The 72,089-nt window shown below is 41.6% G+C and overlaps 2 protein-coding genes across 2 annotated transcripts; both read left to right on the plus strand.

The window, feature by feature from the left end:
- The first annotated feature begins 10,591 nt into the window (after positions 1–10,591).
- Positions 10,592–12,039, plus strand: LOC127625978 (zinc finger BED domain-containing protein 5-like). The gene is made up of 3 exons (XM_052101482.1): positions 10,592–11,030; positions 11,119–11,565; positions 11,816–12,039. Exons 1-3 carry the CDS (start codon positions 10,592–10,594, stop codon positions 12,037–12,039), a joined length of 1,110 nt encoding a protein of 369 aa, XP_051957442.1.
- Positions 12,040–25,118: 13,079 nt separating this feature from the next.
- LOC127625699 (PAK4-inhibitor INKA2-like) lies at positions 25,119–41,941 on the plus strand. Its single transcript, XM_052101049.1, has 2 exons — positions 25,119–25,400; positions 40,892–41,941. Exons 1-2 carry the CDS (start codon positions 25,314–25,316, stop codon positions 41,939–41,941), a joined length of 1,137 nt encoding a protein of 378 aa, XP_051957009.1. The 5' UTR covers positions 25,119–25,313.
- Positions 41,942–72,089: the final 30,148 nt, after the last annotated feature.

A 72,089-nucleotide genomic window follows, 5' to 3' on the forward strand; every position in this document is an offset into this window, starting at 1 on the left:
TAAGATAAATTGACATAGTACAATTTATAATGCAATTAATTAAAAGCTAGGGAAAATAAATACTTTTTTAAGGCCCCCTGGAAAGACACTAGAGACAGAGATGATTTCATGACCAACGGAAGCTTGTTCCAAAGTCTAGGGGCTGCCACCTAAAAAGCTCTATCACCTTGAGCTTTAAGCGAAATCGAGGGACCGACAGACACAGCTGATCACCAGAGTGGAGAGACCTTGAACGTTGATGTAAACTTATTAAATCAGAGATGCACTCTGTGCTAGAACATGGAGAGCCTTAAATACATATAGCAACATGTTGTACTGGATTCTGTATTGGATCAGTAACCAATGTAGGGAAATCAATACTGGGGTAATATGGTCTCATTTCCTTGTTCCAGTTAATAGCCTAGCAGCTGAATTCTGGACCAGCTGCAGGCGAGAGAGAGAGAGAGAGAGAGGCCTGGCTCACACCCAGATACAAAGCATTACAATAGTCCAAACGAGAAGACACAAAGGCATGCACAACCTTCTCCAAATCATCAAAAGAGAGGATGGACTTCAACTTTGTTATAGATCTAAGAAGGCAAAAGCCATTTTTAACAATAGCATTTATTTGCCGATCAAACTTGAGTCAAAAATTACACCGAGGTTTTTCAAATAGGATAGTTTTTTTTTCCCTGGAAGCAATGACAAGTTGCCATCTAAATTTACCCCACATCCCCTTTTACCAAAAAGAATAAACTCTGACTTTTCCTCATTTAATTGGAGAAAATTGTTAGTAATAGGAAAGGAAAGTTGAGAGTCATCAGCATACAGATGGTAGTGTATGCCATGCTTATCAAAGATCTTTCCTAATGGAAGCATGTAGAGGGAGAATAAAACAGGTCCCAAGATGGAGCCCTGAGGAACCCCAAACGTTAAAGTAACAACTGATGAAGAACAGTTCTCTAAACAGACTGAAATTGTTCTACCCTTGAGATATCAAGAGACCCAATCCAAGGCTAATCCCTGAATACCAACCTGGTCTCTTCGATGAGATCGATGAGAATGTCATGATCGACCGTATTGAAGATCCAGCAGCAGAAGAGCAACAGGACTACCAGAATCCACACCTAATAAAAAAATCATTTAAAACTCAGGTGGAATAACATCACACGAAGAACAAGTGGGCTTCATCTGTGCAATTTTTTGTCCGATATTCTCGTCTCCCCGTATTTGTTATTGCATTTTATTTTTAAAGTGTAACACCCATCCACTGCCGTGCAGATACAAACTTGTTTTATTAAAATAAGAAAATATATTTGGGCGAATTAGAATCCACCTCTAAAAACGAAAGGCTAAAAGTTACTACTAGATCAATCAGTCATGTTCTTAATCAAAGTGCTGATCTATGTATTCATCTAGAAGAATAGAATAGAATAGAATAGAATCCTTTATTTTGGTCACACATTATACACACAGTTTTTTGCATATATATACAGTGAAATGTATTAGTTTTCACATATCCCAGCTAAGCTGGAGTCAGAGTGCAGGGTCAGCCATGACACGGCGCCCCTGGAGCAGGTAGGGTACTGACCAACAAAAGACTGATAGTGGCTGATGTAGAGTGGAAACAACCATATTATATGAAATATTTGTGTGGTTGATTCGATCAATAAGAATGACTGTTGATTAGGGGTCCTGGGTAGCTCAGAAAGAAATGACGCTGACTACCACACCTGGAGTCGCAAGTTCGAATCCAGGGCATGATGAGTGACTCCAGCCAGGCTTCCTAAGCAACCAATTGGCCCGGTTGCTAGGGTGGGTAGAGTCCCGTTGGGTTAACGTCCTCGTGGTTGCTATAATGTGGTTCTCACTCTCGGAGGGGCACATGGTAAGTTGTGCGTGTATCCCGCAGAGAATATTGTGAGCCTCCCACGTGCTGGGTCTCTGCGGTAACGTGCTCAACAAGCCATGTGATAAGATGTGTGGATTGACTGCCTCAGACGCGGAGGTAACTGAGATACATTCTCCACTACCTGGATTGAGGCGAGCCACTATGCCACCACATGGACTAAGAGCGCATTGGGAATTGGGCATTCCAAATTGGGGAGAAAAAAAAAAGATTGAATGTTGGTCATATGCATTTTCTATGCATAGAATAATTAATATTTATGAGTTTTGCAGCATTGCACCCCTCCAGTTGTTACAAAGGTGATAGGCCTTCTGGACTTTATTAGCAGAATAACATGGGAAATACATGCATTTTCCATTCATGGGTACACTTGGTGGTGAGGTTTAGTCCAGATTGCTGGTTCTAAATGTGAAGCTAAGGAACACTTAGAATTTGCAGATGTAATTAATAGACAATGTCCAGGTGCTCTGGAGATATACATTTTGTTACTTTTTTTTAATGCAAGAAATTATATACAGTATATACAGTATATATATATATTATTATTATTATTATTATTATTATTATTATTATTATTATTATTATTATTATTATTATTTTTTTTTAATGTTGCAAAATTGTTGATTTGTAATATGATAGTGACACCAATTAATGAACTAGTACTTGTTGCATTTAAGCTTAGTGCCTTAATCCATAAGAACTATGTATGGGTGCTTGATTTGGTGTTGCCACCCCCTTGACACCCCATAAAAAAAAGAAAATCTACATCCGCACCTCCATACCCACATTAACATGCCAAATCTTTTAGAGAGTTGTCATGGCATTATTTTAGTTACCAAATCAGAAATAAATTTTGTGAATTTGTTGGAAAAATTCAAATAAAATTATGAACATGGCCATGAAAGCATCCTTAACAAAGGACTGTTAGAATGAGACATTGAAAATTGCCATTTATTCTTGGCTATGTTTTGTGTTTGTATTAGTAAAAGCTAATTATATACATAAAATAGTTGTAAGTGAACAAAATATCCTGGCATGTTTGACATACTACTTAAATGATGCACACCAATGTTATACACACCCCAATACATCACGTTAGAAAGTAAAGTGTGATTGGTTTAACATGTCATATCTGAATGAACGGTTCTTGGCCAGAAAAAGATGATAGAAATAGGCAGATGATCACAGCATTAAAAAATTTTGTGAGTTAGGATAGAAGAGAGTACTGGCCATTTCACTTCAAGCACTGGTGACGGGACTGATGAATTTATAATAATACCAGATTTTCTTTTTAGCTTTGTTTCTTATTATAAGTTATATTTACGAACAGGGACAGGTTCTAGACTGGCACAAAAGTAATCTTCATACCAGGTACAGATCAGGAGAGGGTTTCCTCTTATTGGGCTGGTTGGTCTGGCAGCTGAAAGGAAGTGAATGCATGCAGACAGCTGCAGAACAGGATGTGGATCCTGTCAGGGATTTATACACACTTCCACTTCATTTGTCCAGGCTAGTATTCTTCACCAAACATGCTTCAACTGACATTTTCTCTAGTTAAAGGAATAGTTTACACAAAAATGTTAATTCTGGCAATACTTACTAAATCCACTGAAAGAAAGGTTACCTTTTAGAGAGGTTACTTTAAGAAACTTCAGATATTGCTAGAGTATGTCATGTAAATAAGGGGACATGCCCAGGACCCCCCTAGACAATAAGTATTATTAGTCAGTATTATTTCTGTGCATACCCAAACATAAGTTCTGCAGACACCCATGAAATATATAGTCAGGGTTGGGAGGGATACTTTTGAAATGTATTCCAATACAGATTACAGAATGGGTAATCCGACACACACCACAACCTCAATATCTTGTGTCAGAAATATAGCATATAATTAAGGAAAGTTGACAGCATTATGCTTTCAGTAAAAATCTGTTTATTTTAATGAGCAGTATTTGCTGAAGCAAGGAGCAACTTTTTTCAGTGTGTTAACACGAACATTTATATATGGTGGCTTTACTTTCGAAACAGTGAGTGTTTAAACTTTTACGGACTGACCCCATTTACTTCCATTGTAAAAGCCTCACTTTAACCCATTTTAACTTGTATTGAACCTGCAATATTCCTTTAAGCCTTGGAATCTTAAGAAACGTATAGCTCAGCCGGTAACTAGCTTATCAACTCTATACAGAGGAAGTGGTTCTTAATAAGAAGTTGGACTACAACATTTTCATATTTATCAATTATGGACCTCATTCCTGAAACAAGAGCAGAATTAAATTCTTTGCAAGTTTTTCCACGGGTGTACATTTCTAAATAAAGTTGTTTTAAGTTTGATTTCATAGTAGGCCTCTCCCTAAATTCTCATTCCAACATAGTCATGCATTACATACAGTATAACACTCACTTACTGCCAGGTTATAAGAAAACATTATGATAATAATATCTATAATAATAATCTAAAATAAGATTTTAATGTACCTGTGCTTTTGTAGATGAAGTCTTCAGGGAGAAACTTTGGCCTGTGAAGGCTATCACTCAGTCTCAGGGGGTGTATTACATGAACATCATCTGCCCTCACTTCATTGGCACCAACACAAGGATTCTATCAAGACGTTGATCAAATTTATATCCACTGCTGATATATTCCCTGAAAACAAGATTTATCTTACACAATTTAGATTTTTAGAACTGAACAAAAATAGTGAAAAGAAAAGTATTTTTTGAAAACTCCAGTCTCTTAAGCATTCAGCTTTAGTCAAAATATTCCAGATTACACTTTAACCTTTTCTTGATTGTTGGGATAAAACCATGTCCCAGTTCTTTCCTTTCAGGGTGCATACAAATTCCAAAGCAACTGTTTATTGACCTGATTCCATCCAAATGAGGACTATTATCATCCTAATTTCCAGTTTTAACATGTTCAAATATCCCTGATGAGTGCAAGGGAGATGTTATGGCTCATATTTAGTCTCCTAAAGTAGGAATCCGAGGCAAGACATAAATTAATCATGTGAAAAACAGTGCATTGCACTTTGGGGAGATGGAGAGAGAGGAAGTTCTTCTGAGGACAGGGATTTACTCTGACTGCACTCTTCTTGTTGAGTTATTTTAGGAGCTTTTTGTGTAGGAATAGTTTTAGTGTTTGTGATCACAACTAAAAGCATCATGAAATCATTTAAAGGAATAGTTCTCCCCAAATTGAAAATGTTCTCATCATTTATTCACCATCATGCCATCCCAGTTGTGTATGACTTTCTTTCTTCTGCAGAACACAAACTAAGATTTTTAGAAGAATATCTCAGCTCTGTAGGTCCTCACAATGTAAGTGAATGGGTGCCAAAACTGTGACACTCCAAAAAGCACATAAAGGCAGCATAAAATGTATCCATATGACTCCAGTGGTTAAATCCATATCTTCAGAAGCGATATGATAGGTTTGGGTGATAAGCAGAATATTTAAATAAATTTTTGCTTGAAGAATGTGAATCACCAAAAACACAAGGAGAAGAATTTGAAAGTCAAAGTGAAAGTTAAAGTGGAGATCGACTGAGCAGGACTGTAGAACTAGTATACTTTACTATAGTATAGTAAAAATGCAGTTTTAAATGTGTTTAGGATAAGTTTTTTCTTTACAAAAATGTCCTAGTTTATTTTATAGAAATCATGTTATATTTTACCATGATATTGTCTATCCATTCTTGGTTTTACCTGAGGTTGCCATGTTCTTGATACAAATGAATACCACTGTTTACTTTAAAACTAGTCACATTTTCATATTGGTAAATGCAAAATAGTATAAAGGGCATTAAAGCCTTAAATGTTTATGGACAAAGCTAGTTCCCTTCCGAGGGAACTCGCACTGCGTCGTTGAAAACGACTCTTTGGGGAACGCTCCTTAGCGTGCGCCTCTGAATTATGAATGAAACTATTCCAATCTTGATTGGTGTTGCGTCATGACGTAACATGTGACGGCATAACCGGATGCATAAAAGTGACGCCGGCACACAAACACATTAGCTTTCGCTCTTCAGCAAGCGCTCTATGTCTATTGTTTGTCTTATTTGGTGTTGTTTGTCTGATTTAAAAATTTTATGGCCACCGAGCAGTTCAAGAAGCGCGTGCACCCCTGCCCTCGTTTCATTACGGGTAGGGACACGCACGCTTTATGTGTGAACTGTTTGGGAGCGCAGCACGCACAGGCAGCTCTCGAGGGATCTGCCTGTGAAAGTTGTGAAGCACTACCCATGAGAGTGCTGCGCTCCCGGTTGGCGTGCTTTGATGAGCACGGTCAGGCTCGCGTTCCCCACGGATCTGGTCCCGCGTCTGTTGAGGCAGCGCGGCGGTTGAGATCATGGGGTTCGCAGCGGGATCTTGCAGATGAGAATGAGACTGCTACGGCACTTTCTCATTCTTCGTTTGAGGATCCCGAGCCTACTGTGAGTGGTGCAGAAGCCCGCGTCGTGGCTTATTCTGCCCACGATCAGGTCCCAATGCTTGAGCTCTCTGCTTCCGAGGAAGTGGATATGCTCAGCATTGATGCGGACGACCGTGAGTCAAGCACGCCTGTTCTCGGCCACGCTTATGAATAGCTGGTTGAGGTTGTGACGCGTGCCGTGGCCAGACTTAACATTAGCTGGCCACAAAATGAGCAGGGAACGCTGGTCGGAAGCAAATTAGACGAGCGTTTCCTGCGGCACACATCACAACCCCAGCGCCGGGGTTTGCCGTTTTTCCCCGATCTCCACAAAGAGATCTCGAGATCGTGGGATAAACCACATTCGTCCCGTGTGTCCAGCCCCAGTGTGGTTGATTACAGCGATGTTTTTGGAGCACGGGATATGGGCTATGGGAAGATGCCTGGTGTGGAGGAGGCTTTAGCCGGTTACCTCTCTCCTGAGTCGGCATCTTCCCTTAAAACCCCGGCGCTGCCTAGTAAGCCCTGCAGAGATATATCTGCATTAATAAGCAGGGCTTACATGGCGGCAGGTCGGGCTGGTTCATGCCTGCACTCAATGGCGATTTTGCAGGCGTACCAGGCCGACCTCCTGAAAAATTTAGACGAGGGGGAGGGGCCAACTCCCGAAGATATCGCAAAGTTGCACAGAGCCACAGATCTGTCTCTCCGGGCCACTAAAGAGACGGCCCGCGCTATTGGCTGCTCTATGGCAGCTATGGTGGCCACGGAGAGGCATCTGTGGCTAAATTTGTCGGGCATAAAAGAAAAAGATAAAGCTTTTCTACTTGATGCTCCGCTCTCGCCCTCTGGCCTGTTCGGCAACGCCATTACATCGGTCGTCGACAGGTTTCAGGAGGCGAGGAAACAATCTGCAGCGTTCAAGCAGTTCCTCCCCAGTAGGGCAAAGTCTAAATCAAGTAGGGTGAGGCAAGCAGATCAGCCCCAGCCTTCAGTCAGCTCCTCGCACCGCGCAGAGCAAAAGGAGAGCGTTTCCTCTAGAGCCCCTCCTCCAGGAGCTTGGCAACAGAGGAAACGCTCCCAGCGGAAGCCCTCCAGCCAGAGGGGAGACCTGAGGGACGTCCTTAAGGCTCTGGGCTTTGGGAAAGAGGTCCTAACCAGGGTGGTAGAACCTCAGAGGGCTGTACCCCCGCTGCAGAGCAACCGAGGTTGTTCTCGCAGCGGAGTCCTCAGGGAATCGGTGTCGGTTTCCCGCTGTCTCTGACGCTTCGGGCCACATCAATTTCCAGCGAACACACACCGTGCCGTTCATGTCAAAAAATAAAAAACACACATCAATTGTGGTCACGAGAACTGTGTCGACTAAATCCTGCCGGTGTCCCGCTTCAGGAAGTCGAGAACAGTGCTTGAAAAACACCCGAGACCAGCCTCGAGAGGCTGGTTCCCTTAGTAGATTTTGTAGAGGCATGGAATCATCTTCCCAACATATCTGCATGGGTCCTGCATATAATAAAATCAGGGTACAGACTGCAGTTCGAGCACCGCCCCCCCAAGTTCTCTGGGGTGGTGCAGACTACAGTGGTTCCGGAGCGGGCTCAGGTGATAGAACAAGAAGTGAAATCTCTGCTGCTGAAGGGGGCCATAGAACGTGTTCCTCATTCAGACAGGGAGTCCGGTCTTTACAGCCGGTACTTTATAGTTCCAAAAAAGGATGGGGGGTTGAGGCCGATTTTAGATCTCAGAGTGTTGAACCAGTCTCTGAGGAGGTTCAGGTTCAAAATGCTTACTATTCCTGTCATCGTGAGTCAGATCAGATCCGAGGACTGGTTTGTCACGATAGATCTAAAAGACACCTATTTTCATGTATCCATCCTTCCATGTCACAGGAGGTTCCTGTGGTTCGCTTTCGGGGGCGAAGCTTACCAATATCGGGTTCTTCCGTTCGGCCTAGCACTATCTCCCCGCACGTTCACCAAATGTATGGATGCAGCTCTTGCTCCACTGAGACTTCAGGGCATCCGCATACTCAGTTATATCGAGGACTGGCTCATTCTGGCCCAGTCTCGAGAAATGGCGGTTCGGCATCGAAATGTCGTCCTTTGCCACATTCGAAATTTGGGGTTGAGACTCAACACAGAAAAGAGTGTGTTACAACCATCCCAGTGTGCAACGTTTCTGGGTGTTGTGTGGAACTCGGTTACGATGCAGGCACGCATGTCTCCTGCACGCATCGAGTCCCTTATGGCGATGGTGTCCAGGTTAAAGCTAGGCCAGGCCATCACTGTAAAGCGATTTCAAAGACTGCTGGGCCTCATGGCAGCGGCATCCAACATTACACCTTTGGGCCTTCTACACATGAGGCCCCTCTAGTGGTGGCTGAAAACCAAGGGGTTTTCCCGCAAGGGGAATCCATTTCGTATAAGCACAGTAACGCGCAGATGCCTTCGTTCTCTGCTAATATGGAAGAAACCTTGGTTCCTGTCCCAAGGACCAGTGTTGGGAGCGTCATGTCGCCGGAAAACCGTTTCGACAGATGCCTCCCTCACTGGCTGGGGCGCGGTCATGGACGGCCGCTTTGCCAGGGGTCTGTGGCAGGACCATCATCATTCTTGGCACATAAACTGTCTAGAGATGTTGGCTGTGTTCAGGGCTCTGAGGAGCTTCCTTCCAGACATCAAAGGTTACCATGTCCTAGTACGTTCAGACAATACATCAGTGGTAGCTTATCTGAACCGACAAGGGGGACTCAGATCGCGCCCTCTGTGCAGACTGGCGCATCAAATAATTATTTGGTCCCAAGGGAAAATACTGTCTATCAGAGCAATGTATATTCCGGGGGTTCAGAATCAGGGAGCGGACATCCTGTCGAGGCAGGGGCTGAGGCCCGGGGAATGGAGACTTCATCCAGAGGTGGTGAAGTTGATTTGGGACAAATTTGGACCATCGGAAGTGGATCTATTCGCGTCTCGAGAGACGTCCCACTGTCCACTTTGGTTCTCCCTCTCACATCCAGCCCCACTGGGGTTGGATGCCATGGTACAGGCTTGGCCGAGGCTTCGCCTGTACGCATTTCCCCCGATCGCTCTGCTCCCGGGAGTCCTGGAAAGGGTCCGCCAAGAGGGCATCAGTCTACTTCTGGTTGCCCCGATGTGGCCGGACCGAGTATGGTTCTCAGACATAATTTCACTCCTGATAGCTCCGCCATGGCAGATTCCTCTGAGGAGGGATTTGTTGTCTCAGGCAGGGGGCACAGTTTTCCACCCTCGTCCAGAGCTGTGGAAACTGTGGGTCTGGCCCCTGAGGGGGTTCAGTACCTAAATGCTGGTCTATCAGCGGAGGTGGTTGAAACCATACTTAACTCTAGGGCTCTGTCTACTAGGAGATTATATGGCCTCAAGTGGAATGTGTTCTCCACTTGGTGTAGAGAACATGAAGTAGATCCAGTCAACTGCCCGGTGGCTTCAGTTCTGCAGTTTCTTCAAGATCGTTTCTCTGCGGGTCTCTCCCCTTCCACACTTAAGGTGTACGTGGCGGCCATTTCGGCTTTCCATGCACCACTGAGTGATGGGCCTCTGGGGAGGCACCAGCTGGTCATTCGTCTTCTCCGTGGTACATGGAGGATGAGACCGACAACCAGGTCCAGGGTTCCTGCCTGGGACCTGGCGGTGGTTCTCGAAGGGTTATCCCTGGCCCCCTTTGAACCCCTTCAGTTGGCTTCGCCCAAGGACCTGACGTTCAAGATGGCTTTTCTCTTAGCTATTACCTCTCTAAAGAGGGTGGAAGATCTTCAAGCCCTGGCAGTAACACCAGCTTGCTTGGAGTTCGCCCCTGGCGGAGTTAAAGCCATTTTGCACCCGAGACCTGGCTATGTGCCTAAGGCAGCGGTTCTCAAACTGGGGGCCGCGGCCCCCTGGGGGGCCACTAGATGGCGCTAGGGGGGCCACAAAGAAATTCTAGAATATGAAATTATTTTTTAAAATTATTTTACCTGTATGTAAGTTAGGATTGTCCTATGTGAAGTGTGATGTATTTTTTTTTAAATTAAATATTTTAAAAATATTATCAATTATACATATCATATTACGCTAAAACGTCACCAAACCGTTGAGGTAGCCTAGTGAACACAACGACATGAACACGCTGATAAATGCCAAGACTATTTAAAATGGACAAGTTTTTAGATAGAGGATGCAGTGTCTCGGCTGAGAAGGTCACAACAGAAGAGCCCAGCGTGAAAAAAACGAAACTGCGTAAATTTGACGACTTCGTACATAAAATATGGCTTTATGGAATATAGTGACGGCAGACCACAGTGCACACTGTGTTTGAAGATTTTATCCGTTGAAGCACTGAAACCATATAAACTCAACCGACATCTCACAACAATTCATCCGGAGCATGCAAATAAAAGTAAGGATTTTTTTCAGAGAAAGAAAGAAGAATACGTCAAGCAAAAGGTACGACTGACTAACATCACGACAATACCTGAGAAAGCACAGCATGCATCGTATCTTGCAGCCCTGCGAATAGCCAAATGTAAAAAGCCTCACACAGTCGGAGAGGAATTAATACTTCCATCAGCAGTGGATATGTGCCGAGTGATGATCGGGGAGGAGGCCGCGAATAAGATTAAATCCATACCGCTGTCCAACAATACAGTAAGCAGGCGGATCAAAGACATTTCTTTTGATGTAAAATCTCAACTGACCAAAAGATTACGATCGTGTGAGCAGTTCGCACTTCAGCTTGATGAATGCACTGACGTTAGTAGTGCTGCGCAGGTATTAGTGTACGTTCGATATTTATGGGACAGTAAAATTATGGAAGATTTTTATTTTCAAAAGAACTCGAGGGAGAGCTACAGGTGAGGAAATTTTCAAAATGTTGGACACTTTTATGGTAGAAGAAAATCTGAGCTGGGAAAAATGCGTGTCTGTTTGCACTGATGGTGCGGCAGCAATGACTGGGCGCAAGAGTGGAGTTGTCACCCGAATTCAAGCCATAAATCCAAAGATCACAGCCACTCACTGTATGCTTCATCGTCAAGCACTTGCATCGAAGTTAATGGCACCCGACCTGCATGATGTGTTGGAAGTAGTAGTAGCGGCTGTCAACTTCGTGAAGTCAAGACCGTTAAAGTCACGTCTCTTCGCAAAACTATGCACAGAGATGGGAGCAGCTCATGATCGGCTACTGTTCCATTCAGAGGTGCGGTGGCTCTCGCGTGGAAAAGTTTTACAGCGAGTGTTTGAACTCAGACGTGAGCTTCATGATTTTTGAAAGAACATAAACCTGATCTAGAACTGTTTTTTCTGACCAACAGTGGATGGCAAAACTAGCCTACCTTGCAGACATTTTCAGTAGTCTCAATGGACTGAATCTGTCCATTCAGGGATGTTATTCCACAATACTGGAGGCAAGTGACAAAATAAATGCTTTCAGGAGAAAAATTGACCTGTGGGTACACAAACTACAAAGAGGCATCACTGACATGTTTCCAAATCTATCAGAATTTTTGGATACAAACTGCATGGCAGTGGACTTCATGCTCAACACCATTACCAGTCACCTCACCTCACTGAATGAACATTTCAGTCGCTACTTCACAGACATTGACATGGAGAAATATGACTGGGTTCGAGATCCCTTTTCTTGTGATGTGATGGCCAGTGGCCTCAGTGGAAAGGCTGAAGATGAACTTTGGAACTGTCCAGTGATCGTACTCTCAGGATGAGATTTAATCAGCAGGGCCCAGCAGAATTTTGGCCCACAGTTGAAAAGGAGTACAAGGAGGTTGCTCTTCAGGCCATGAGAATATTGCTGCCTTTCCCAACAACATACCTTTGTGAGGCATCTTTCTCAGCCATGATGGCAATAAAGACAAAATACAGGGCACGGCTTAATGTGGAAGATGACTTGAGAGTTTGCCTGTCCCCAATAACACCCAGAATTGATAAGCTCTGCAAAGAAAGACAGTCTCACCCTTCCCACTGAGGTTGTGTGTACTTGAACAGTGGTTACTAAATTGATGTGTCTGCATGTGTCTTCTATATTGAAAAACTATTTCTTTAAGTAGAGCAGAATTTTTTTTGTTTCTTGCAGAAAAAAAGATTGCTGAAAAAACAGATTGCTGTTCAAATTGCAAACCAAACTTGAGCCACTGTCATTTACTACATTAAAATTTAAGAAGTTTAATGCGCTTTTTTACAATCAGTAAATTAGTTTTTCAGTGTTCATCTTTTACTATGAACATCATAAATTACTGTTCAGTATTCAATACTTTTGTTGCACTTTTCAGACAATATTATTGTTAACTGTCAAAACTATTTTTTTATAAAAGAAATTTATATTTTATGAAATGTAGAATTTAACTAATTTTGTATATTCAACATCAGAGACATAAAGCTACAAACAGAACTGTTGTTCCAGCATTGTACAAATTCATTTGTTTTTGGTAAAATCTAAAATTTGTAAGTAAAATTGTACGTTTGAGGATGTTTTCGTCATGAGTTTTCTTTTGGGGGGCCACAAAAGGATTCACCCTACACAAGGGGGCCTCCTCCTGAAAAAGTTTGAGAACCACTGGCCTAAGGTGCCTTCTAACACGGCACGGTCTACGGTCCTGCAGGCTTTTCATCCTCCACCTCATGTGTCGGCAGAAGAAGAGAGGCTCCATTTGCTCTGCCCTGTCAGAGCTTTGAGCGTTTACCTCGAGAGGTCCTCTTCTTGGAGGAGGTCGGACCAACTGTTAGTGTGTTTTGGATCACCTAAGAAGGGGCTCCCTGCCTCGAAACAAACCATTAGTAATTGGATTGTTCAGGCTATTATCTCGGCCTACAAGGTGCGCAATTTGCCTTCACCTTTGGCCATAAGGGCTCATTCAACTAGAGGCATGGCGTCCTCTAGGGCACTCTTAATGGGAGTACCCCTCCAGGAGATCTGTGAGGCAGCCGGTTGGGCTACCCCGCACACTTTCATCAGGTTCTATAGTCTGCACCTCCCTAGTACGCCTGGCGCACGTGTGCTCTCGTCCTAGCTGAGTGCCTGAGTTCAGTTTCACTCTAGGGCAGGCCTTTTTTCGGTGCGTGGCCTAGTGGGCATTCGTTCCCCAAAGAGTCGTTTTCAACGACGCAGTGCGAGTTCCCTCGGAAGGGAACGTCTCGGGTTATGACTATAACCCTTGTTCCCTGAGAAGGGAACGAGACACTGCGTCGTCCTGCCACGCCCCTCAATGCCTGGGAGCGGCTTGCTTCATCGCTAGGCTAATGTGTTTGTGTGCCGGCGTCACTTTTATGCATCCGGTTATGCCGTCACATGTTACGTCATGACACAACACCGATCAAGATTGGAATAGTTTCATTCATAATTCAGAGGCGCACGCTAAGGAGCATTCCCCAAAGAGTCATTTTCAACGACGCAGTGTCTCGTTCCCTTCTCAGGGAACAAGGGTTATAGTCATAACCCGAGACGTTTTCCTTCTGTGTAAAATCTGTTATAAAAAAAGAAAATGGATAGTTAATGTACGGTGGCCCAGTAGTGCACAACACAACGAAATTCAAATAGCAAACATAAGTTCACAACACAACGGAAACAAGCCACAACACAACGCAAAAAAGCCGCAACACAACGGAAACAAGCCACAACACAACGAAATAGCCACAACACAACGGAATAGCCACAACACAACGGAAATGCTCCCGACCACTAGGGGGACAGGTGGTCTCCGGAAACGGTAAATTGCTCTCAATCTCCCATGCGTTATCGCTGGCGGTCTGGATTAGTGATGGGCAATCCGGCTCTTTTTCGTGAGTTGGCTCGTTTGACTCAGCTCACTGAAAAGAGCCGGCTCTTTTGGCTCACAAACGGCTCTTTAAAAAAAAATGTTTTCTCTATGATAGGTGTGAAAACAATTCTAATTCAATTATTAAATGAAATCATACTCGCAATGTCTCACAATTTCTTTAAAAATGCATTGATTTGTTATGAAAAAATAATACTATTAAGCATTTGCATTAGAACTTTTTAATGTATAGAAACAACATTCAAAACAAAACACTTACACAGATAATCTCTTGTCCCGATCATAGACAGTAAAAGAAAGGTCCCGATTCGACTCCTGAGGAAATATCGGCTATTTAGTGCTGACGCTGCCCCCTAGTGGTCGGGATCATTTCCGTTGTGTTGTGGCTATTCCGTTGTGTTGTGGCTATTCCGTTGTGTTGTGGCTATTTCGTTGTGTTGTGGCTTGTTTCCGTTGTGTTGCGGCTTTTTTGCGTTGTGTTGTGGCTTGTTTCCGTTGTGTTGTGAACTTATGTTTGCTTTTTGAATTTCTTTGTGTTGTGCACTACTGGGCCACCGTATTAATGGTTTGTTTCCATGAATGAAAATAAAATCCATGATTAAAATAAAACCATATGTACTTTATTAGACATAAATAAATAAACAAGGCAATCCCTTAAAGTAGTCTGTTTAAATATTTCTAATTGGATTAGCCTTCTACAGGATTATTAAACTAGCCAGCTGCAGATCAAGAAAACGTCTCAGGTTACGACTGTAACCCTAGTTCCCTGAGAAGGGAACGAGACGATGCGTCGATGACGCTTTGGGCGTCATCGTACGTATGTCAACTAGTCCAATGGAATGAATGAACGCCACGGGCGGGTGACGTCATGACCAGGAAAGGATATAAGCACATTCGGTGCGTTACTCGCGTTAGCTTTTAGAGCCGAAGCAAAGTCGATCGCAGGGATGCAGGAAGTATGGCAGGGCGACGCATCGTCTCGTTCCCTTCTCAGGGAACTAGGGTTACAGTCGTAACCTGAGACGTTCCCTTACGAGGGAACTCGCGATGCGTCGATGACGCTTTGGGAACAATAATACCCAATACGCCATAATTACAAAATGCCAGATGATAAAAACTGTCGGCAAATCAGTAAAAAGCACCTGGGATCCTGGGGCAGCTTCCAGGTCCAGGCTATAAAACCTCACAAAAGTTAGCAGCGAGGACCAACCTGCCGCATCAGAAACCTCCTGAAGAGAAACTCCTGATACGAGGGCTTTAGAGGCCGCCATACTTCGAGTAGAGTGAGCTCTGACCACCGAAGGGCACGGCTGGCCAGAGGACTCATATGCAAGAGAAATAGCCTCAGCTATCCACTTACTGATTAGATCTTCTCCACGGGGCAGCCCTGTGGGCATAAGTGTCCAGTGCTCGCACTGGACACAAGAGATTCAGTTTTTCCTGGTCTGAAGATGTAAACGGAGGAGGACAGAATGCCTGCAGTGCAATAGGCCTTGGAATATTGGTTGGCACCCTAGTTCGAACCACAGGCCTCAGCCTCAAGGTGCCACGAAGGAAACGAATAATCAGGGGGTCTCGACCCAAAGATGTCCTACCCACAGGGGCGTGGAAGGCCGCAATGGCCGCCACGTAAACCTTTAAGGTAGAAGGACATGAACCTGATGTAAAACGATACTGGAGAAACTCAAGTACTGTGTTGACTGAACAGTTAACTGGATCTTGCTGATGCTGGTGACACCAAGACGTGAAAACTTTCCACTTAAGTGTATATAATTTCCTCATGGCTGGAGCTCTGGAGCTAAGAATGGTCTCACCGACCTCAGTCGAGAGACCACTCTCTAAAAGTTGGGCCCCCTCAGAGGCCAAACCCATAGGTTCCAAATCTCCGGTCGGGGGTGAAATATTGTGCCCCCTGCCTGAGACAGAAGGTCTCTCCTGACGGGTACCTCGAAAGGAGGGCCGTCGAGGAGATGAATTAGGTCCGCAAACCAAATTCGACTCGGCCAGCGTGGAGCTACTAATAATAGACTTACTCCGTCCTGGCGGACTCTCTCCAGAACTCCTGGGAGCAGAGCAACAGGGGGAAATGCGTACAGACGTAGCCTCGGCCACGTCTGTACCATAGCGTCCAACCCCAAGGGCACCGTATTCTGAGGTGTACACCGCTCCACCCTGTTAAAGTGAACAGCCACTTCGGCGACCTGAAGCATACTGGCAGGAAACAACCGAACTGACTGTTTTTGAACCCCCCTCAGAGGGCTCACGTCCGACGCAACATCGAGTCGACATTGCGCCGAACTTTCGCTGGATACCACTGCGCCCCGAAGCACCAAGGGTGGCGGGGTTGGCAGACTGGTCCCATGAGGACCCCGAAGTGGAGCGGGCACCGTATTCTGAGGTGTACACCGCTCCACCCTGTTAAAGGAACAGCCACTTCGGCGACCTGAAGCATATTGGCAGGAAACAACCGAACTGACTGTTTTTGAACCCCCCTCAGAGGGCTCACGTCCGACACAACATCGAGTCGACATTGCGCCGAACTTTCGCTGGATACCACTGCGCCCCGAAGCACCAAGGGTGGCGGGGTTGGCAGACTGGTCCCATGAGGACCCCGAAGTGGAGCGAGCACCGTATTCTGAGGTGTACACCGCTCCACCTCAGTTGGGGCTGTCCTCGATGGTCTGACGTGCATAGCATCAGGACCTTTTTTTCTGAGCCGAAGCCTTCTTATCCGTAAGTACAGTCCTCAGATCCGGCTTAGACTTAGCCGACTTCGGCTGAGAGTGTTGGCTCGGTCCCCAAGATTTCGGGGGAGCACGAGATGCAACACTTATTTTCTGTTGCACACGGTGCGAGGAGCTTGGCTGGGGATGCTCACGCCCAGCATCCCCAGGGGGATGGACTCGGCGAGGAAGGAATTTTTTAAAAGCCTCAGATTGTTTTTTATTTTCTAGAAATCTTTCAACAACCGTATTCACCGAGTCACCGAAGAGACCAGAGGGAGACACAGGGGCATCTAAAAGAAAAGCCCGCTCTTTATCTTTAATCTCTGCAAGATTTAACCAAAGATGTCTCTCAGTAGCTACGAGGGCTGCCATAGACCGCCCAATAGCACGGGCGGTCTCCTTCGTAGCTCTGAGAGAAAGATCTGTAGCCCGACGAAGTTCTCGAATTTCGTCGGGACTAACTCCCTCACTCCTATCGATATCCCCCAGCAGATCTGCATGATAGGCTTGGAGCACTGCCATCGTGTGCAGACAGGCTCCAGCTTGACCTGCTGCCGTATAAGCCTTACCCACTAAATTGGATGTGGTTTTTAGTGGTTTATTCGGCAACACGGGGTCCTTCAGGGATGATGCTGACCCAGGAGACAGATAGCTCGCGAGTGTCTGTTCCGCTGGGGGCATCGACCCATAACCAAAATCTTTCAGCCCCTTAATATTTGAATATGTGTGAACAAGGGGACTAAAAAGATGTGACGAATATGGTTTATTCCATGATCTACATAGCTCACCATGTAGATCAGGAAAAAATGGAAGGGCCTGTGATTGAGATGAAACATTAGATGCTTCTAGAAAACGCTCGTCTAATTTGCTTTTAGGACAAGTATCTCTTTTTTCTGCTGGCCAGTCAATATTTAATTTACCAACAGCATGAGTTATCACCTCAATAAGCTCCTCATATGCTGGGGAGAGGGATGGCGAATCCTCTCCCCTTATTGTGTTAGTGTTTGTGTCACTCTCATGAATGCTCAGTAACTCTATCTCCTCAGAGCTAGAGCACCGAAGCATCGGGCTCTCTTCCCGGGCGGAAGAAGCCGCAGCGCGGGCTTCCGACACCGGCAAGACAGCAATGGATCCCTCGGGTAAAGGAGGAGATAAGGCAGAGCCCGTCTCTAACCCCGCCGAGAGATCCATTTGCGAACCCCAAGAGAGCCTTCTCCGAGCTGCCTTGGCAGCCGCGGGTCCAGAACCCTGAGGTTCGCGAGCCTGTCCATCATCCTCAAATGCGGACAGACGGGAGCGGAGCATGCGGAGCGGCAGACGCTCACAATGGTGACAGTCAGCCCCCTCGAAAGCTGACATCGCATGCTCCACTCCCAAACAAACTACACAAAGCTCATGTGTATCTCCACCCGTGATATAATGAGGGCAAGGAGAAGCACAGGCTTTAAATGGTTGTTTTGCCATAATATCAATATGAGAGACAGACAACAATAAATAAGACAGACAGTTTTGACACAGAGCGCTTTGCTGAGGCACAAAAGCTAACGCGAGTAACGCACCGGATGTGCTTATATCCTTTCCTGGTCATGACGTCTCCTGCCCGTGGCGTTCATTCATTCCATTGGACTAGTTGACATACGTGCTTCAGGGGCGTTCACGCAAAGGCGTTCCCAAAGCGTCATCGACGCATCGCGAGTTCCCTCGTAAGGGAACTAAGACTTGACTTGAACTTGTGACCAAAGACTTGAGACTTGACTTAGACTTGGCTTTGAAAGACGTGAGACTTGACTTGACCTCAGGTCCTACCTACATTTTAATCTTTTCCTCACAGATATATTATGGCTTAAGAAGACTTGTAGCATAAGGATCACTATATACAGGGTTGTGGAGTAACGGAATACATGTAATGGGATTACGTATTTAAAATACAAAATATAAGTAACTGTATTCCACTATAGTTTACAATTTAAATCATTGGTAATTAGAATAGAGTTACATTCAAAAAGTATATTGATTACTGAAGAGATTACTTTGCATTTTATTGTCATTTGTTTAATTTAATATGTATTATTTTTAGATGGAAAACATTTATACATATAAATGATGTGAGCCAAAGTGCATTTGAACAGTGGTGAAACACTTTCTTTTGATGCATTACATTCATACGAGCAGACAAAGTAAGTTAGAAGTAAGTTCTGAGCAGAAGAAATAGAAATAAACCTTGAGTAAACTGTCAGCTTTATTCCAAGCTAAAATGCAATTTACTTGCCATTTTACATGCACATATTACCAGGCCAGGTAATATACAATATTTCAGCTCTATGGGTCCTCACAATGCAAGTGAATAGTGACCAGAACATTGAAGATACAAAAAGCACAAAGGTAGCATTAAAGATATGAATATGACTCCAGTGGTTTAATCCATGTCTTTATAAGCAAAATTATAGGGGTGGGTGAGAAACAGATGAATATTTAAGTCATTTTTAATATGCATTTTCCTCCCTGCCCATTAGGTGGAGGAGACAAATATGAAAATGAAAGTGAAAGTGGAGATTGATAGTAAAAAAGTACTTATATGTTGATCTGTTTCTCAACCACACTAATCATATCACTACAGAATACATATTTATGCATTTGGCAGACGCTTTTATCCAAAGCGACTTACAAAGCCCTTATTACAGGGACAATCCCCCTGGAGCAACCTGGAGTTAAGTGCCTTGCTCAAGGACACAATGGTGGTGGCTGTGGGGCTCAAACCAGCATCCTTCTGATTACCAGATTACCAGTTATGTGCTTTAGATCACTACACCACCACCACTCCATGGAATACATGGATTCAACCACTGGAGTCTTATGGATTACTTTATGCCACCTTAATGTGCTTTTTGACCACCATTCACAGAGATATTCTTCTAAAAATCTTTGTTTGTGTTCAACAGAAGAAAGTCCTAAAAATCTGACGGTGGTGAGTAAATTAGATAATTGTTATTTTTGGTTGAACTAACCCTTTAAGCATCACTTTTCTTTTTACTCTGTAATTATTGATTTTGAGGATATTTAATTGTGCAAATAAATACAATGTATACTGTTAATATACATTTTGACAAAGATTATTTCTATGCATTTAGGAAGAGGAGCTTGAATAAGCACAGAAATAAATAGATGTCATCAATGCTTTGGAGCAGGAAGAGTGAAAGTTGCCTTTCAACCCACTGGATGTATTGATTGTCCTTGAAACTGAGTTGGGGACATTTTTCAAAACTTGGGTCAGTGCACTGACTTTTTGGGCTACTTTATGCCATTCACATTAGCTACCAAACAAGCTGACACTTTTTCTTACTTTTTTTGAGGTCAAACAGTATATGGTGTATCTTGATGATGGCAAGTTCTGTCCAAGTTGAAGATCTTTTGAATGAATAGTTTAATTTATAAATACCAACTGTTTATGGTGTTTTTGCTACAGTATTAGTTCAGAAAGTTTTTTCCTACCTGCATATATTAAAATGCATTTTGAATTGTTTATTTAGATTTACTGAAATTCTTCAAGTCATTGCATAGCCCACTTTTTTTTATGTTTTATGTTATCATCATGATTTTGTTACTATTTTTGTTTTTGAGAATGTATTTTGGTTCTTGGAGAGTCAAGTCTATGTTAGATTGAAAATTGTAAACAACAATAAAAACCTTTGACATTCACCATCTGTGTGTTATTTCTTCATGTAATTTTATTTTAAAGTTAATTGAAAGTAAATTAACAGAACCTAGAATTTGAAGCTGCTAATAGCACTTACAATTGAACTAAATGAGCTTATATTGCAAAGTTGGGTAAACAGATACTCTTAAGGATAAAAAAATTAAATGTAGTAGCTCGCATGCAGGTGTGGAAAGAGTACCGTAATTTCCGGACTGTTGAGCGCACCTGAATATAAGCCGCACCCACTGAATTAAAAAAAATACAAATATTTTGAACATAAATAAGCCACACCTGTCTATAAGCCGCAGGTGCCTACCGGTACATTGAAACAAATGAACTTTACACAGGCTTTAACGAAACACGGCTTGTAACAAAAATAAATAGACTTTAACGAAACGGTGTGGCAGCGGGGGCGTGGTCAAGCGCCCGTTCGGGAGAGAAAAGCGGTAAGGGCGCTTACATCAAGTGCTGAAAACTGTCACACTGGTGCCAGTGTGACAGTTTTCCCAAGAAGGACACGTGAAGCAGGGCACTTGACGTTCCAGGTAAGGCTTTTAATGGCCACAGCAATGTTTAACATCAATTTTATAAAGTTTCTTAATTCTTGGTCTTCTATGCGCCAACACTAGACTGACGTCTGTCTGTCTGTCACTCACTCACTCACTCACTCTCTGCTGCCTTTTTATGCCGCTCTTCCCACGCTTACTGAAATTAGACACAGGTGTTAGACATTAGCTCAGGTGTAAGCGCCCTTACCGCTTTTCTCTCCCGGACGGGCGCTTGACCACGCCCCCGCTGCCACACACGGCTTGTAACAAAAAATTAGCAGTAAACAGTAGCCTAGCAAGAAAGTCATTGGTCACTATCTTCCTCCTCTTGTGCACATGAAACCACTGAAGTCATCTCCTTCGGTGTCGGAGTTGAATAGCCTCAGCTTTAGTTGTCTTTTTGCACTGAGTCAATTCATCACGCTGCTGTTTCCAACGTCTCCCTTGCAGCAGCTCTATTTCCTTTTCCAGCAGCCAGATCAATCGCCTTCAACGTGAAAGCTGCATCATATGCATTTCTCCGTGTTTTGAGGGTGACAAAATGACTACCGTAATCAGAATGATGGGAAGTTTGAGCGTGCTCCATTTAATCTAAACCGTAAACCAAAAAGTTGTTTGACCTTAACTCGTTCGGCAATTTCATTGGTCTATTGATAGCTTCATGCCGCCAAAAAACTGAGCACGTCACAGAATGTTTTTTTTTTTTTTTAAATAAAATTTGAAAGCAGGAAAAATCCATATATTAGCCGCGTCATTGTTTAAGCCACGAGGTTCAAAGCGTGGGAAAAAAGTTGCGGCTTATAGTCCGGAAATTACGGTACTGAAAAATCATACTCAAGTAGAAGTACTGTTACTTCCCAAAATAATTTAGTGTGAGTAGAGTAAAAGTAGCTGTCCTAAAAACTACTCAAGTAAGAGTAAAACAGTAGCTCATTTAAAAGTACTCATGAGTAGTGAGTATTGAGTACCGAGTTGCAAAATCTATGCCCCCTTATAATGAACACTGGATGCCAAATTTTTAAATACATCACTTATTTATGATAAACACTACATGAATCTGATTCCAAAAAATAAATGGCAGACATGATAACAGAAATGAAAAGTTTAAAAAGTTATTTTCAATACATTGATCACCATTTTAAATCGTAATCTATGAAGCAATTATATTAAAATGAGTTTATGTGTAATCAGTTATGCCAACACAGAATTATTGTTGTGCATAAAACATGTTCAAACAATGCACAGAATACAAAAAAATGCTAAATAAGCAGGATCATATGGCACGTCATGTCCTGCACAATAGAGGAGGTAGAGCAGACATGGGAAAAGTTGTTTGGTTCAGGGGCTACATCATGCTTAAAAAGGAATAATTCGCCCAAAAATTAAAATTATCTCATCATTTACTCACCCTCATGCCATCCTGGATGTGTATGACTTTCATCTGCAGAACACAAATTAAGATTTTTAGAAGAGTATCTCAGCTCTTTTAGTCCATACAATGAAAGTGAATCGATGCTAAAATAGTGAAGCTCCACAAATCACATAAATCAGCATAAAAGTAGTCTAATCAATATATACTGTACATTTACATTTTCCATTTGGCAGACACTTTTATCCAAAGCGACTTACAGTGCAATTATTACAGGGACAATCCACCCAGAACAACCTGGAGTTAAGTGCCTTGCTCAAGGACACAATGGTGGTGGCCGTGGGGTTAGAACCTCTGACCTTCTGATTAACAGCCCTGTGCTTTAACCACTATGCCACCACCATCTGAGAAACAGATACATATTTAATACCTTTTTTACTAATTCTCCTCCCTGCTCAGTCAATCTCCACTTTAACTTTCACTTTCTTCTTGTGTTTTTGGTGATTCACATTATTCAAGCATATCGCCACCTACTGGACAGAGAGAAGAATTTATAGCAAAATGTATTTAAATATTGATCTGTTTCTCACCCACAACTGTCATATCAATTATGAAGTCATGGATTAAACAACTGGAGTTATATGTGCTTTTAGGAGCGTCAAAATTGTGCCACCCCTTCACTTATTGAATGGGCCTACAGAGCTGAAATATTCTTCTAAAAATCGTAATTTGTTCTGAAGAAAGAAAGGCATAGACAGATGGCACGAGGGTGCATAAATGATAAGATAATTTTTATTTTCGTGTGAATTATTTCTTTTAGTAGCACATGGGGGGCCACATTGTCCTCCTTTTGAGATACAATGTTCAACATTTATTTAGTTCTTGTATCTTTTAAGCCAAGAAATGGTTGTATTTTCATTCTAATGCATGATGCACAATTTCTGAAGTTTGTGACTGGTGGAATGTTCTGCTGAAATATTGCTCTGCAAATGTTGATCTTTATAAAGGCTAAGCATAATTATAAATTATTTTATCATCTCTACTTTCCTGGTAATTTATTATACAATTTAACACCCTCTCTACGTCAGGGGGTGAGTATTATTATAATAAAAAATATATTTTACAAATATTAAAAAAATATATTATTATTAAAAATGTCAATGTTTTATTCTATTAATTAATACTTTTAAAGCTCCTCAAGTTATTCAGCCAAAAGTAGTAAGTGGTTTTCTGATTTCCTTGTTATTGTTATTTGATTAATAGCCTTTCTATGACATAGCCTACTAGACAGTGCTCAATTCAGTTACATGTACACTTCAAGTCAAACATTTTGATGCAAATATGCTTTTTGTACCACTGTTTAAATTCACTTTAGACATAAACGACTGTGTTTACATTAATGCCTCATCATAATAGCGGAATTATAACGTTTATTTGATCATTTAGATCAACCAACCATTGGTGTTCTTGCTATCGCAATTGATGTAATACACACCCCTGTTCTAGATGTATAACATAAGTTAAATATAGAAAACTACTCAAAAGTTTGATCAAACACATTTTTTCAATAAACATCTACATTATTTTATTGCCCAGTAATATAGATAACATTGCATTAATTTCTTACAGTGGCCCAATAATCTTAGTGATAGATAGTTAAATTACAGGCTCCGTTATAGACACAGAATCTAGTAAGCAGAAATATGAAATTTACCTCGATATGTTTCTTCAAATTAGAGGCAGGATTAATGCTGATATCTGGCTCGAGCAAGTTAAACTCACATGACACAATCAAGCAATTGGCCTTTTTAACTGCGAAAAGCCTTTCCAGGTGCGGCCAAGATGTTCAGCTGTAAACTGTGCTTGAGGCATTCTCCATATTTAAACAGATGGTGCTTGATCTGTAGATACAGGCCAAAACTACTAAATTCGCTGTAATGACTCATTTTGGGAGTGTAGTAATTCCACGAAATGCGTATTGCATTTCCATAGTAATAATAACATTAGAAGTAAGGAAGAATAAAGGGCCACAACCTGAATATTGTAATTGCTAACTGTTAAGATATTATTGTAATTGTAATTAATCGACTGTTCATTAGTAGTTACTCAATAGTTATTTCTCCTGAAGCTGAATTAGTAGATAATTAAAAGTAGTTCATCAGGAGGCGTGACTGAATTCAACAGTTATTGATTAGCTAATTGTTACTTAACACAACTATAAAATGCTATTACATACTGATTAGTTAACACATCTTCCTTAGTAGTTAATAGTAGTGACTTAAGTGTTAATGAAGAGTTACCTATTAGTTCTGCGGTAATTCCTTATTAGTTATGCATTAAGTAAGATACAGTATTCTAAAGTGTTACCATTGATTTTTCTTTTAATCTGTCCCTTTTAATGTACGCTAATGTGAACCACACAGCATCGTATGGACAGAGGTGCTTTAACCCAGCTGCACTACTGCTATGTCCCATCCGACGCTCAGAATTCCATAAATCGAAACTGGTTTGCTCAGCTGGATATTGTAGAGCGGTGAGGTGTGCGCGTCAGTGCTATTCGGGCAGTCCTCAGACGCGTATGCTGAAGCGCAGAGAACGAGAACGCAGCACTCCGTGTGGACGCGTAGCCTACTGCCGATTTTCAGAGCTTTTAATGTCTGTTTGATCCACTTCTGTATATCTGTTCTTGAGGTAGCGCTCCACAGTTATAGTTAGGCTTCGTCTCACTCTCAGTTGAAAACCGGAGAGTCATTTGCAGCGTTGCCGAGAAACGCGCATCTCTTAGGATGAAAGCGGCAGCAGAAATGCTGCAAAACTGACCGATGAATTGATTAATAGATTAGTTGATTATTCATTCATTGCTCTCACTGATGAAAACTGCAAAAATGAATGGACCTCTATCAAAATCCGAGCGCAGAATCATGGACACATGTTTGAGGAGATTAAGACAGGAACTGGTATGTGATATCAACATTAGGATTTCTTTCAATAGGCTATTTTACTTTATAGTAGGCTATTTCGGTTGTCATGAAGATTTTGAAGGCTTTTTCATTAAATATGCAGTTTCATCACTATAAGTCTTATTATTCATTCATAATACACATCTGAAATATTTGCATATAGACTACATACAGTAAATGTAGTTAATGCATTTTGATAGCTTGCGTGTTTTTTAAAAAGTGCATCACATTCATTATTCAGTCGAATGAAGTGTCATCACTTACCATATGTTTTGCAGATCTGATTAGTGTAGCCTAATAAAGACAATATGATAAGATAAATGCAGATTATAAATGAAGTGAATATTTTTGGAGCTTTTAGTGTTTTAGTGTTTAAACATGATTTAGTTCAATTATTTTGAGACTTAATTGTGACACTTTAAACATTTTGTAATGGAACCTAAAATGTTGAAGTCATGTCACAAACATTTTTCATAGAGAGCTTGGCCTCACATTTGAGGCTTTGAACACAGGCTTTAAGGGATAGATCACCCATCTCACCCTCACACCATCCCAGATGTGTATGACTTTCTTTCTTGTGCTGAACACAAACAATGATTTTTATGAGAATATCTCAGCTCTGTAGGTCAGTAAAATGCTAATTAATGGTAGCCAGAAATTTGAAGGTCCAAAAAGCACATGAAAGCAGCATACAAGTAAAGCATATGACTCCAGTAGTTAAGGCCATATATTTAGAATTGATATGATAGGTGGAAGTGAGAAACATGGTATTAACATGGTTATATTGAACCAGTATAACAATTTTTAAGTCCTTTTTCCCCTATAAATTCTACTTCCTGACCAGTAGGTTGGTGATTTGCACGAATAATGCAAATCGTCAAAAACAAATGAAGAACTCTTATGAGAGAATAGTGCTAAGGAGGGCTTGAAAGTGGAGATTTATGGATTTAAATATTGTTCCGTTTTTAACCCACAACTATCAAATAGCTTCTGAAGTCATGGATTTAACCACTGGAGTAATATGGATTACTTTTATGCTGCCTTGGTGTGCTTTTTGGACCTTCAAAGTTCTGTACACAATTCACTTGCATTAAAATAAACTACAGAACTGAAATATACTTCTAAAAATCTTTATTTGTGTTCTGAAGAAGAAAGAAAGTCACACATCTGGGATGGCATGAGGGTAAGAGTATTTACATTTTTGGGTGAACTATCCCTTAAAAAATTAGGCCACACATGTGCAGAACCCACAGGTTGACTCAACTAGTGTCATCAGAATCTTGGTATGTGCAGGTGTGATGATTTCAGTTGACTTTGGGCAACTTCTCATCTTACACTAGATGAATTCCTGGCACTTCTATAGAGAGCTCTCAATCTGTCATTTTCAAAAACAAGACTTGTTCATTTTCAGGATTATGCATGCATGACATGGAGAGGTTACATTCTTGGTGTAACATCAGGCTTCAAGCGTTAATGTAAAATGTGGTTAGTCAAGACAAACGTTTGATGTTCGTTTTATTTCGCAACAAGCTTTTAATGCAGTTTACATGATGATCCTGGAAACTTGCAAGTGAAAAATTGTGACAAATCCCTTGGCAGTGGTTTAAAGGATTCTTTTGAAAGGCTAAAAACACTTTCTGGAACCGTCTTCAAAGAGGAGATTGCGATGTTAGCCTCGGGACACCAGACACAGTTCTCAGCTGCTCTACACAAGAGCTCTGCCGCTTCAGGAGAGAGCACCAAATTAGCCACATGTCTGCTGAATGGCCTCAGATCAAGGTGTTGTGGTGTGATGTGATTGTGGTACCCCTGTGCGCTTACACAGAAAGGGGTTTATGAGGATCCTGTGTGCAGCCACATTTGTAAATAGAGAAAAGCACACAGCCCCTTGTTCAGCTGCCTGAGGAGCACAGGCTGTCACTGTGGCTTTATATATGCTGTCTCTGCCAGAGACGCCACATGTCTGTCTGATACCATTTGGGCAATGGGGTGGTACATTTTCTTTGAAAGACTAGAGTAGTGCTTTTATTTAGCAATTTTACATTTCTTTTTTACCAGTTAAAAAAGTTAGAAGTCACATTTGACATATTATGATAGAACATTACAAATTCATATTATTAATTATTATGTTTTATGTGCTTTAATTTTTTGGCTTTCATTTATTTTGATAGGTATTTCCTTATATTACACACAAAAATGATTATAAACTTAATTAATTTATGTAATGTATTATAAACAAACAATTGTTTTTCATACCAGTGTTTTCATGCTCATTAGTATGAAAAAGCTGATATGAAAAACGTATGCTTGATATTGCTGGTTTATATCGATGGTTATATCAGATGGATTTAATTTGGTAAATAATTGGCTGATACATTGGTACATCCCTACAGATATTTTAATAATTTATTTTGGCTTTAGTACAATGTCAAAGTTAATTATTGTTATTGTTTTTATAATATCACAATTATTCGTAATTTTTCTCTGGTCTTTATACACAAAAATATATATAGCAACCTTAATATATTTTAGGAGGGGGTCCCTCGAAAGTTGATTGTCATATTTGGGGGTCCTTAGCATACATTTTTTTTAAAACCTCTGGAATTAGACAATATAAATATAATATAGCTTTTGAAGTAAAAAAAAAAAAAACGTTTTGTTTATTTCCATATCATTGAACATAAGCCTATCATTGGCATACAGTCCACAGCAATCCATTTTACAATTGAGTTTGTCAGTCTGTCCAAGGGAGACTTGAGAGATGTTAAGTCTTGCAATTTGTTATTTATTTATTTATTTGGTGTCAAATAGATGCTTTTGGATTATTTAACAATGGTTTTGTCATGTCTTATTTTCAGAGATTTTCAGCGACTTTAAACGCTGCGTTTTTAGGACGGTGTGTCAAAATATAGATTGAAACATCTCGATTTATCCAGATTTTCTTGAATGCAAGGGCGTATGCTGCTGATCTGAGTCTGCCTGTTCTCTGTACGTGTACCTGTATTGCTGGACTGCCCCCTGTTGACTGCTACTTAAAATACATGAACTTGGTACTTCAAGCTTTAAATAATCTGCAGGTAGGAAAATTCCTTTTACGGACTCTATGTGAGGTCAGGGGGCATGATTAATTGCTGTATTTGTTTTTACGTGTTTTGTTTTATACAATTAATCGCACTAAATTTACACGTTACATCAACAGCCTTACTAATTACATCAAACGAACCCATGCACTCCTGTGACCACACATCAATTAATAAAGCAAGTTGTGGTATTACTCAGCAACTGTAACTGTAACAACTAAACTCCACTTCCCGGAGTAATGTAATAAGCCTTAATAACAAGTTCTCCTCTTGACATGTTTGAGCCATGTCCCGCTCTATCACATTCCTCAATGTTTGTATATTGCTCTCATGTGTATATACCCTAAAGCTATCCTGGCCACAGTAGTACAGTAAATACATCTACTGTGGTATAAATGGTATAGCAAAATCTCTATGGGGATTTGAGAATAGGCCAAGAGTTTTATTTTGGAGGGAAATATGAACGTGTACATTATATTAATTACATTATATTAATTATAATCAATGTATTATGTAATCTTTGCATTGAATATATAGATGCATCATGGTGCATACCGCTTGTTATTAAGTAATGCTGATCTAATAAGATGCATATATCAAATTCTTCCATCTGTTGAAATTCAAAATGTAATGACCTGCTAATTGAATGCTGTCTGTCAGACACAATTGTGAACACTCGTAAGGGTCAAGAGGGTCATTCTGTATGTGTGGCAACGAGAGGTCACTCAGCAGTGTGAACTCTGCCTAAAATAGCCAGAGAACCAGATCAGGTCACAGTTAGAAGATGGGTGAAGCAATAAGCTTTTAAATCGCCTATTTACATCACCAAAGGTTCATCATAAAATTACAATTCTTTTATAATTCACTCACCATCATGTCCTTTCAAACCCATTTACTTTATATACTGTTTCTGTGCACAAAAGGAGAATATTTAAAGAAACCTCACCCTGCTATTTTCATACAACAACAATTAAGTGAATATTAGATCGTTATTCAAATAAAATCTTCCCCTCGCTGCAGCTCTGAAATTGTATTTTCCATTGCACATATTCAAACTGGCACGTTTCGTTTGGTTATGACAAAAGCAAGAACCAATAGAATTTTGCTGTCAGTGATGTCAAACCTGGTGTGACACATCAAGGTGCCATTTTCCTATCAGAACGTGATCTGAGATTATATTCTTCTCACCACAATTGCACAGTGCGGTTATGTGAGTTACCATAGACTGGCCATTCTCGGTTGACCTCTTACATCAACAAGGCATTTCTTCCACAAAACTGCCCCTCAATTGATGTTTTTTCATTTTGTTTTTGGCACCATTCAGTGTAAATTCTAGATACTGTTCCCAGGAGCAGCAGTTACAGAAATACTCAAACCAGCCCATCTGGCACCAACAATCATGCCATGGTCCAAATCACTGAGATCACATTTTTTCCCCTATTTTGATGGTTGATGTGAACATTAACTGAAGCTCCTGAACCGTATCTGCATGATTTAATGCACTGTACTGCCACCACACTATTGGCTGATTAGATAATCGCATGGATGATTGTTGGATTGATTGTCTAGACGAGCTGGTTTGAATATGCTATTCTGAGATGCAGGTTGGTGCTGGTTTGGTGGCACGAGGGGGGACCTACACAATATTAGGTAGGTCGTTTTAATTTAGTGGCTATTTGGTGTATATATTGCACAAATGTTTTTGGTACTACTTTAAAGTAGTCTTTTTTTCTCTTTTTTTTTTCATTTTTGGAACTTCATAGCTGTGGTCACTATGAATTAATGAAAAGATCTGCATAAAAAATCTTCCAAAAATATCCTTTGGCTTTCCAAATTAAAAGTAACAGCATGCAGGCTTGGAACAACATGATTTTGAGTAAAAGATGATAGACAGAATGAAAGACATTTTAATGCTTGAGTAAACTATTCCTTAAATAAGGAAGCAATACAAAAGGACTGTGTGTTTTTTAACTATCGCCTTTGGTGGTCAAATTAAGGAGCAGTCAACTTTTAGAATAAGAAATTAAAGCAATTTTGTAAAACCTGTGAGGTGGAGGTCCTGAGTCCTGAATACACAGCTTTTTGTTTTGGTTCAAGCAGAAGAATAGAGCAGATATTAGCTCATTCAGTAAGTGGATTCATTCTTCAGGCAGCTCTTCCTTCCCCTCAGCTAAAATTGTCCTGGGATTTGGTGGCAGCTGTAGGGCTGCCTGTCCAAACTCATATTAAAGCAATTTGTTAGCAACTGTTTCAGCCTGTGTACTCTTTTATACAGATCAGTTGCTCTTTCTATTTTGGTTTGAGGCTTATCTGAGAGATTTGCATCCAATAGAGCCTATAGATGAAGAATGTATAGATTAACATGAAAAGATAGCTGAATACTTGACTAATAAAACAACCTTCCTTTTTTGTTGCCTGAGGCCAAATGGAATCTGCAGACTTTCTTTTTGCATTTTCTGAAGAATTTCGAGGAATAGATGGAAGTTACATAGTAAAATGTGTCAGCTGAGTTGAGAGAACTTCGCTCTTATTATTAAGTATTTTCTAAATGAACATGCAAGGGGTGGGTGATGTTTAGAACCAGACATATTGTAAGGGGAGGAGCTAGACAACTCTATACAACTGTATCAGCTATATACAAATAGGAGAAATTATAACATTAATTATGGTTTCTGTAGTCCTACTTTACAGTACAAAATTCACGTTTTTAATAAAGGCATCACAATGCTCAATACAGCAGCTGTAGGGATGGAAGACCTGCCTTAAAGTTAAAAGAGCCAATTGCCTGTTTGTAAACACCAGAATGTTTTTACACATTAGCTAGAAAAAGTCTTAACGAATAGCTTTTATTTAATAATTTTTTTATGTGTTTTTTTCTTTCCTTTTAGTTTCCTTTTCATTTGCATGTGTTATAATGGGTAGCGATCCTGCACTGGAATTTGCTATGATGAGGGATTGATGCTCCAGCTTGCTCATCCTTTCAGTGACATCACAAATGTCAAAGCTTACAAATAGATGCTGATCCACTAATTTCTCCACTCACTTATTAACAAAATCAAATGGAGACAAACGTTAGGAAGTTATCAAGTTAAAAGTATAAAATTCATTGGAGCTCTTGAATTGGACAGCAACAATGACATTTAGAAATTAGAATAGATATTGTTTTCATTTCAGTTTTGACTTGAAAATGAAAACTTTAGACCTAATCTCTGGACCAATACATCACACAGACAATTTTTTTAACAAAACAGTAAAAAAATAAATTATTTGTGCATAACTCATATTCATATTCATTCAACTTTGCAATTTCATGATGTCACAACCTGCATATCTTTTAATTGTTCATAATCTTGCCCCACAGTTTTGGAGAAGTTGATAGGAGCACTTAGGCATTACCTATATGGCTGTTGAGCAACTGATGTGGGCAGCATTTCCCAAAAGCATTGTAAGCTTACGTTGATCATAGTTTATACTTTATATATTATACTTTTATTTGGTACAAACACCTTTGACATCTCCTGCATTTGATGCTAACTGGGTCTAGAGGAAATGGCTATGTCTTATCTCATGTAAATGTGAATAGTTTTGTTAGAAGGTTTTGGCAGTTTGGTGATTTTATGAAGCTTTGCATGAGAATGGGAAGTTTAGTTTTGATGCATCAAATATCAGATAAGGGATATGTTTGTCCAATATATTTTTTGAACAGTGTTAACAGTTGTAATGCAGAAAAGCAAGCCATCCACAATGTTTTAAAGGAATAGTTTGCTTCACAATGAAATTATTTAATTATATACTCACCCTCAGGATAGATTTTTCTAGAACATTCCCTTTAATATGTAACTGAAAGCTTTCCACTGTATTTTGCATGTCTCCAAATGTGTGCATCAGATCTGTGCAGTATACTAGACCCATAATAATATACTAGACATTGAGCTCTGACAGGAAACTGTCAATTAGAGGATCCCAATTCTGGACCTCTGAACTGACACACACACACACACACAGAGAGAGAGAGAGAGAGAGAGAGAGAGAGAGAGAGAGAGAGAGACAAAGGCTACAGAGATGCATTACTACTCTAGATGTACACTGCACAGCATTCATATTTAATGATGGCTACCCGGCTAGTGGGAAAGAAATGCACTACTCATAGAGCTTAATACAGAGTTTGATCATCTCTGCAGTATTACTTCCTGCACCCAGAAGGCACAGCCTGAGGCTTTATTCTTGCTATGAAACAGGAATGTGACCCTACAGCCTCTTATAAATGCACTTAATAGGCCAAGTTGTTTGGACACATTAAGATCTGCAGGTGTTTGTGTATCTATATGTGGGTTGGCTGTGTGTTTTGTGTTTGTTTATTTAAGACCCGATGAAAGACATGCATGTAGACCATAATGCCTGTCTTGTATTAAGTATGCAAAAATGTGTTGCACCTATTTAAGATTTGATGTAGGCCTAAGTAAACATTTAAACAAGAGTGTCTGCAAAAAACACATATTAAGACACTTTTCCATACATCATAATGTCTGAGGGGTGACGAGAATTGATGTCAGTGATGTCAAATTTGGTTGCTATGTTGATGCTCCATTTTTAAATCACATAATTGTTATTGGGATTTCTGAGCCACAAAGAAGGGCAAGATTTTCAATGAATAATGGCTTAAATTCCAGTCTGTCCCTCACACAAAGCTGTGACTTCAGAGGAATTGGAATATATCACATGAGTCAAATGGGCTTCTTTATTGTGGTTTCGCCATGGTGACTGTCCACTGTCACATGGAAAAAAATAACAGTATGGTTTTGAAATTACATGAGAGAGACAGAAGAAAAATGTTTTGGGTGAACTATTGCTTTATTGATAGAAGAATATAATTGTGGTGTCTTTGGTACCAAAGACTGTTCCTGTAAACTTACTTTGATGTATTTTCCTACCCACTGGCTGGCGCCAAATGCAATAAAAAATTTACTTTGGTGACTAAACAAAATTGAATAATTCTCCTGTTATGATTTACTTTTGAACTGTGAGAACAATAATCTGACCCATTTATAATAAAGTTACGTGCACGGATCAAACTGTTTGTTAAAGGAAAGATCTGCCGCCATCATCCTGCAGATGTTATCAGATGACTTTCTACATTGCAAAAGAGACCCCACCTCATACACACACAAACAAATACACACACTTACAGTGACGTCACCATATAACAACATGTGTCAAACAAGCTTCATTTCATGTGACCCTAACCCTAATGATTAGCCGGTCTAATTCTGACCGGTTAATCACCCTTATGTAAAGTCTGTTATTTATCAAACGTAGAAAATATAATATTTTACTTGCATGATTAGTTCCAAGTAATACATGACATAATTGATTTAAAGGTGATGGTAAGGGAAGGGATGCTTCTTGATATTTCTTGCACCAAGGTAGATAGCATTCCCTCAAATCCCCTGCACTCAAGCCCTGCATATATATATATATATATATATATATATATATATATATATATATGCAGGTTGGTGCTGCTTTGACGGCACAAGGGGAACTGCACAATATTAGGCAGGTGGTTTTAATGTTGTGGCTGATCGGTGTATAAATTAGACCGCACTGAGGGACATGGACTGTAAAAAAAATTATGTTTGAATAATGAAAGTATTTTGCTTGAAATGTCATGTGATGTGAGATGAAAATTAATGTAAATTTTTGGGATGCTTTTGTGATTTTCCATTACATTTAAAAGTTCCACATAGTACTGTATATATTAATTTAATTGTGATCCACATGTCATTAGCATTTTGAAAGTTTAGGAGATAGAGCAGGTTTGCATGTCAGCACTAAAACTCTAAATATCCATTAGTAAATAATTTACTCCAAGCACAGAGAATATCTGAATCTAAAATGATGTTTATCACAAGCCCAGTACACCACAGAACAAAAGCACTGAATTATTGAAGTGTAATCATTCTAAAAGCCCAATGGAAGTCATCTGTGATGGCAGAGTGGAGTGGTTCATGAGATAATGCCCTCGGGATTTTCCAAGCAAACAGTAATTATGTCTCATTAACCGGCTCATAAAGATGTCCCATTATCCAAAATGAATTAAATTAAATACATATAGCTTGAGGGAATGGTCCACCCTAACGTATTTTTCCTCTTGCCATTCGAAACTTCTATTATGTTTTTTCTGTGGAACACAAAAGGGGAAATTTTGGAAAGATTTGAAAGCTTGTTACCTCAGTTTTATAAGGTTCTACATACCATTTTAATAATAATAAAGAAAATAAATAAATAAATAAATAAATATATATATATATATATATATATATATTATACATATAAAAAAACGGGTTATGCACATCTAGTCAGTGAATGGCATTTTGTGCTCTTCTGTTATTTTAATTATTTTTTCAAAATGGTGCCTCTTATATTTTTAAATCTATTTGTGCCTGATAGCTAAAGTGGAAGAAATGTTAAGCCCTATATCTAAAAACCAACCCAGTCTCATAGAATTACATTACAGTAACCTTATAACAAATTTTTTGCTAAATTTGTTTTGCATGGCTTGTGTGTATTGTGGCAGTTTCTTGCTGAAATAAACACTACAACAGGCGCTACAACAACTCAAATTTGAGAAAATTGGCTGATTATCAGTCCATACACCCTTGTTTCACTCTGTTTCTCACACAATGCTGTCTTATGATATCTAAACACTTTTACAGTACCATTCAGTAGCACATGACTTGTAAGTCAGTACATTTTAACATTTGAATTACATAACCAACTGCATTTACAGGCTTATTCAATTGCAATCAAGTTGCACTGTAGCTCAACCGAGTCCAGCATACGAGTCCAGAAGAGAAAGCAATTCGACAGTGTCATAGAAGCACCAAAAAAGTACGTGGTTGTTTTAGCAATTGTGGTTAAGAGTGCTTTAGACACTTTGTAAGTTAGTTTAAACAAAAATGATCACCACAGTCCACTTAAGCATCATCTGTTACTGTATAATTCTGTTATCAAATTGTATTGTCATCAGATATTTAATACAAAATTGTGTAAGATCACTATTTGTTAGTTTGTATTGTACTTTTTTTGGCTTTTAGTGAACCCGCAATTCATATCCACTGTATGTGAGTGTTGTCATATAAACATATGGCAGTGGGCCCTCCCTTCTTTTACAACTCTAACCCATTCTTTAACAATCGATCATGCTTGAATGAAGTGGCCCCTTTTTCAGGGATTAAAGTCTAGTCTTGTCTGATTGGGTGCCAGGGATGCAGAGGGTCTTCCATAGGCAGAGAGTTAAATATGGGGCAGCAGACTTGCCCTTTGAAAGGTGATAGGGGTGAGAGAGGAGAGGGACTGAGGTGGCAGAAGTCAGGGAAACCCCTCTCTGAAAGCTGATTCCAGGTAAGCTGATAGCTCTTAATGTTTGTATGCTTGTGTATTTATGGGGAGGCTTGACAGCCAAATGTTCTGAGAGTTAGTTTTTACACAGGCAATCTGTGAATATTTGCACACACCTGTTCTTTGATAATGACATAACTTGCAAATGTGTGCATGGCAAATCAATGCAGGTTGTTAGCTGTTGTGATGAGGGTACCACATGCATGTGATGTTCATGGTGTCTTTCTGAAACAATTATGATTGGTTTTGTAAATGGACAAGAGTCTTGATGGATAATTCAAACGTTAGAGTATTTTTTAAACAAAGACTACTGGCAATAAGTTGCTGGAGTTTAGTTGCGATTGCAAATAGCAATGCAGCAACTTCTAACCACCTAATTCAGATGTGGAAAGTTGAGTCTGAGACGCGGACTTGAATCACAATTAAGTCTCAAATAAAGTGTCTTGAGACTCGACTTACAGTACACGCTTAATTATCTTTGGCTTGGGAGTCCAAATTAGAGAGTTGTGAACAACAAAATACAATATCTAAAATATATTGGTTGTAGTGTTGTAGTGTAGAAAACTGATAATAAAAGGGATTTGATAAATGACTGAAGTTTGTCTTTAACTTGAGACTTGAACGCTTTATCAGTCCTTTGCATCCTTTGACTTGGTCAACTTTCACTTGGTGTTGCATCTCGCTGTCTGTGCCAGTGCACTGCGCATGTCTAGGCAAGACTCTGGTTTCTCACTTTGGGGACTGTTTCACTAGAAGGGGAAATGGTAAGGTCACATGACTGCTGCTCTCAGTGTTATGTGGGAGTGTGACAGGCCTGGCCCACCGCTGCCTAAGGGACATTTCTTCCTGAGACACAGGTCATATGGAGCCCCTGAAGATCACTTAAGTACAGATCACCTGATGAACAGTAAATACACAATGGGAAAGAGAGATCAAGATACAGTGTGCAATGAATGAACACAACACAAATTTACTATCCAATACCAGTACTGATGGAGACTTTTGTTGGTTCATCTTTCTATCTCAGCTTCTGTTAATTAGGTTACTGAACAGAACTTTTTTTGTTCTGCAACTTTCATGTCATGTCACTGTGTACTTATAGAACATATATCAGTAAGTTTGGTTCCAGAATTAAATATCCCAGTAATTGCTTTCCATTTGGGGAATTTATTTTTATTGATAAATTATAAACCTTTAAAGGCAAACCTACCATGAGCTTCTAAGTTGTTCATCATTGTTATATACTCCTGTTGAAGCCATCAGTCTACATTATTTCAACTTAATAAAATAGCTAAATAAATTAATTAATTTAATAGCATAATTCCTAAAAACTAAATTTAAAAAGTAATAGTTTTATATACAGTATTTCCATCATTTTTCATTTGATCCCAAGTGATGCTCAAAAGGCTCCTTGCTACCCTGAGTCAAAGTAAAGAAGCCCTCAGTCTCTATGATATTCTGGTGCAGAGATATGTGATTTGTTAGCTGGTTGCTAGGGTAACCCGATCTGGTTGCTAGGCAGTTAGCAAGGTGATACTCAAAAGGTTCCTTGCTACCCTGAGTCAAATGAATGAAACTGGAATTGTCTATGATGTTCTTGTGCAGATATATATGATTTGTTACTTGGTTGCTAGGTCGAGCTCACTTGGTTGCTAGGCAATTCCAGAGTGATACTAACAAGGCTGCTTGCTGGCCTGAGTCATACGAGCCAACAATAATGTTTCTACGATATTCTGATCTGGAGATATCCATCTAAGCGCATTTTAATGGAAGTCAATGGATTTTGGTTGCTTGGGTGCACTAAATGGGTACTAGGGTGTGGCTAAGTATTGTCCAGCATGATATTTAAAGGCTCCTTGCTTGTCTGAGTCAAATAAAACAAAGTTGAAGTCTCTTCAACGTTGTGGTGCAGAGATATGTTTTGCTATACGGTTGCTAGGTTAAGTCCATCTGGTCACTAGAAAGTTGCCAGGGTGATCTTACAAAAGGCTGCTTGCTGGACTGAATGTAATGAGACAAACCTGAAGACTCTATGACATTCTGATCAGGAGACATCCATCTAAGCCAATTTGAATGGCAGTCAATGAGTTTTGGTTGCTAGGGTGCACTAAATGGTTGCTAGGTTGTATGCAGTTGCTAGGGTGTTAATGTGATGGAGTGAAAGAAAGAATAAAAATAGTGGTATAGGGTGTTGCTTGAATTCTCTAAAGGAGTTATTACAGGAAAAAATACCTTGAATGGAATTCAAAGTGACATGAGGCCTATTTGGTCCTCTTGTCCGATACTGGAATACCATAATTCCGATCATTTTGTAAAGATATAGCACACCATTTGGGATTAGTGTGAAGGTGCATGTAGCTTAAAAGCTCTAGGAGAAATCAGAGTCTGAAATTTTTGTCTCGGAAGAATAATAATACAATTAAATAGAATATCAGTATGTTAACATAATTATGGATATTTCAATAGCCTTATGTACATATAAAAGGATTTAGTTACTGTCATAATGTCATACTGTCAAAATATCATAGCCATGAACATACTGTACTTGCATTTGATTGGACACAAATCTGTGTAGTGCAAGATGAGTCCAGTAGCAGTTTTAACCACCATGCATACCACACAATAGTGTCGTGCCCAGACGTCGGGGGGGGGTCACCTTCCGTATAGGAAAGCTCCGCAAAAACACCTTGAGGGGGTGACATGATGTTCTGGATACACGCACGAATACAGCATTGTCGGCGCTCTTAGTGTGGTTCACTTTAGAGGTCCACCGGGTTTTGGTCAGTTTTTCAAGTAGGACTTTGGGTTCGGTTTGTAATTTATGAAAAAATATACAGGACTTTCAAACAGGTTTCGCCCATGAGTTAGGGGCCATTCACACCGAATGCGATTTTGCATGCGTCTGCTGTGTTTTTCTGTTGTTTTCCTATGTAAACACATGGACGAACATCCTTGACTGCTGTATCGTGTCTCACTGTTTCTTCAGTGTCTCATGCAGATCTGGCACTTTTTTAGACACTGTGTCAAGTTAAAATAACTTCAGGTCTCAAAAACGCACGTTGAGACACCTGCGTACTGTTTCAATTGTTGTGCTGTGTCTAGATTGTTTTTAGCGCAGGTGTCACAAAGATTTAACATTTTGAACAAGTTCAGGTTACAAAGAGGTGACTGTAACCAATGTTTAACATTATTCCAGATTATTGTTCACCAGCCAATGTTTCAGCATTTGAAAAACGGCAATGTTTTTTCTTTCTTCTGCTCTAGTGTGCTGAGGGGCTGCATGCCTTGTATGTTTACTGTTACTCAAATGTTGCCTATGATGCTTACATAAAATAAAATACAGCCTTTTGCAACATGATGAACACTGCAGCATTAGAATATAATCTCCAGGTGAAAGTAAATAAGACAGAAATATATTACTGTTGTATACAACAAATCTTCAAAGTAATAATAATAATACACTATCATACTGTATTCTAATGTACAACAATGAATAATTGTTGGGTTATAATAATAATAAATAACAACTGAATTCCAAAATGTTAGCAAGTTTAGTAGGTTTTGCACACCCTGTTCATAAAAAAGAAAAGAAAAAGTGTTTAGTAAAAATATATGTAGGTAAATATTGCTTTTTTTAAATCACTGTATTGTCGAAATACTGGGAAAACATGCATTAATTACTTGAACAGGAATTTTGTTTAATTAAACATTTTGAATGTACTAGGCTACAATGCCTGATAGTGTCACAATCCCCTGTTGTCTGCCCCTTTGTACCCCTTGGACTGTCTCTTTGCCCCTTATGCCCCCCTTGGACTGTCTGTTTGCCCCTTGTGCCCTCTTTGGTCTGCTAGCCCCCCTTCACTCCTTGGACGATTTTGTTTTTTGTGGGTTTTTTAATTTTTTTTAGGAGCATCTGGAATCCGCTCCTTAGAGCGGGGGTTATGTCACGATCCCCTGTTGTCTGCCCCGTGTTTCAATTCACATAGTCATAAACTACATTTCCCATAATTCCCTGCCCTCATCACTGCCTATGCACTTCATTGTTCTCACCTGTGGTTAATTTGATCATCATTATCCCTCTGTATTTAAACCCTGGTTGTTTGGTCAGTCTTCGTCAGTCGTTGTATGTTCATATGTTAATGTCTTGGATATTCTGGTCTGTGTTCCTGCCTGAGCCCATCGTGGATGTTTTCTCTTGTTTATATCTTTTGTTTCCCATCGTGGATGTTTTGTTTGTTCACTGTATTGTTTTATTCTGAGTTACCCTGTTCACCGTCAGTTTCATTCATTAAAGAAGCCGCATCTAGATCCCCACTCCTTGTCTGCCCTCGTCTGAATCCCAACAGATCGATTGATACATTTTATGTAATTTTTTAAGCAACATTTTCTAAATGGTCCCCCGGGTTGGTCTGTTGCTTGGGGCCTCAGAAATCATATACACGCCACTGGATTAGTCATTAACATTTTTGGTTTATTTTCCTATGGGAAAATTTAAATCTGCTAAAAGTTAGTCAGTGTTTAAAAGTATACTACATTACCTCAGACTATACTATATACTACAAAGACAGACTAAAATCCACAAAACTCTAATTTTGACTCTGTGGGGTTTTGTTCAAGGGCACAAATGTAAAGGCTTTTGGCTCTGTCCTTGTGGGGGTAAGAAACTTCCATTAATGTTCTTATAAACGGGTGTCAAGGCAATTTAATATGTCTATGGAAAGAACATAGAGCAGTGGTACCCAAACCTGTTCCTGGAGGTGTGTTTGATTAGGGAGACATCCAAAAATGTGTAGTGTTGGGGGGCCTCCAGGAACAGGGTTTGGAAACACTGCCCTGAAGAATAGCAAAATCATAAGCAGCTGTCATTTTGTCTTTAAAGTATTTGAGTACTCTTCTGTTTCTGGTCTTATAATGCTAACTATTATTGTTTTGTGCGTGTGCGTGTGTGTGTGTGTGTGTGTGTGTGTGTGTGTGTGTGTGTGTGTGTGTGTGTGTGTGTGGCTTTAGCTCTCTATGAAGGAGGCTGGTGATGGACTTCATGCTCAGATGAACAATATGATGGGAGCTCTGCAAGAACTAAAACTCCTCCAGGTTCAAACTGCACTTGAGCAACTAGAGATTTCAGGAAAGAATGGAACTATGGCTCAAACAGCTATAGAACTACCTAGCCTTAGCCCCGACACAGACAACCAGAAATCCCAGCTTGCCATGGCTTCTGTTAAAGAAGAGCTGCACCTGTCCCAGCATCCCCATCACAACAGCTTGGGGACATCACCTTCATCCTCCAGCCTGGAGAGCGAGAGCATTCCTCTGCCCAGACAAATCTCAGGATACATAGCCCCGCAAGTGGAGTACTGTGGCCCAAAATTGGGCCACCTTCCTGTACAAAACCATAACAACCAGCCGTATTTGTCAGAACCAGCACAGCTGGTACCTCTGGCCCAGGTGGACCTTTCTTTGATTCTCTACAGCCTATCCCGGGAGGGACCGTCACTTGACAGTGACTACACCGAGGACAGTACGGACGACTCCAGTGACTGGACGTCCTCACTCATGAGTCAGAGTCGCAATCGCCAGCCTCTTGTGCTGGGAGACAATGTCTTTGCTGACCTAGTAGGCAACTGGCTGGACCTTCCCGAACTAGAAAAAGACTGGCAGGGCCTCAACAGACCTGACTCTCCAGCCCATCCACTCAGACTCAGTCGCTCCCAGGAGCTCTGTAAAAGGTTCTCACTGACCACCAACATCTTCAAGAAGTTCCTACGTAGCATACGACCTGATCGGGATAAACTGCTGAAGGAGAAGCCTGGCTGGATGCCACCAGACCACGATCCTGAAACAGAACTCTTCAAGAGGCCCAAGAAGGCAGCCAGCAAATCCAAGGGTGGATTTTACTTACCATTCTGGGCTGGAGGACAGCTTGGAAAGGGACGGTCATGTTCTCAGCCAACAGAGGAGAGGGGTCACATTCTAGGTCTGAACATTGACAGGAGTCGAACAGATCCTGTAGACAAAGTTCATCACTTATTTGACTATAATACAGCTGTTTGGGTTTAGAGGGGTACAAATGAAATAGTTTAGTTTTGAACCAGAAATTGTATAATGCAAGTTGTTTGATTGAACTATCAACACAACAAACGTTTGGAACCCTCAGGATATGTGAGCAGGTCTTCCTTTTTAATATGACTTTATAGCTGCACTTAAAATATTACCGTAAAAGTTAGAAAAGCCAAGATGTCCTCTATAGCTATGCATTTACATATTTCATCCTCATAATGCCAAATGTTTCTTAAAAAACTGATTCCACTATGTTGTCACCAAGCCATTGTGCATGTTTACTGGTTTCTCTGTGATTTTTTGTATTTAGTTTCCAAACACACATGAATCTTACCTTGTATTTGATCACAGTGGCTTCTGTTGCCAGACTGTTTTATTTTCAGGGCCTTCACTTTCCATGTAAAATTTATCTACTCTTGGCTCATAGCCCATAAATATCAAGACTATAATTTTTGTCAACATACTTAGAACATGTTAACTCCTGCTTATATTTTCCCAGAGGTTACATTATGCATGGAACACTAAAAGAGACCTAATAATATGTAATGTCCAGCCTTCTGTAAAAACTTGCTGTCAAGCCATTTTAAATCAACCATTGACTTTACATTATTATTTGGAAACTGAACTCATGCTTAAAAATGTAAGAATGTCAATGCTTTAGATATCAATGGTCCACCTTGTATTAAGATGCATCTCGGGTGATCCGATCACATGTGGTCAGGTAAGACATGTCGCTTTTTACACCTGGACGTTTAAATGCATCTACAGTGACCACTTGTGTTCGGATTTGGAGGACAGTCTCATGACAACATACATCAATCACTATATAGGTGTGCAGGGTAGGGGAGTAACGGAATACATGTAATGAGATTACGTATTTAAAGTACAAAATATAAGTAACTTTTTTCCACTACAGTTACAATTTAAATAATGTGTAATTAGAATAGAGTTACATTCAAAAAATATTTTGATTACTGAAGAGATTACTTTGCATTTTATTGTCATTTGTTTCATTTAATATTTAGTCGTTTCAGATGGAAAACATTTATACATATAAATGATGCGATCCAAAGTGCATTTGAACAGCTGTGAAACACTTTCTTATGATGTGTTACTTTCATATGAGCAGACAGAGAAGGAAGTTTGAAGTAAGTTTGGAGCAGAAGAAATAGAAATAACCCTTGTGTATATTGTCAGCTTTATGCAAAGCTAAAATGTCATATCTAGCCATTTTACATGTGCATGTTACCAGTCACTATCAAATTTTTTATCAAGAACATTCACAGAAATTCGTAATTTCTTTTTTTCTAGTATGATCTTTGATATTAGGGCAAAAAATGTTATCTTGATAGTAATTTGTGTATTGTTTTCCTGTAAAAATGTCTAAAAATCCTTAAAACAAAAAAATATATTTTGTTTTAGAAGCAATACTGCATAAGATATTTAGGTTTTTCAAAGAATGTATTTTTAACGTGTATTTTGTCTTACGGAACTGGCAGTTTTTATAGTCAAAACAAGTGAAATAAATCTACCAGTGCTGAAGAAGAAATCCAAAGTATATAGAATATGTTACTGACCTTGAGTAATCTAACAGAATACGTTACAAATGACATTTTACAGCATGTATTCTGTAATCTGTAGTGGAATACATTTCAAAAGTAACCCTATCAACCCTATCAGTGTGTTATTGCATGATATTAAAGCACAGCAAATTCAGAAAAGACAAAGGAAGTGTGAAAAAAAACTGGCACTCTGTTTCTCCCAGATGCGGTTGAAATGCAATCTAAGAATAAATGCAACATGTCAAGCACAATTATCTATTATTTTAATGGATTAGCTATATTAAAGACCCTCAAGTGTTCATGCTTCTTTCCTGTCTTGATATCAGACACACTAAAGAAGATGATTGTGTACAAATCCACTTTTAAAAATTTTCCGATCAGATGGTTATTTCCTTTTAAAGCCGCTGGTAGACGGCAAAGTTTAAAGTCTTGTTTGAGCACAGCAGTTGATTGACAGGTGAGGGGCGGTGCTTCGCTGGTGCCGGGACGCATACAGGACAGATTATCGTTACAGCTGAAATGCGATGTGGACACGATGTGTGCACATTCATATGTGGTTCTGTGATCGGATCACAAAGCATTTTAGATCCCATTTAGACCTGTATTTAGGGCTGACCACATGTTATCGGATCCCCCAAAACACCATGCGGAAACAGGGTCAAAATATCAAACCAAGTGACAAAACAAATGATGCTAGATCTTTTCTAAGAACTAACTTCACTTTCTGAGATATTTTTTTCCAGTTACTTTTCACCAACTAGTGTCAATGTGATTTTTGGTGAATGTATGCAGTCAGTTTTAGGTAGATATGCTGTCTTTAAATGAAATGTAATTTAGCTTGATATGTTGTTATATAATGCAACAAGAATCATACAGGTTTAAGTATGATTAAATGTGATGGCAAATTGTCATCATAGATGTCTCAATCTCATTAATCTTTTGCACAATGAGATTATAGAGCATCTCACAAGAATATAACACCTGAATATATATTTTATCTAAGCATAATCCTGCACACACGTGATCTGTGGTTAAGAGTGGATTATGCTTCCATGTAAAAGAAGAGAATGGTACCTAGATAAGTGATTAAGGAGGAGGTGTGAGGAGAGAATTCCTGTCATTCAAATTATGAATCAAACCGGATTCTCTGCATGAACTGAATGATCCTGGTTCTAAATAACAGCTCTCTGGACAGAGTCAATTTTACAGCATGATTCAACTGGATCAAAGTTCATGTTCATAACAGTAAATTTACGAGGTTTTCAGTTATAGTATATGAGTAGCAGTACATTTTGCAGACACTTTTTATGTTTACTATTATTTATTTATTTAGTTATTGAACAGTTAAAAGCATTTTACCATCAGCATTTTGCTTTGTAATAGATTTAAGAGATCTGCAAGAATGGGGAAGTTTTCATAAAGAACAGAACTTTGATTTGGTATATATACAGTTTACATTTTCTAGCACAAATAGCAGTCCTTAGAGCTTACCACACTAACTTGATATGTAAGAAACGACAACAGCACAAAAGTCATACAAATCTAGTGTTTTTTAAAAGTAGAGATGTCATTTTGCAGAGCAGATTCTTAAGAAAAAGTATATTTGAGAGGGCACCATAAAATATTTTGTAAAAAAAAAAAATAATAATAAAAAATATATTTTACTGTATGTTGTTTTCTTATTGTATTGTTTAGTTGTTTATAATATCACTTATTTTGCAATGGAGGTTTACTGTGTAACCTAGAGTTAACGAAAGTGAATATTGTTTTATGGAATTCTGTTGTGCATTTTATGTAAACATTGTCTTCCTTGGTGCTTTCTTACATAGCTAGATCTCTAAAGACCACATTTAACAAGAAATTGTTATTATTATAATTTTAATTGCATTGACATGAAAAGTTTTAGTTGCCATTGTTGCTCATCTGGGCAGTCAAGCCATAATCTCACATAATTCACAATTTCCTTTTTCCTTGTTATGTTTTACTGCAAGATTTCTGATAATGTGTTCCATGATGACAGTGGGTCTACTCCTCAGAAGCTTTACATGTTACTGAATAAAAAAAACAAAAGATAAATGTATTTTGTCCTAAATACCCTTTACTCTTTTTTTAAAGAAATGAACAGATCACAGACAAGTTCTGTGGTTTAACTTGCTGAAATAAACCCACACATGTGCAAACACCATGGCCACAGTACCCTCATGATTTTACTAATGTTTATCAACTCCTTGGAGTGAAATATCACACATATAGTAAAAAGTTGGATTCTGAACTTATTTTTTTCATGATCTTGAAAACTTTTAATCTACAATACTATGCCTAAATGCTCGAAATCAGTTTTGTAGACCAATATAAATTGTGCCTATATTTCTATGTAAACTTAAATTATTCTTTAAAAAAACAAATAGTCCATCAATACTGTTTAAAAGGCATCAAAGGATGCACCTAATGAAGTTGGTTGAAAGAATGCCCAGAATGTGCAAAATTAAAGATAACAACAACCACAACAATAATAATAAATAAAATGTTTTTTCTGGTTCATTTCTCTTTATCGAAAATCGATGACGCAACATAATTTGTGTGAAAATAAATGATAATGGATGGTTGTAAAATTCTTAAAAATAAATAAATAAAGGTGGACTTTTAGTGATGTAGTGAAGATATAGGGGCAATAGTTATAAGGCAAAATGTGTATATTTATAATGCTTATTCAAAATAACCACTTCAGAAATGGTGCACCATTTTCATTTAAGTTAAATCAGATTTGGCATTTAATAACAGCATAAATATTCTATAAAACATGAATCTCCATTGTGAATAAATCAGTTAAGAGCCCACTTTGAACATTGTTCTTAATTGTATTTCCCCCACTTAAGAAAAACAATTTGTTTTATGGGAGCCTTTAGCCCCTTAAACAATAGGGATTTTTATCCCAAATACTTTCCATTCGCTTGTTTGATAGTTATTGGAAAACACTTTGGATTTAGTCACCTTGAACAAAACTGAAAATTACCCAAACAAAATGTTTTGTCTCAAAATAAATGTAATTATTTCAGAGATTCTCATTGACTTCATAAATTTGTAAAATTTTGTAACAAAAGTTATTAAATGATAGATAAAATGACCTAAAAAAACAATTGAAGACATTGCACATGATGACCTCATAATGGCCTGATGATCTCCTCTAGGAAAATGTGCAGTGCATAGTGAAAAACGTGTTTAAAGTGCTATGGTAATTTTTGCTATTTAGTGATTTGAAAGAAAATTAAACCAAAAGTGCCTTTTACCCAGGGGGCCTTTAGCCCCATTGCCACTTAGCAAGACAAAGGGTGACTTATTCGGAGAAACGAAAATAAAAATATAATATGATATTCTTTTTGTGTGTGCATTATTCCCATACTTCAATTTGGGTTGTTTCATAGATTAAATGTCATAAATACTATTCTAAAATGTGGAAAAAATATATAATATAGAATGAGAAGGCATGTCCAAAGATTTGACTAATAAGTCAAAACATATTCATGAATTTAGACATTTATTTTTAATGACAAATTAATCAGATTAACGTCAATGCATATAATGTGAACTATTGCACCATTGCTGAAAAACAGACAAAATTAATTTCATGGGCTCCATGTTAAATTACACTGTGTCTGTCTACCAGCACTGCAGCAAGTAATCCAGGTGCATGGCTGAATGGGAACTGTTTAAGTGGCAGGGAGCTACAGCTGTTGTCTTCCTCTTAGTTGCATTTCTCATGTTTCTTTCCTTTGGGAGCACAGGGAGGGCAGGGGATGGGAGAGAGAGAGAGAGAGAGGGGGGTGGTGCTGGATATTAGCTCGCTGGCTGACCACGGCCACTTCCACCGGCCCCTCCCCCTTACTGTGCATTAGTTGCAGCAGCTGCCATTCTCTCACTGAAACTAGGACACAATGCATGTGCTTTGCTTCATTAGTCAGAGGTCACAATCAACCTGTACAACCCCAAACAAACACTACATGTAGGCTTCTTCAGACATGTTCATGTCCCCATCAGTTACCCCAAAAAGGAATTGGACACTTGAGTCACAAAAGACATTCTTTTTCATTAAGTATTTATTGTTATTATTAATTGTATTTATTTATTTAGTGGCTTAAGTGTCCAAATTATTTTTGAGGGTTGTATACATCTTAATATTAGGGCTGTCAATCAATATTTATTTTTTACCTAATTAATTAATCGATATGCTGAATAATTAATCAAATGAATGAATCAAGTGGAACATTGATTTTAAAACACTGACTCATTGGTCTACAGTCCACAGCTATCAAGTGTTCAGTTGACCTTGTCAATCTGCCTGAGTGTCACATTATTCTTGGAGCTGTTCAGGCAGGATCTTCCCATCTTCTAAAACATAACAAAGTTCCTTCACCTCGCTGCTTCGACATCTATACCGGACATATACTTCAAGCCTATTTGTGGAATGGGATTAAACTTCCACAGACCCACAGCACTTCGGGAGGCGGAAGATCATCTTAACCACCCTGAATATGCATAGCCCTTCACTCATATCATGTCTTAAACAGAAATGGACTTCATCCACGGTCCCTGTCTCTGTGCCTTCCACGACCCCTGTCTCCACGATTTCCACGACTCCTCCTTCCACACCTTCCATGCCCCCTATATCCAAGGTAACTCCTCTCCATTCAATTCCACTAAATACGTTTTTTTGGAGGGGCTCATCTTCTCCAGGTTCCAGTGGTGGATTCACTGCTGCAGTCAGTGGTAGCGACCTTGGTTAGTGAACCAGTGCCCGTGCCTGCCACGTTTAATGAGCCATTGCCCATGCCTGCCACGGTTAATGAGCCAGTGTCCATGCCTGCCACGGTTAACGAGCCAGTGCCCATGCCTGCCACGATTAATGAGCAAGTGCCCATGCCTGCCACAGTTAATGAGCCAGAGCCAGGGCCTGTAGCCTCGACCGTCCCAGAGCCAGTGCCTGTAGCCTCGACCATCCCCGTATCTATGCTCCCTGCTGGCCAGAAGAGGAGGAGAAGGAAAAGGACTCCTCCTCCCCAGACTCTGCCTATGCTCACGACCAAGGAGGTCGTACCCCATTCTCTGCCCATGTTCACAACCATGGAAGTCTCTGCCCATGCTCATGACCAAGGAGGTCGTTCCCCAGTCTCTGCCCATGCTCACGACCACGGAGAACGATTCCCAGTCTCTCCCTGTACTCTCTTCCATGGCTCTCAGTCCCTAGCTTTACATGGCTCTCAGCCCCGAGCCTTCCACGGCTCTCAGCCCTGAGCCTTCCATGGACTCTTCCCTCAAGCCTCCTATGTCTCTGCCTTCTACAGCGGTGTACCTTGAGCCTCTCACGGCTCTGCCTTCCAAGGGTCTGTCCTCCGAGCTTTCCACGGCTTCGCCCCTCAAGCCTCTCATGGCTCTGCCTTGTATGGCTCTGTCCCTCGAGCCTTCCATGGCTTCGTCTTCCATGTCTCTGCCTTCCATGGCTTCGCCCCTCGAGCCTCTCACAGCTCCGCCTTTCATGGCTCCGCCCTCAGAGTCTTCCAAGCCTCCATCTTCCATGGCTCCACCCCCAGTCTTCCACGGCTCCGCCCCCAGAGTCTTCCATGGCTCCACCCTCTTCAGCTCCTCTCCTCAAGCCTCTCATGGCTCTGCCTCTCTTGGCCCTGCCTTCAGACTCTTCCACAGTTCCTCCCTCAGTCTCTTCCAGCGGTTCCACCTTCTGATCTAGTCCTCACCCAGTGGCTGCCTCCCTGGCCTCCTGAACCAGTCCTTGCCCTGTGGCTGCCTCCCTGGCCTCCTGACCCAGTCCTTGCCTTGTGGCCGCATCCCAGGCCTCCTGACCCAGTCCCTACCCTGTTGCTCCCCCTAGGCCTCCTGATCATCCTCCTTGAATCCTTCATCTTCTGCATCACCCTACCCTCATCATCCATTTTTGGGTGCCAGGAGTCACCCTTTAAAGGGGGAGGGGGGTAATGTCACAATCTGCCTCCATCATCTTCTTCAAGGACTCTTATTTTGAAGTGTTCCATTCAGTTTATGAAGTGTTGAGTAGCTAGTTTGTAATATTTTGCATTTGTTCCACTCCAGCGTTTGTTCCACTGCAGCATTTGATCCACTCCAGCGATTATTATTAAAGGATTAAAATAATCTACTCCTGTGTCTCCTCTCTTCCTCTTCCACTCCTAGACACCTACATTACACCGAGGTAGGATGCATCTATGTATACTTGTGAAATACGGATGCTTTTGGTTTGGAGCATCTAACTTTGGTTGCATTGCTTCCAACTAATAGACACCGTAGCCTAAGTGACATCATCCTCCAGGAAATGACATTATTTTGGTGGGAAAACGTCTCGGGTTACATGTGTAACCCTTGTTCCCTGAAAAAGGCGGAACGAGATGTTGCGCTGCTAAGCGCTACGGGGAACAATCTTGCATTGTGAGCAGCTGTGAATTTGTGTGAAACACGTCAATGAACATTGACCTGAATTTATAGCCTCGGCTGGGGAAGATCATTAGATGCACCTGTGGCCAGGCTATAAAATAGAGGTGTCACCAGCGTGTCGACAGATACCTTTTTCTGAAGAGCATTCCTGGGACGTCCCAGTGCGGCAAAGCAGCGCAACATCTCATTCCGCCTTTTTCAGGGAACAAGGGTTACACATGTAACCCGAGACGTTCCCTTTACAAAAGGCTTCACTACAATGTTGCACTGCTAAGCGCTACGGGGAACGCAATACCCACGCCGCCGCACTTGGGGCTGTCCGGACCCCTACGGTTGTGCAGTGTACTCACAAAAACGCGAGAGGTCTCAGACATGAGCTTGAGATGTCGACTCAAGGGCATAAGAGCCCGGAGTAGCATAAACATCTAAACCATTCAATTTTGATGAATGTGTGCGGAGAGGACCAGCCTGCCGCATCACAAACTTGTTCAGGCATGAGCTGAGATGTCGACTCAAGGACATAAGAGTCCGGTGTAGCAAAGCATCTAACCCATAAAGTTCGATGAATGTGTGCGAAGAGAACCCTATCGCAACACATACTTGTCATAAAAACTGATGAATGTGAGCGGAGAGGACCAGCCTGCCGCATCACAAACTTGTTCAGTCATGAGCTGAGATGTCGACTCAAGGGCATAGGAGCCCGGAGTAGCATGAACATCCAACTATAAAATCTGATGAATGTGTGCGGAGAGGACCAGCCTGCCGCATCACAAACTTGTTCAGGCATGAGCCTGTCATAAAAACTGAAGAATGTGCGCGGAGAGGACCAGCCTGCCGCGTCACAAACTTGTTCAGGCATGAGTCTGGGATGTCGACTCAAGGACGTAAGAATCCGGAGTAGCAGAAACATCTAACCCATGAAGATTGATGAACGTGTGCGGAAAGGACCAGCCTGCCGCATCACGAATGTGTTCAGGCACGAGCCTGCCATAAAAAACTGAAGAATGTGCGTGGAGAGGACCAGCCTGCTGCGTCACAACCCTGTTCAGGCATGAGCTTGGGATGTCGACTCAAGGACGTAAGAGCCCGGAGTAGCATGAACATCCAAACTATAAAATCTGATGAATGTGTGCGGAGAGGACCAGCCTGCCGCATCACAAACCTGCTGCAGAGGGACCCCTCTAGCCAAGGCTTTAGAGGCGGCGACCCCTCTGGTGGAGTGAGCCCTGACACCTACTGGCGAAGCTTGGCCGCGCGCCTCATAGGCCAGGGCAATAGCATCCCTCACCCAATGTGACATAGTCTGCTTGCTAGCAGCTGCCCCCTTGTTGCGGCCCCCAAAGCAGACAAACAATTGCCCAGACTTACACCACTGGCTAGTGCGGTGGACATAAGTTTGAAGGGCACGGACTGGGCAGAGTCCGTGAAGACTTTCCTGCTCCGGCGTTAAAAACGGCGGGGAGCAGAAGGCTTCCAGAGTGACAGGGTGTAGTGTCGAAAAAGGCACCTTAGGAAGGTAGTCAGGATGAGGATGCAGGATAACTTTGGCCATACCTGGGGCAAACTCTAAACAGGCCGGCAAAACAGACAGAGCCTGTAGATCCCCGATTCTCTTAAGAGAGGTAATCGCCACAAGAAAAACCAGCTTGAGAGTCAGAAGTCTATCAGACGCTGACTAGAGGTTCAAAGGGGGTTTCGGCCAGACCCTCCAGGACTATTGCTAAGTCCCATGAGGGAGTTCTGGTCCTAACAGGAGGCCTCAGTCGCCTGGATCCACGAATGAAGCGAGCAAGTAGAGGGTGCCTCCCCAAAGGCGCCCCGTCCATCAAGGCATGGCAAACCGAAATGGTGGCCACATAAACCCTGAGAGTAGTGGGGCATATGCCTGCTGACAGTTTTTCCTGCAGAAAGTCCAGAACTGAAACAATTTGGCAGTTAACTGGATCTGCACCATGTAAACTGCACCACCTTTCGAAGACACCCCATTTATTGGTGTAGATTCTTCTGGTGGAGGGAGCTCTAGCACTAAGAATGGTCTCGATAACTTCAGGCGACAGCCTTGTGTTCCTCAGTTGGTACCCAACCAACTGAGGAACAGGGGCCAAACATGAAGTTTCCACAATTCGGGCCGGGGATGAAATATCGTCCCCTGTGCCTGAGACAGAAGGTCCCTCCTGTCCGGAATCGCCCAAGGCGAGCCGTCGAGGAGAGATATAATTTCTGAGAACCAAATCCTGTTCGGCCAGTGAGGCGCTATCAGTAAGAGGCAAGACCCTTGCTGGCGAACTCTGGCTAAGACTCCCGGGAGCAGAGAAACCGGGGGAAAAGCATACAGACACATTCTGGGCCATGTATGCGCCAGGGGGGGCTGGGTGACTCAGAGAGAAGTAGAGGGGACATTGCGCAGTCTCTTTAGAGGTGAAGAGGTCCACTTCTGCTCTGTAAAATCTCTCCCAAATTTGTTGTACTACCTCGGGGTGGAGTTTCCACTCGCCCCTCGGTATGTTCTGTCTGGACAGAAAATCTGCTCCCACATTTAGGCGTCCAGGGATGTAAATTGCCCTGAGTGACAGGAGCTTGTCCTGGGCCCAAAGGAGAATCCGACATGCCAGCAAATTCAGGTGGTGAGAGCGTAGACCTCCTTGACGGTTTATGTAGGAGACTGCTGCTGTGTTGTCCACCTGCACAAGGACATGGCAGCCTCTCAGATGTTGGAGGAAGTATTTCAGGGCCAGAAATACCACCATCAGCTCGAGGCAGTTGATGTGCCAATCGAGCTGATGACCCTCCCATTCCCCTTGGGCTGGACGACCACTTAAGATCGCACCCCAACCCGTCAGGGAGGCGTCTGTCGTTAGCATCCTGCGACGACATGACGCACCGAGAGTGGGACCCAAGGTAAGGAACCGGGGTCTGAGCTACATAGAAAGGGGACGAAGCGCTCGGTGCGTAACCCTTATTTGCCTTAGGGGACTGGCCCTTGGATGAAATCCCCTGGCTTTTAGCCACAGCTGAAACGGTCTCATATGGAGAAGGCCCAAAGGAATTACCGTGGACGCAGACGCCATGAGACCTAGTATTCGTTGATACTGATGAACAGTGCAACTTTGACCTAGCCTGAGATTGCTCAGGGAGTTCTGGATGGAGCTGACATGAGCAGGAGACAACTGTGCCCGCATCGTGAATGAGTTCCATATAATCCCTAGATAGGCAATTTCCTGGGTTGGAGCAAGAACGCTCTTCTGGACGTTGAGTCTCAGACCCAGAGAACCTAGATGAGCTAAGACGATATCCCTGTGCTGAGCTGCCAGTTCTTGAGATTGTGCTAGTATCAGCCAGTCGTCTAAATAATTCAGAATGCGGATGCCCTGGAGTCGCAAAGGAGCCAGTGCTGCATCCATGCATTTCGTGAATGTGCGGGGTGATAGGGCTAGGCCGAATGGAAGAACCCGATACTGGAAGGCTTCGTCCCCGAAAGTGAACCTCAGGAACCTCCTGTGCTGTGGCAGAATTCCAATATGGAAATATGCGTCCATGAGATCGATCGTGACCAGCCAATCGTGATGTTGGATCTGAGACACGACCGACTTGACAGTTAGCATCTTGAACTTGAACACCCTGACTGAGCGGTTCAAGCCTCGAAGATCTAGAATCGGACGCAACCCCCCACCCTTCTTGGGAACCAGGAAGTATCTGCTGTAATAGCCGGACTCTTTCTCTGGAGGGTGAACATGTTCTATGGCCCCTTTTGCCAAAAGATTTTGCAGTTCCTTCCACAGTAGACATGCCTGCTCCGGTCTTACGGTAGTGGGAACCACGCCGTTGAAACGCGGAGGGCGGCGAGCGAATTGAATTCTGTAGCCTTTTTCTACTGTCTTTAGAACCCACATAGAAATACCATGGCATAAGTTTCCACGCTGCCAATTTCTCTGAGATGGGTACTAATTTCAACACTTCCTGTTGAGGGGGTGTTGAGCGTTCCGTGTCCTGGACTAAGGCAGAAAGCAACGGTACACCCAACTCTTTGTTGGAAGCCTCTATCACCCGAAACACCAAAGGCGGCGGGAGTGAAGAGGTTTCGTGAGGGTATCGGGAGGGCCGAAGTGGATGATACACGCGCCCCGTCCCGAAGGGAACTACCCTCACAAGATTGGGTACAAGAACATCAGGGCTTCTTTCTTTTAGAGATCACAGCCCTGAGGTCCTTCTTGGGCGGCTGCTGAGGGAGACGAGCCTGTCCCCAGTCCCTACGAGGGGGAGCACGACTCGCCACGCTCTGTTTTTGAGCCTCTCTCCTAGCAGAGGCGGGGCGAGACTGGGTGGCCGATGGCCCCGCCCCCTGAGTGCGGCGAGGAAGAAACTGCCCAAAGGCTTCCTCATGGCTTTTCGCCTCCTGGAATCTGGAGATAACCGTATTCATGGCGTCTCCGAAGAGACCAGAAGGCGAAACCGGGGCATCGATTAGGAAAACTCTGTCCCTATCTCGGATGCCTGACAGGTTAAGCCATAAATGCCTCTCCGTACTGACCAAAGCGGACATAGACCGGCCAATGGCACGGGCTTACTGCTTGGTCGCGTAGAAAAGGCCTCTTCGTCGAGAGTTTTGCCTGCACTCAGATCTTTTAGCAGGTCAGCCTGGTACGCCTGTAACATGCAGCGCAGCACCAGCCTGACCTGCTGCTTGATAAGCCCTCCCCACTAGCATGGAGGTAGTCCTGCATGGCTTAGAGGGGAGAGCAGGTTTTTTCAAGGACGATGCCGAACCCGGCGAGAGATAACCCGCAAGTGTCTCTTCGACCGGCGGCATCCTCGAATACCCTCGCGCCTCAGCACCCACGATAGTCGAATATAACGACGTCGAGGGCACGTGAACGCGCGAGGTATAAGGTTTCCTCCACGAACGAGCAAGCTCATCGTGGAGGTCATCAAAGAAGGGAAGGGACTGATGAGGTGTTCCCTTCCCTTGGCCATCAGTCAGAAATATATCCTCTAATTTGGAGCGTTTGGGGGTTTCTTGGTCACGTGGCCAGTCTAATTGAAGTCTGGCCACATCACGAGTCACCACATCGAGTAACTCCTCAGAGGATTTTGTATCCTGCTTTGAGTGCTCTGATGTGGGTAACTCGAAATCTATAGACCCAAGGGAATCGAGGTCCCCCTCCTGAACTGAAGAGGCGCCGGAGCGCACTTCAAGAACACGACAAGGACCAGCCGGATCTGGGGAGAGAGCGAGTGAAAGGGGACGCACCCGTCTCTCGCTCCTCAGCCAGATCCATATGAGAGCCCCACGAATGAAGTGCGGGTGCTGGCTCTCGGAAGTAAGCGAGGCGAGCACGAAGCATCCCGACCGAAAGAAGGTCACAATGCGCGCACCCGCCCCGCCCCAACGCGAGAGCCGCGTGCTCTTCCCCCAAACAAACAAAGCAAAACTCATGCGTGTCCCTGTCCGTCATGAGACGTTGACAAGGAAACACGCATCGCTTGCTCTGTTTCTCCGTCATTCTCTCTTTTTTCTCTTTTTTTTATATAAATATATATACTCTTTCAGAGCAGAGAGAGAAAGAAAGTTCTGCGCACTGCCTAACAATTTCTAACTCCTAACAAAGAGGGAAGAAGGTTTTCTAGCAGGTTGTGAGACACACAGCATAGTATGCTCTGAATGAAAAATATCTGTCGACACGCTGGTGACGCCTTTTTTTATAGCCTGGCCACAGGTGCATCTAATGATCTTCACCAGCCGAGGCTATAAATTCAGGTCAATGTTCATTGACGTGTTTCACACAAATTCACAGCTGCTCACAATGCAAGATTGTTCCCCGTAGCGCTTAGCAGCGCAACATTGTAGTGAAGCCTTTTGTAAAGGGAACAACAGCACAATCATCCTAAAGTTTAAGCATTGGATTTGACAAATTCTGTGAGGTTTTGTGGCGTTAACTGGTTTATCTCACTCTAAAATATTTAATCCTTTTTGATAAAATTACAGATATCGGTATGATATTATAAAAAATTCAAAAGATGATTAAAAATACATTAATTAACTAAGAATTGAGAAGTTTACATCCTCAGGTGAGCTAACTAATGATCCTTGTCTGAGCAACAGCTACATTTAGCTCTTTAATTCTATCCTGTTCATTTTCTTGCCATAGTGTTCATAATGAAGTTAATAATGTTGCTTGATATTAAAGTGCCTGAGCATTGAAATAGGAAATGGCCAGACTGGATTGCTAAAAAATGTTTTCCCACTGTGCCCATAATCTGTTAAGCCCTGGGCTCTACGCAGGCTTTTGGAATTGGCTCATGTTGCACATTTAATATGTATCAGGCAACCAGGAGAAAGTGGCTAAAAGTCTAAACAGTATACCAGAATCACCATTCCCAGCAGCGGTTCCCATGCAAGAGAATTTGCACCTTAGGAGCACTATTCATGTGTACAGGCACTTTAACAACCCGTATGAACATTGGATGCAAACTGAAATCCTATTGGCAGATTTTTAGGGATAAGACACAAGCATTAAGGCAGGATGAATTAATTTAGGATTTGGTAGCTGGAAGTTGGCAGTGCAAAGAATGTCCTACAAGATTAGACCACATTCTCCTGAGAAGTTACAGAAAACAGCCATTGCACAGGCTGGCAATAGTCCAAAGAGAAAGCAGCATATGGTTATGCTACTTTTTGAAAAGTCCATAGGCTAGTAGAAGTACAGTATTTCTATTTGAACTGGCCTAAGGAGGGACGAACAAGTGCAAGAATTATTATTATTTATTTATTTAAATTTTTTTGTATTACAGATGACACCACCATAAGATGTGCTTTGTCACACAGGGAAGTAGACAAAAGGTCTTTTATTAATATTGTCAATTCTTTTGGGGGTCAGATAAAATGTTTATGTCGCACTTACAGTAGCTAAGGTCCCCACACACACACACACACACACACACACACACACACACACACACACACACACACGTTGTGTTTCCATGTTTTATGGGGACTTTCCATAGACATAATGGTTTTTATACTGTACAAACTATATATTCTATCCCCTAAACCTAACCCTACCCCTAAACCTAACCCTTACAGAAAACTTTCTGCATTTTTACATTTTCAAAAAACATAATTTAGTATGATTTATAAGCTGTTTTCCTCATGGGGACCGACAAAATGTCCCCACAAGGTCAAAAATTTCTGGTTTTACTATCCTTATGGGGACATTTGGTCCCCACAAAGTGATAAATACACGCTCACACACACACACACACACACACACACACACACACACACACACACACACACACACACACACACAAACACACTTCAGCTTCAACTGAAAATTTTTATTCTGTCTCAGCACAGTAGTAAAAACTTGAATTAAATTCTTAACTAATAAAATTGAGACCATCAGAAAGAAAAATTTTATTATGCATCTGAAAGCATTTCAGAAGACAGTGTCTCATAATATTCTCTACAAACAACTTCAGTCCATTGCTTTTATAGGTCAGGAAGAGCTTATTAAAGCATCAAACTTATTAAAGCATCAAAATCAACAAGATGTACTCTATGATAGACCCTATATCCACTAGGGTCAGTTGGCAGTTATCAAACCACTTATCAATAAACCACAGCCTGATCCTGGAGAATTGGCTATTAATAAATACATCTCAAAAGTTAAAGATGAAGCTTATAGAAGAAAGGCCCCAGCAACCACCTCTGTGTTTTCAGAGAAAACTCTCACTGCACACTGCAGTCAAACCGGCTTATCTGCAAAACTGAGAAATGTAAATGTTAGACAAAGAGAGAGACACGAGTTGATTGGCTATCATATTAAATGTCAAAGGACCAATCTGAAAAGCAAGCCTGAACAGTCATTTATGCTGAATTAGTTTGCCAGAACCGTAAACACTTCTCATATTTTATGACTCGGCTTTTAAGTGAATCTACACTAATATTATTCTATTTGTCTCAATATGTATCCTGAGGTTAAAAGAGCCTGCAAGATCCAGCTCCGTTCCAGCCCAATGTCCCATTCCCACCATTTTGTGCAACTGAGTGGTGACTACTCTCTGAAAACACGAGTTGTCCTGTATTTAAGCCGGTTCGATGGCGTCACGGTAAAATCGTTCAAGATCATACATTTAACCTTGATATTCTTTGGAAATTAAGCCTAAGATGGGTAAGGGACCATCTGAAAAGTCAATAGAATTAATAGAATTGATAGATCTCAACAAAATTGGTTAGTTATGAATGTCTGACATTTTAGCATTTTATATTAAGAGCCAAGCCTCATGGATTTGCATATGAAAGCGTTGGGATTGGTGATCATAAATGTATTGGGATGAGGTCATAAACAATAAATAAATCTAACAAACCAAAACAAACTAACATTCATAATAAATGTGTTTATTCAAGTCATATAAAATATTTGTTATCATCAATTCATAGCAGCAATCATTTGCATATTAATTTTTCCATATATATATATACAAACCAAACTAAGCTACTAAAGTATAAAGGAAAGTCACAGTTTTCTAATTAAATAATAAAATGTGTTTCTGAATCAAAGTGAAACAAAATGATGAAGCAGATCATAGTAAATAATAAATCTAAATAAAGTCTGTGACATTTTTTATTACTTAATCAATTAATTTTTTTATTTTTTTGTAGAAAACTTCAAATAAAACTTTCTCCAAATGAAGCATGGCAGACATATTGGAGATTAGCACCCAGGCCGTCAAGTTTAAGTGGAAACCATCCACATAATGGTGGTTATGTGGTTCTCCATCGACCTCCATTTAAACATGTCTCCCTGTTGACCTTTCCAAAATGGTGGTGCTGTTAACCCATCCAGATCAACATAAGTCTTTTGAACTATTAGCTCTGCTCAACACATTTTACCATGTTTAATCTGTTGATACGCAATTTCACCGCACTCAGGAGTGACGTCACTCTGCTTACATTTACAATATAATTTACCGTCTATAAATGTAATTAATATTAACAAATTCTACACCTTTTAAAAGGTCTTAGGGTTCAACATTGATATCCGATCTCTGTTTCACAACAGCAATGCTCCAGAAACAGCAATTTAGTTATTTGTGCCAGGAGTATAAATGAAAACATGCAATATCAAAACGGGACTTCATACCTATGTTACGAAAACGCGATTGCCAGATGAATCCAGTTCGCCAAACTTGGGTCAATTGTCCATGACAAGCATTCATTGAAAATGATCCAATAGCACTTTTTGTCCATAAAAGTGATAAATCTGGGAAATATTGATATATTTATATATTCTCCATTGTTTACATGAAATCTCACTTGAAAGAATTACCCTTCGTCATCATTTTTCAACAAACTATGTAATCTGAGCAGCATTCATGTTGTAAAACTATATATTATCTTATATATTAGAGTCTCATAAACAAACATGACCATGTCTCCAAAGTCTATTTTTAAAAATGAGGTGTAGTTTTATCCATAAAAGCCAAGCAGTGCAGTAAGATTTTGTGTCGTCTTGAAAGGCGGAGCCTTAATTTTACGATTTTCGGAGAAAAAAGCTAGCAGGAAACTCATTTTGTGTTAGATCATCTTCAAATTTGAAACATAACTTCTTTAGACTTGTGGTTTTGAGAACATTGTATTTCTTGTCTTGGCACTTTTATTATTGTTTTTTTAGATTATAAAAACATGTTCCGCACAAAATATTTCCATTACTATAAAGCTTTTCTGACTTTAAAAAATAGCAACATATATTAATTATGAAACATGGTAAATAAAGTCTTCTTTCAGAAAATACTACAACTGTGTCCATACTCCAAAGGGTTCAATAAATACAACCATTAAAGTTCAGGTATGTAATTTTCATAGTTTGTGCTCAAAAAGGGGGTGCATATCAACAGGTTAAATCCATTCCACTGATAAATCCAAAAATCTGATTCTATCTGGGTTGGAATATAGAATTTAAAACCTAGTGAATGAGCATTTATTCATACAATCCAATATATTATTAATATATATTTTTTAAAAAACATTGTTAAAATTATTGCTGTTGCAATACCTTTGACCTACGATCACACAAAAAAAATATATATCATCATCATCATCTGGCAGACTGATCTTGAGGGGAGAAATTGGCAACAGGAGGTAAAATGTATTTCTGTCTATACTTTTTTAATGTATAAATGGCCTCCAGGAGCAGAAGCTGGAGCTACAGCTATGCACATGCTCATCATTTTGTACCTATAATCTAGTCAAATCCTGATTCACACACACCAATGATAACCAGTAAACAGAACAATCATCTCTTTCAATAAGGTCATTCATACCGCCATCTACACAGAGACCCCTTTAGAACTGTTAAATACCTAAAGCTGAATATCTGAGCCTCAAACAGAGCTAGCTTTATCTCTACAGGGTCCTTATGGACTAAATCAGAGGTTCACGTTCGTCCAATCCCCCCTTCTGTGACTGTTTCCTGTTTATTTAATCAGAATGGCAGAGGCATGCTGGCAGCTCCCCACGACTCCATTTAATCCAGATTAAATTAAACACAACTCTCCAAAATAAAGCTTCGTACTGGGTTTATTTAACAGCTCTGCTGGTTACCCAACAAAAGGCAACACAGTGAATCAGAGGCACAGATATGCTAAAACATTATTCAGAAGACATAATGGTGGTGTTCTCTTATATGATTGATTTATTGATTGACTGTTTGATTGATTGATTGATTGATTTACATTTTTGTGCATGCTCACCATTTGAGGAGTTCACTACAGGTGAATTGGATTAAAAAACTCAATATTCAAATGAAATATGATAATTTACCATGTGATTTTCATTCCCTTGTGCTGATTTTGTATTTTTTTTTTGTTCCTCCCTTGTGAGGGTATGTTTAGTTTTTCCCCTCTCTCCATCCTTAACTGCAGGTTAGATACACCTGTGCTTCCTGAGGGTGGAGTATATATATCTATTGCCATGGATTTGGAAGGAGGTAAATGATTGTTGGTAGCTACTACGCTAACCTGGTGCCAGACAGCAGCAACCTTTTTGCTGGATTATTAAACAAATGAAACCCCTAGATGGAACCGAGCTTGTTGTTTCCTCTTTCATGTTGTGACCGGCTATGCCAGCCATAACATAATTGGGAGCTTGTCCAGGATCTCGTGTTGAGGAATCTTTATTGTCTCCGTGGGCCGTGAATTTGGGATGCGTTTTTGAGGTATTGTATGTCATTTTTGGTAGGTAATCATCAGACCGGTTTGATGAGCTTGATACTTTATTATTTTGTCTTTTTATTTTTTATGGCAACCCTATGAGGGGTATGTTTTGGTCTTCTTCATAGGACTTTGTTCTACTGTGGAATTCACAAGTTCAGCATTCAAAAGTCACCTCGAGTCCAGCATGCCATTGGAAGATTAAAGATGTTTTTTTTTCTCTCTTTTTTTCATTTATTTTCTTCTTGATTTCCCAGACTGTTCGCACTTTGCCTGTTTGAATATTTAAAGAGTTTCGTGTAAATCTTTTTCCCCTAACACCACAGAATTTATGTAAATGTGCTTTGTTGTTTGTGCCACATAATTTCTTTGAAAATAACAGTTAACCTTAGAGCTGGTGTGTGTTATGATGAGCAGGAAGGCAGACGAGCGGCAAGGATCTAAGTGCAGGGTTAGCTTTATTGGAAGGGTTGAAAACTAAACAAACAAAACCAAAACAAAGGAAACACCCGCAATGGGGAAACACAACAAAAACACGGAAAACATACAATGGGAAACTGGCAGGATAAACATAAAGAAACACGAAAACAAGCATCCATATACATCGTTCGTTCTGTTATGAATGCAGATGAAGGCAGGCGAGGAGGTTGGATCTACGTGTGGGTTTTATTGAAGAGAGTGGAAATAAACTGACATGCACAAATGAAACAACCACGATGGGTAAAACGTAACTAAAAACACAAAAACATCTAGGGAACACGAACTGGTTGAACACGGCTGGAAAGAACACGGGAAGACAGGTAACCGAGCAAACATCTGAACATGGGACATCGAAACAGTGGGAACAACGAACGACAAGGTAATGGGGGAACAGGCAGGGTTTAAATACACAGACACATGAGGATACAAACGAGAATCAGGTGCGCACAATGACAGAATGGAACATGTGACGGCGACACGGAAGACATGGGGCAGACAACCAGGGATCGTAACATAACCCCCCTCAAAGGATCGGATTCCAGACGATCCTCACAACACAAAACATACACAAAAAACAAAAACAAAATCGTCCAAGGAATGAGGGGGGGACTGGCAGACCACGGAGAGCACACAGGGAAATCAGACAGTCTAAGGGGGCACAAGGGGCAGACAGGCAGACCAAGGGGGCACCGAGGGCAGACGGGCAGTCCAAGGAGGCACAAGGGGCAGACGGGCAGACCAAGGGGGCACAAGGGGCAGACGGGCAGTCCAGGGAAGCACAAGGGGCAGACAGACAGTCCAAGGGGGTACAGAGGGTAGGCAGGCAGTCCAAGGGGCAGGGACAGGTTCAGGAGGCCTGGGAGGCGGCCACAGGGCAAGGACAGGTTCAGGAGGCCGAACCGTGGGAGGCGGAGCGGTGGGAGGTGGAGCCGTAGGAGGCTCTGGAGGCGGAGCCGAGGGAGGAGGCGCCATAGGAGGCTCTAGAGGCGGAGAACTGGGAGGCTCTGGAGGCGGGGCCGAGGGAGGTGGTGCCATAGGAGGTTCTAGAGGCGGAGGCCTGGAAGGCTCTAGAGGCGGAGCCGTAGGAGGCTCTAGAGGCGGAGATCTGGGAGGCTCTAGAGGCAGAGCCGAGGGAGGTGGCGCCGTAGGAGGCTCTAGAGGCGGAGACCTGGGAGGCTCTAGAGGCGGGGCCGAGGGAGGTTGCGCCATAGGAGGCTCTAGAGGCGGAGACCTGGAAGGCTCTAGAGTCGGAGCCGAGGGAGGTGGCGCTGTAGGAGGCTCTAGAGGCGGAGACCTGGAAGGTTCTGGAGGCGGAGCCGAGGGAGGTGGCGCCGTAGGAGGCTCTAGAGGCGGAGACCAGGAAGGCTCTGGAGGTGGAGCCGAGGGAGGTGGCGCAGTAGGATGCTCTAGAGGCGGAGCCATAGGAGGCTCAGGAGGCGGAGCCCTGGAAGGCTTGGGAGGCGGAGCCCTGGAAGGCCCGTGTGGCTTGAGAGGCAGAGCCCTGGGAGGCTCGGGAGGCGCTGGCTCAGGGACGGTCGAGGCTACAGGCGCTGGATCAGGGACGGTCGAGGCTACAGGCGCTGGCTCACTGACTTTCGAGGCTACAGGCGCTGGATCAGGGACGGTCGAGGCTACAGGCGCTGGCTCACTGACTTTCGAGGCTACAGGCACTGGCTCAATGACGTTCGAGGCTACAGGCACTGGCTCACTGATGTTCGAGGCTACAGGCGCTGGCTCACTGATGTTCGAGGCTACAGGTGCTGGCTCGCTGATCACAGCAGGCGTGGGGGTTGGTTCACTCACCGTGGCTGGCGCGGAAAGCCCAGAGGCGGGAGCCGGGATCAAGAGAGGTGGTTGCCCGGCAGCGAATTTCTCCACGACGAGTCCCACATACTCTTGCCAGGTGTAGTCTCCGGTAACTCCCACCATCGATGTTTGGGTATGCCGAACCGGTACGCTTTCTTCAGGGTATTATCATCCCAGCCAGTGTAACTGGCCACGCTGGCGAAGAAGTGGGTGAACTCCCGAACAGACAAGTCCACCTCTGTCAGCTCTCTGAGGAACCCTGCTAGATTCATTTTGGTCGATTGTTCTGTTATGATGAGCAGGAAGGCAGACGAGGGGCGAGGATCTAAGTGCTTAGATCTTAAGCTAAGATCTTAGCTTTATTGGAAGGGTTGAAAACTAAACAAACAAAACCAAAACAAAGGAAACACCCGCAATGGGGAAACGAAACTAAAAACACGAAAACATCTAGGGAACACAAACTGGTTGAACACGGCTGGAAAGAACACGGGAAGACAGGTAACCGAGCAAACATCTGAACATGGGACATCGAAACAGTGGGAACAACGAACGACAAGGTAATGGAGGAACAGGCAGGGTTTAAATACACAGACACATGAGGATACAAACGAGAATCAGGTGCGCACAATGACAGAATGGAACATGGTGACGGCGACACGGAAGACACGGGGCAGACAACCAGGGATCGTAACAGTGTGAGTATTACCTTAAGTGTTAAACTTAACTTGTTTCCTGGTCAATTTTGAGTAATTTCAAGGCCACTTCGTAAAATTTCTGCTAAAAATTTTTTTTAATCTTGTTAGAATTCAGTGAATCATCTATAGATGACTTTGTCAAAGATCCATCTGAGGATAATTTAGAGGAGTTTACTAAAGAAAATCTCATAAAGTTAGCTGATGTATATGAAATTAAATTGACGAGCGATGTTAAGTGCAATAAGGACACTCTTAGAGCAGCACTGATGGCAGATTTAATTGATCATAAGGTCTTTGTGGCGGCTGAGAATCCAGGGCCTGTTTATTAGTTATTTCAGAGAACTGCCCATTTGTAAAAAAAGAGATCAATTTCAAAAGGGAAAATCTCAAATTAATGGCCAAATAAACAGAGTTAGCGAAACAGCTAGAGTTAAAGAGTTAGAGCTGGAGGATAGAAAATGTGAAGGAGGAATATCAGCTGCCTCTAATGACCAGAAGTTTGATGTCAGCAGACACATAAAGTTGGTGCCACTTTTTATAGAGATGTGGAAAAATATATGACTCATTTCAAGCATGTAGCTCCTATTTTAGAGTGGCCCAAACCAGAATGGATTCAGGTTGTGTTTGTAATCAGTCCAGGATTCGAAAAGGTGTCAGCTGGCATGGGAGGTCGGCATGCTAACAAGGAGGCTAAAGGCTACAGCCTCAAGCATCAGTCTTTAATGTGCTTCTTGAGGTAAGGGGAGTGAGCTTACAAGCTTGTGCCTGAAGCGTACAGGCAGCAATTTCGACATTATAAAAAACTGGAGCCTTTGATGAGTTTGCAATTTGCAGAAGGTCAAGAAAATGTGCAACTATTGTGTTACTGAATTGTTTTGAAAGAATTAAAAAATTGCCTGTTGGAAAAATACACTCTTATCGAATAGTTATATTAAACTTGTCTATTTCAGTTAAAGCCATTTAAGTTATAAAGCTGTCTCATATGTGAATTTCTCCTTTAATTCTATAATATAACCACTAGGTGGAGTTCTCAGCATATTTTCTGTATTCTCATTGTTTTTAACGTATGAAGAAGACTTGTACATGTTGTTGAGAATGCAGTAAAGTGTGACGCATATTTTGTTCTGTGAGTTTTATGAGTACTCCGAGTCTTTATTAAAAACCAACAGGTTATGGGCCCAGAACCTGAACGCTACAGTGATGCTGCTAAAAGGCTTATTGAAGATATTGACCGACTGTGAATAAAAATGAGCTCGGATTCCAAGACGGTGATGATTGTTTCATTAAACGGCGCAAACTATCCTACGTGGAAAGTGCAATGTCGGATGGCATTGATGAGAGACGGACTATGGGACTTGGTAAATGATACAGAGGATGCTCCACGATCTGATCCAAGTAAGTTAGCACGTTATATGGCTAAAAGAGATCATGCACTGGCTACCATTGTACTGTCAATAGAACCGTCTTTGCTCTATTTGATGTATTTATACATCGCCTCCTCAAAGCGATGTTGAAAAAACAAGCAACAATGTTAAAGCTCTGACTGGAAAACAGTTTGTGAGAGGAAAAGGCCCAAAGTGTCACTACTGCAGAAGGTATGGATATAGCAAGCGTGACTGCAGAGAGTTCAACAAACCTGCTGCAAGCGCAGACTTCAACAAAGAGAGTAAGAAGGTGGGCTATAAACACAAAGCAAATAAGGCACAAGTGAAAAAACAAGACAGTGATTCAGATAGTGAGAGTGTTGGACTAATGGTGAGTTCATCAGGTTCTGATAAGAGAATGGATAGCTGGATTGTAGATTCAGGAGCAACCTGTCACATGTGTAATGACAAGAAACAGTTTGTTGGGTTTAAAAGCCTGGAACCCTCACAAGAAGTAACACTTGGAGATGGTTACTCTGTTGAAGCAACGGGACGTGGAGTTGTGTGGCTGAAGATGACATTGTCTCATGGTAAGACTGTAGCGTGGCCACATAAGGGGAAGTTATAAATAAGGTTTATGACAAAAAACTAATTATGTTTAGTCATTATAGTCTATTAGTGATATTGTTTTCCCCTGTATGCAATATTTGCCTCAGCTGTTGTGTATTTGACTCCGATTTCTGTTCGCGCGAGATCTTTTTGTGTATTCGCGTCACGTGATTACCTGCCACGTAAACAGGAAGAGACTGTGACTTTCTATATAAGGAACCGGTATGCTGGTCTTCGAGAGGCGTACTCTCAATCACAAACTTACCTGTTCATTCGTTGGATTATTATTGCTGACTGGCCTGGAAGCGCGGGGTCGCCGTTCCTCGAGGAGTAATTTCTCTTGGCTCGCAGCCTGGATTACTTTTATCAGAGGACATAAGCCAGTCATCTTCTTCTCTTGATCTTGCTCACGGACTACACAAATTCCTGGTGAGGCTGATCTGAACGCTGTCATTAACTCTGTGCACGCTGGATTCCACTTTTACACTCACATACACCTTGCCTTGTATTATTGTAAATGTTATTTTGGTTTGTAAATACACTTGGGTTGATTGTTTATTCATCAGTGTTGTGTAATACTTTTTTCTACTCTGTAGCCTATAGAAACGGGACATTTGTTCCCATTATTTTGTTATACTCAACTTAATTATATTGTGGAGTGTTACATAGTGGTGGCCCGTACGGGGACTACATGCTGTTTCTTTTTGTTATAGTGTTTTTTTTTTGTGTCCATAAATATGGAGGAAGAGACACACGTAAATGTAGTAATTAATCAGAATCTAAATACTGATGAAACTGATACTGATGTAAATGAGTTAAGGTGTAGCTCTGATGAAGCTCAAGTGGCTGATTTCACTGCAGGCCCATTTGTTACCAGATGTAATCCGGCAGGTGAAATAACATCTATGCTGAGTTCAATGTATATTTCTGATGATGATGATGATGATTATGATGAAAGAGAGGTAGTGAATGTAAATGTTGTACAAACAATGCAAACAGAGGTTGATAAACTTAAGGTGGATTTAATGGCTCTTAGTGCAAAAATGCAACATAATGAACAAGAGTTAAAACAGTCTGTAGATAGTTCCCTTAATAGAGAAACCAGTTTCCGGGAGGCAGTGGACGCTGGCTTAGCAGATTTAGAAGATAATTTCTAGAGGTCTATAGAGAAGTTGGAGAGAGCGGTGGTTGACTGTTTCCTGCGGAGAGATGCCAGATGGGAGAATCAAATGAAAAAGTTAAGATTCACCAGTACCCCATCGCGTTCTCAAATGCAGACTTCTTACCCTGCCCCTTCCCTATCTACGGTGAATGATTTGAAAACTCCCATACCAGCAACAAGAGTTAAAGTCCCCCCTGCTACCAGAGTCAACGCTACCTATGATGTCACGGCTGGAGCTCAACTATCAAACATGGCTCACCCTTTAAGTATGCCCAGTATATCGTCTTTCTGTGGGAGACCCCCGATCCGTCTGGAATTTCCTTCCTTCGGTGAATCTTCTGAGATGTCAGATGTACTCAATTTCGTCGAACAAGTTGAAAATTATCTGGCTATTAGACCCCTGCCTTGTGTGGAGCTCGTTGGCACACTGAGTACAGTGCTCAAAGGACCCACTCAGAGCTGGTGGAAGGCTGAAAAGAACAAGATAAATGATTGGCAATCTTTCAAAAATGTTTTTATGTCTGCGTTTCTCCTGGATGATTACCTCACGGAAGTGGAAGACAAGTTGAGATCACTGGTGCAGCAACCCAGTCAGCGTTTGAGAGATTTCGCCTATGATTACCGAGCCCTCTGCTTCAAATGGAAGCCAGCTATCACAGAAGAGGAGATGGTGAGCAGAATCCTTAATAACATCAACCCAAGGGTTGCGGGCTGTCTGAGAGGGATGGTGAAATCTGTGGAACAGTTGGTGAAGGTGGGATCTATGGTGGAGAAGGACTGGATGGGAGCAAAAGATTACTGGCAGAAAGTGGGCAAATTGAATGGTAAAGAAACTGCGACTAAAAGACCACCTGAACGGAATACCTCTAAAAATCTAGCAGGATTATCCATTGCACAACCCCACCCTATGACATCCCTTCTAGTAGTGCCAATAATTATAAAAGGACAAGAGGTGAAGGTGGTGCTGGATACAGGGAGCACATACACCCTTATTCAGGAAAGCCTGTGGAGACAGTTAGGAGGGGAAGCGAAACCTGACCCTCCAGGCCCTCTTCAACGGTTCATTATGGCTGATGGAAAAATGCACCAGGCAATTAACAAGAAAACAGTCTGTTATGAGTGGCATGACAAGGTATGCAGGTTGGATACCTATATTATGAAGGATGCTCACCTGGCCTTTCCCCTTATAGCTGGTCTGGACTTCCTGAGAGCCGCTGAAGCCATAGTGGATGTAGGACAATGGAGATATGGACTGAAAATGGGCAAAGGATATATTTATCATCCATTCCTAACTGCACTTATAAATCTGGTGCTGTCTTCACGTCTGATGGCTGAAAGCATAGGCACGACTGCTGCTGTGAGTCTCTTTTATGCCTTACCTCCAACCTGGAATCCACCCATACATGACTTACACACACAAGTTGTTCCCAGCTGGGACTCCGACAATCAGGAGGAATTAAGGAAGCTGATGGAAAATTGGCCTCGTACCACCTCTCAAGTCCTGGGAAAAACATCTGTGGAACAGCACAAAATTATACTTTCTGACGAAATGCCCATGAGATCCAGAGCTTATAGGGTCTCAGTGTTCAAGAAAAAGATTATCGATGGGCAAGTAGAACAAATGCTACGAGATCATATCATCGAGCCTTCTTTCTCTCCTTGGTCATCACCTGTAGTCCTGGTCCCCAAACTTGATGGTTCCTACAGGTTTTGTGTGGATTATAGGAGGCTTAATAGTAAGACCATACCTGACGCTTATCTGATGCCAATAATCCACGGCATCTTGGAATCCATGGATGGCGCCTCCTGGTTCAGTACATTGGATTTGCAGTCAGGGTACTGGTAGGTAGAAATGGAGGAAAGAAGTAAAGACAAAACAGCCTTCATCACCTCCCAAGGACTATTCCAATTCCGCTCCATGCCATATGCATTACGGAATGCCGCTGCCACCTTCCAGAGGCTGATGGAGAAGGTCTTAGCAGAATTGAGAGGGAAGTTTTGTTTTGTTTACATTGATGACATTATAATCTATTCACGGTCTTTAAACGAACATGTACAACATCTGAACACCATTCTGCAAAGATTAAACCAAGCATCGCTTACCCTGAACATGAAGAAGTGTCACTTCTTTAAAAAACAGTTAAAGTTCCTTGGCCACATCGTCTCAGTGAAAGGAGTGGAGGTCGATCCTGAAAGGACCAGAGCGGTTGCTGACTACCCTCCTCCCAAAGACATTAATGCCCTCCAACGCTTCTTGGGATTAGCCGGATGGTACCACAAGTTCATTCCCCATTTTGCCGACATCACAGCTCCATTAAATAACCTGAACAAGAAAGGAATAAAGTGGGATTGAACTCCTGAGTGCCAAACCAGCCTTGAGAACATCAAAAAAATATTACAAGACCCACCTGTATTGATGCAGCCTGACCTCAATCAACCTTTCCAGGTACATACAGATGCCAGTGATGTGGGCTTAGGAGCCATTATCACCCAGCAAACTCCTGAGGGGGAACGGGAAATAGCTTATGCATCACAAACCTTGCGTGGACCTGAGGTGAATTATTCAACGGCTGAAAAAGAGTGTCTGGCGGTGGTCTGGGAGGTGGAAAATTGGAGACATTACCTTGAAGGAAGACAGTTTGACATTTACAGCGATCATGCTGTCTTAACTTGGGCCTTCAATAGCCCTAAAACCTCCTCTCGGCTGACCCAGTGGACTCTTAGGCTGCAGCAATTCATCTTCCAGGTACATCATAGGAGAGGATGTCTGAACCTGGGACCAGATGCCTTGTCACGAGCCTGTGAATCTAAGGAAAGAGAAAGTGTGCACTGTATGGCCATAACAACTTCGAAATGTGCATCAGACATACCTCACACGTTAGAGGAAATCTCTCTAGCACAAAGTAATGACAATACGGTGTCCCTCCTCCAACTGGCACAAAAAACCAGAAAGGTTCAAGATCACCAGATTACCTTTGAGGTCCACCAGGGGGGTGTTATATCGCCGGGTTCCTGTCAAGAACAATGGAAATAAATTCCAATTGGTTGTTCCTCAGGCATTAATTCCCGGATTCTTACATTACTTTCATGATAACCCGCTGGGAGGACATCTGGGATGACTAAAAACACTGCTGAGGCTCTTGGAGGTGGCATGGTGGCCCACTGTCCGAAAGGATGTCTGGCAATACGTCAAAGGATGCGATACATGTCAAAAGTATAAACACGACAATACAAAACCCAGTGGCTTCCTACAGCATACGCAAGTGACAGAACCGGGTCACACCTTGGGGATGGATTTTATGGGACCTTTTCCTCTCAGTAAGAAACAGAACACTTACCTTCTGGTGATAGTCGAATATTACACCAAATGGGTAGAGATGTTCCCCCTTAGAGATAGTAAAACACAGAAGATCGTCAAAATTCTCAGGGAAGAAATCTTCACCCTAAATACATCATATCTGACCGGGGAGCACAATTCACTTCCAACATACTGTCAGAGCTATGCTAGTCCTGGGGAAGCATCCAAAAACTCACTACCAGTTATCACCCTCAAACAAACCTGACAGAAAGAATAAACAGGACAGTGAAAACTATGATTGCGTCATATGTGGAACAATATCATCAAACATGGGACCAGTGGTTACCTGAGCTAAGGTTTGCTATCAACACGGCACACCAAGAAACCACAGGTAGAGCTCCGGCTGAATTAATTCTGGGCAGACAGCTTCACGGTCCACTAGAGAGGTTAATCCTCAAACCACCCACTCCTGACCAAACCTCGTATAATCTAATTGAAAGACAGAACATCATGGCAGAGGAGGTAAAGCTCCGAGTAGGGGTGCAACAAGCCAGACAAGCTAGGTATTATAATGCCCGACGGAAAGATGCGCAGTTTCAGCCGGGTGATCTAGTCTGGATTAAAACTCACCCTCTCTCGTCTTCCTCGAATAAATACTCTGCTAAGCTAGCGCCCAAGTGGGAGGGACCAGCTGAAATAATAAAAAAATGGGGCCAATAAATTACACAGTTCGTTGGGGTGACCCATGTAAAACAGATATTTTAAATGTGGTTAACCTGAAATGCTGGTACGGACGATCTCCTCCTATGCCGATGGCTGGGGGTGGGGATCTATGTAGCGTGGCCACATAAGGGGAAGTTATAAATAAGGTTTATGACAAAAAACTAATTATGTTCAGTCATTATAGTCTATTAGTGATATTGTTTTCCCCTGTATGCTATATTTGCCTCAGCTGTTGTGTATTTGACTCCGATTTCTGTTCGCGCGAGATCTTCTCGTGTATTCGCGTCACGTGATTACCTGCCACGTAAACAGGAAGAGACTGTGACTTTCTATATAAGGAACCGGTATGCCGGTCTTCGAGAGGCGTACTCTCAATCACAAACTTACCTGTTCATTCGTTGGATTATTATTGCTGACTGACCTGGAAGCGCGGGGTCGCCGTTCCTCGAGGAGTAATTTCGCTTGGCTCGCAGCCTGGATTACTTTTATTAGAGGACATAAGCCAGTCATCTTCTTCTCTTGATCTTGCTCACGGACTATACAAATTCCCGGTGAGGCTGATCTGAACGCTGTCATTAACTCTGTGCACGCTGGATTCCACTTTTACACTCACATACACCTTGCCTTGTATTATTGTAAATGTTATTTTGGTTTGTAAATACACTTGGGTTGATTGTTTATTCATCAGTGTTGTGTAATACTTTTTTCTACTCTGTAGCCTATAGAAACGGGACATTTGTTCCCATTATTTTGTTATACTCAACTTTATTATATTGTGGAGT

Source organism: Xyrauchen texanus, chromosome 32, assembly GCF_025860055.1.
Source record: "Xyrauchen texanus isolate HMW12.3.18 chromosome 32, RBS_HiC_50CHRs, whole genome shotgun sequence".
Classification (NCBI taxonomy): domain Eukaryota; kingdom Metazoa; phylum Chordata; class Actinopteri; order Cypriniformes; family Catostomidae; genus Xyrauchen; species Xyrauchen texanus.

What these genes read in the sequence shown, in the direction of transcription:
- LOC127625978 (XM_052101482.1), top strand. Translation starts at nt 10,592, where the DNA reads ATGGAATATAGTGACGGCAGACCACAGTGCACACTGTGTTTGAAGATT. An exon ending in GACCAAAAGATTACGATCGT is followed by an intron (nt 11,031 to 11,118) that starts GTGAGCAGTTCG and finishes TTTATGGGACAG; the next exon opens with TAAAATTATGGAAGATTTTT. An exon ending in GCGAGTGTTTGAACTCAGAC is followed by an intron (nt 11,566 to 11,815) that starts GTGAGCTTCATG and finishes CAAATCTATCAG; the next exon opens with AATTTTTGGATACAAACTGC.
- LOC127625699 (XM_052101049.1), top strand. Translation starts at nt 25,314, where the DNA reads ATGAAAACTGCAAAAATGAATGGACCTCTATCAAAATCCGAGCGCAGA. An exon ending in GGAGATTAAGACAGGAACTG is followed by an intron (nt 25,401 to 40,891) that starts GTATGTGATATC and finishes GTGTGGCTTTAG; the next exon opens with CTCTCTATGAAGGAGGCTGG.